General features: G+C 46.1%; 5 protein-coding genes across 5 annotated transcripts; 3 read left to right on the forward strand and 2 right to left on the reverse strand.

The window, feature by feature from the left end:
- Window positions 1-12,348: 12,348 nt before the first annotated feature.
- On the forward strand, window positions 12,349-15,073 carry LOC125512155 (urea-proton symporter DUR3). Its single transcript, XM_048677235.1, has 3 exons — window positions 12,349-12,743; window positions 12,838-13,614; window positions 13,713-15,073. Exons 1-3 carry the CDS (start codon window positions 12,552-12,554, stop codon window positions 14,910-14,912), a joined length of 2,169 nt encoding a protein of 722 aa, XP_048533192.1. The 5' UTR covers window positions 12,349-12,551; the 3' UTR covers window positions 14,913-15,073.
- Window positions 15,074-48,499: 33,426 nt separating this feature from the next.
- LOC125532863 (SKP1-like protein 4) lies at window positions 48,500-49,144 on the reverse strand. Its single transcript, XM_048696747.1, has one exon. The coding sequence runs from the start codon at window positions 49,142-49,144 to the stop codon at window positions 48,650-48,652; it is 495 nt and encodes a 164-aa protein (XP_048552704.1). The 3' UTR covers window positions 48,500-48,649.
- A 2,140-nt stretch (window positions 49,145-51,284) lies between these two features.
- On the forward strand, window positions 51,285-54,405 carry LOC125512180 (serine/threonine-protein phosphatase 6 regulatory ankyrin repeat subunit B). Its single transcript, XM_048677263.1, has 2 exons — window positions 51,285-51,543; window positions 53,623-54,405. The coding sequence occupies exon 2, from the start codon at window positions 53,705-53,707 to the stop codon at window positions 54,212-54,214; it is 510 nt and encodes a 169-aa protein (XP_048533220.1). The 5' UTR covers window positions 51,285-51,543; window positions 53,623-53,704; the 3' UTR covers window positions 54,215-54,405.
- Window positions 54,406-54,604: 199 nt separating this feature from the next.
- LOC125512172 (ATP-dependent Clp protease proteolytic subunit 4, chloroplastic) lies at window positions 54,605-57,571 on the forward strand. The gene is made up of 2 exons (XM_048677253.1): window positions 54,605-55,137; window positions 56,836-57,571. Exons 1-2 carry the CDS (start codon window positions 54,731-54,733, stop codon window positions 57,317-57,319), a joined length of 891 nt encoding a protein of 296 aa, XP_048533210.1. The 5' UTR covers window positions 54,605-54,730; the 3' UTR covers window positions 57,320-57,571.
- A 94-nt stretch (window positions 57,572-57,665) lies between these two features.
- Window positions 57,666-60,238, reverse strand: LOC125512164. The gene is made up of 4 exons (XM_048677247.1): window positions 59,992-60,238; window positions 59,122-59,294; window positions 58,747-59,025; window positions 57,666-58,481 (listed from the first exon to the last, which is right to left on the reverse strand). Exons 2-4 carry the CDS (start codon window positions 59,269-59,271, stop codon window positions 57,837-57,839), a joined length of 1,074 nt encoding a protein of 357 aa, XP_048533204.1. The 5' UTR covers window positions 59,272-59,294; window positions 59,992-60,238; the 3' UTR covers window positions 57,666-57,836.
- Between the last annotated feature and the right edge of the window lie 10,852 nt (window positions 60,239-71,090).

A 71,090-nucleotide genomic window follows, 5' to 3' on the forward strand; every position in this document is an offset into this window, starting at 1 on the left:
GTTGTGGTATTCGAGTTGCTTCGAAGTCAAATGTTGATTCCATACCTTTTCCTAAGCAGTGTTCTCATATTCCTATGTGGATACTAATACTTCATGATAATCGATAGTGTCATGTCAATCCTTTTCAACCGGTGTGTTTCTCTTCAAGTGGTTCCGATCATTTCAACATTCACAAGATCAATTATCAGTTCTTCTCAACGGTGTTTGCTTCATCCGTTCGAAGTTGTCTTTGTTTTCCCACCCTCCCACCCTTGTTTCTTCAAGGACTCATATTTCTTAATCAAGTATCCATTTTATTGATGGGAAGCTTCTCCATTCCTTTTCCGTCAATATTCTTACCCGGTGATTCGCAAGAAGATGCTAACGAAGCTTCAAGTTCGTCTCTCGTCACTCATTTTCTTCTCCGGTGGATTTAATTCAAGCTTTGGTATTGAGCATACTCCTTTTCTTTTTGCCCAATGCCTACTTATGCCGGTGCACCTCTTAATCTTCCCCGCTTGCTATTCTTTTGTTCTGGAGTGCTAAAGATATCTCAGAAGATTCGTGTTTCCACTCTTAATCCGTTCAAGCTATTTTGAGGATGTTATCTCATTCAAGCCTTTTAATTCAACCGGTGCAATCTCTCTTTTCAAGTAATCATTTCAATGGTGTTCCTTTTGAGTGGGCCCTAACCCACAAGTCTTTTTCCAGGATCTTACCTGACTCTTCTCTTTTTCCCGGCGTTATTCTCAAATCTTCTAAAGTTTGACGTAAGAATGAATTATCATCAGTCAAATGTCTTTCTCCAAGATCTTACAAATTCTTTTCATTGTTGGATAAACCTCTCCTCTTTTAATCATTCCGGAGTGTCTAAAAAAATCATGGTGATGTTTCTCGTCATCATTATCAAATTTTGAAGACCGAAGAAGAGTTTTTCCTCCATATCTTATCCGTTCTCTCAAAGATTCGTGATTCTAGCTTGTTGCCATCCTCTCATAATTCTCTTCGGTTGTGAGATTTCTTTTCACCTATCCGGAGCAATTCAGGAGTCTTTTCAGTTTGATCATCCGGAGTCCATCTTCTTAGATTTATTCATTCTCAGCTTTCAGCTCTCTTCCTCTAAATCTTATCGGTGCTTCATTCAAGTGTTCTCTAGTCATCTCGGAATCTCTTCGTTCACTTGTATCTAAATTCTCTCAAGTATCCTCGTTCATTTTCAATTCTACTGGTGGTTCGTTCAAGAGTTCTCTTCCTTGGTTATCATATCAATTTATTCGTTGCTTTAATTCCTACTGGTGGTTTGTTGAAGACCTTCTCAACGTTGTGCTATATCTATCTTAATCCTTTCTACGAGAATAAGTGGTGTGCCAAATCCATTGTTTGTCATCAATTTAATTGGTGAAGGATAAGCATAATGTAATTCTTATTCTTGTTTCATCGAGTGACCTAAATTACCTTTTTCGGAGGCTCATCAAATTCTTGTTTCCATTTGTTCATCTTTCTTTTCCCGGAGTTACAAGTTCTCTCAATTACCTCGTCACAGAGATCCATCTAAATCATTACAAGTTTTCACCTTGCGTTTTCAACTTCTCTTTCCTTCCGTTTGATCATCCTTTTGTTACCGGAGTTCTTCATAAAGGTTCTACATGATGGTTCATCAAGGATTTAATTCCTTCTCGAAGTGTTCATCGAAGATTCTTTTCAGAGGAGCTCAAGTATTCTTCTTTGTGCAATCCGGAGTGCAATTCTTTCTACCTTATCTTTTCAGGTGGTATTATGTCATTCTTGATAATTTGAGTTCATGTTTCATGATTCACATGTTGTTAAGAATGAGATATTTTAAATCCGTCAATCTCGTCATTTGAGTTATCTTGGGTAATATTTCACCTAAAGCTTTCCCTAAGGATTGTTGCTATTATGGTGCTTATAAATGACCCAAGTTCTTCAGCTTTCCTCCCGGTGAAATATTTTCTCGTCTCCTTGTTCATATCAATCCAATTCTTTTTCCCGTGAGTGGCAGAATTTCATCTCATAGTTTTGAGTTCTTCTCCATAAGCCCAATACAAGATTATTCTTTTCATTGTTGGTTTTCCAACAACTCCGCTCTAGCATTTATGGTAAGCCTGATCTTACAAGATCTTGTTTCCTTCCGTTCATACCATCCATTCTTTCTTTTCTTCCGGTGGCATTGTGATGTTTCTCTCTTCAGTCATCATCTCAAATGGTGAGGATCGTGTTCTTTTCATGCTTATCCATTTAACCAGAGTGTTGTGTCCTCTGCTCAAGTTCTTTTCATCTTGTCAAGCTTCATATCACTTTTCAACTGGAGTTCTGCCCGAGATTATTCTTCTTTGATCTTTGTTTATCTCAACCAGAGTGGTTTCAATTCCTTCTTGTCCTTTGCGCTCGTCATTCTTACCTTTGCAATCTCAAGGTTCCATATTGTTCCTTGTTCCTCTTTTTCCAACGGAGTGTTTTCAACTTCGTTTATCTCCGTTGTATTTTTTTTCTCGAAATGACTTAACCTCTCAAGGCTCGTGGTTTCACTCGTTTGTCAAAGAAGCAACTTAGCTTTAGCTCTTCTCTTTCTCTTCCGTTTTCCCTCCGGTGCCATTCTAGATCTCGGGACGAGATCCTCTCGTAGTGGTGGAGTGTTGTGACGCCCCAAGACCGGAGATTCAGATGCCATCCATGGATTCCGGGTTTCGTCAGGTGTTTTGTTTGCTTGTTGCTTTCCCCTTTGCATCATGTGCCTTGCATCATGTCATCATGTCAATATGCAACCCGTCTTAAAACCCACTAAATAATTTGTGTGGTTCTTCGATCCATTTAAATCGAGGGAAGAGTGACTTCTCTTTATAACATTATCCTCCTAATATTTATGGAGCTATTATAAATATTTCCATTCTTGTGGAATTACCGTGACACACTTGCAAAATATTTCCCCTTGCCTTCGTCCCATGCTTCATCTCCTTCTCCTTCCCTTCTATTTTCCTGTCTTTTGATAGTCCCATTTTTTTCCCTTCTCTATTAATGTCCACTCTTTTCCTATAAATTCTAGACCGTGCCAGGACCACCTCCTCCAATTTTCAGATCCTTTGGACTTGTTTGGTTGGATTCAAAAATGGCTCAAGTTTGAATCTAATTTAAACTTGAATTATTTTTCTATCTCTAAAATATTGCCAAACCATTTTATTTTATTTGTGCAAAGTTCCGGCACTCTAAGAATATTTTATTTTCTAAAATATTCTTTCCCTAACCATCTCTGTATTTTTTTCTTCTCTCTATTTGTGTTCTTTTCTGTTAAAGCTAATAAGAGAGGAATGAGAGAGAGGAGTTCAGCTTAGGCCTGCCGCAGCCCAGTTGGGCCTCCCCTTCCGCGTCGGCCCACCTAGGCCAACTCCCGTGCCGGCCCAACTTAAACCCCCACTAACCCTAGCCCGCACAACCTCTCGCTCTCTCTCGTCTTCCCCTCGCGCCGCCAGGAGGCAGAGCGCCTGCCTCGCTCGACCCCTCCACTCACCCATACCCCTCGTTCCCCATCTCCATCTCTCCCTCTCGATCTCGCGCGCCTCCCTCTGCAGCGCTAGTCCCCGACCGCGCCTCCTCCAGCCACCTTCCATGGCGCCGTTCCCCGCTTCTACCATCCTCCACGCTCAGCAGGAAGACCGCGCCGCCTGTCCCCTTCGTTCAGGTCAGAGCTCGCCGGGGCCCCCAGCACCGGTCGCCTTGCCGCCTCGAGCACCCGCGCCCGCCGCGTGCAAGGCCACCGGACCAGCTCATCGGAGCTCTCAACGTCGGTGACCTTCAAGACCTCTTCCCTCGCTCCTCTTTTTCCTTCTCTTTCCCTCCTCCACCTCTCATCTCTCTTGTTCTCTGTAACAGGAGACCATCTCATGCCCGCCGAACCCCTGCCTCGACTCGGTTCTCACCGGGGACGCCGTCAAACGACCGAATCAACACCTCCCTCTGTGCCCTGCATCCCGGAGCCAGTCGCCTCAAGCCCTTGTTCGCATCTGCGCCAAGTCCAGTGAGGGATCGTCATACCGTTGACCGCAGTGACCTCCCCTGCTCCTTTTAGTGGACCACGAGGCGTGCCCCTCGCAACGTTCCTCCAGCAGGACCAGCTCCGTTGACCTTTGCACCCACCCCAGCCTCCCCTCCTTGCATGGGTTGCGCCCCTCTCCATGGCCAAGACCGGGACCCCGTAAACGTCAAGTTCCTCCACGACGCCCGAACAACTACATGACGACCCTGGACATGGGACTGCAAAACGCCAAGTACATGGATATGCCAAGTTCCTCTCCGAAACGGGTACGAATACGCCCGGCGATGCGACAAGTACCTCTACCGACGACCCAGAACATCTACGAAAACGTGTACCACTACCGTCGTCGTGTACCACTACTTCCCTCAATGGCTCGTGAACGACTACTCCGGTCCTCTTCGAAACGCACGCTTCGAATGTTGCCGCGGCGTCATTTCCGTTTCGTCGCTATGGTACCCCTTTCTTTCTACCACGGTGACACAAATGCTCTCATCACGCTCATGTCAACTTTTAATAATACTTGCATAAAAACTTGATCATGTCATCCGCATCATGTTAACAACATTAAGATGGTTTAAATTGTTATTTGCATTAATTTACTAATGCATATGGGGATTTACCGGATTTGTTGTTTGCTATATCCGGCCCCATTTAAATTGTTTAGATAGATAATCCCTTTATGTTTCACCTCTTGACATGCTTAACAACATTTAATATTGTTGGGTACATAACCGAGAGAGAACTAAATAAGTCATGTGGTGTTTCGTCAATATGAAACTCGTTGCATATTGATCTCCACTTAATTTGTAGTTTTGTTTGTGCACTTTGCCATGCCATGCATATTTAAACCGCACATGCACCATACTTGGTTGCGCATCATGCCATGTTTATGTGATGGTTGTTTACTATGTTGTGTGCTTCTTTCCGGTGTTGCTTCTTCGAGTTGGTTCCGATTACGTCGCGTTTGTGAGGATCCGTTCGTCTACGTCCGTTTGTCTTCTTCATGGACTCGTTCTTCTTCCTTGCGGGATTTCAGGCAAGATGACCATACCCTCAAAATCACTTCTATCTTTGCTTGCTAGTTGCTCGCTCTTTTGCTATGCCTATGTTGCGATACCTACCACTTGCTTATCATGCCTCCCATATTGTTGAACCAAGCCTCTAACCCACCTTGTCCTAGCAAACCGTTGTTTGGCTATGTTACCGCTTTGCTCAGCCCCTCTTATAGCGTTGTTAGTTGCAGGTGAAGATTGAAGCTTGTTCCATGTTTGGAACATGGATATTTGTTGGGATATCACAATATCTCTTATTTAATTAATGCATCTATATACTTGGTAAAGGGTGGAAGGCTCGACCTTATGCCTGGTGTTTTGTTCCACTCTTGCCGCCCTAGTTTCCGTCACATCGGTGTTATGTTCCCGGATTTTGCGTTCCTTACGCGGTTGGGTTATAATGGGAACCCCTTGAATGTTCGCCTTGAATAAAACTCCTCCAGCAAGGCCCAACATTGGTTTTACCATTTGCCACCTAGCCTTTTCTTTCCCTTAGGTAGGCCTGCCCAAGTGTCATCTTTATTTAAACCCCCGGGCCAGTGCTCCTCTGAGTGTTGGTCCAACCTGTCAGCTGCCGACGGCCACCAGGGGCAATTCTGGGCTGGCCTACCGGAACCTTGGACAATCCGGTGTGCCCTGAGAAAGAGATATGTGCAGCTCCTATCGGGATTTGTCGGCACCTTCGGGTGGCTTTGCTGGTCTTGTTTTACCATTGTCGAAATGTCTTGTAACCGGGATTCCGAGTCTGATCGGGTCTTCCCGCTAGAAGGAATATCCTTCGTTGACCGTGAGAGCTTGTGATGGGCTAAGTTGGGGCACCCCTGCAGGGATTTGAACTTTTGAAAGCCGTGCCCGCGGTTATGAGCAGATTGGAATTTGTTAATGTCCGGTTGTAGAAAACTTAAAGTTTATCTTAGTTAAAACGCATCAACCGCGTGTGTAACCATGATGGTCTCTTTCCGGCGGAGTCCGGGAAGTGAACACGGTGTTGGAGTAATGCTTGACGTAGGTTGTTCTAGGATCAATTCTTGATCATAGTTGTTCGACCGTGCTTTGCCTTCTCTCTCTTTTGCGAATATGTTAGCCACCATATATGCTAGTCGCTTGCTGCAGCTCCACCTCATACCTTTTACCTTACCCATAAGCTTAAATAGTCTTGATCGCGAGGGTGTGAGATTGCTGAGTCCCCGTGACTCACAGATACTTCCAAAACCAGTTTGCAGGTGCCGATGTTACCAAGCAGGTGACACAACTGAGCTCCGGAGGAGCTCGATGAAGACTTTGTTCGTTGTGTTGTTTCGTTCCAGTTGATCAGTAGTGGAGCCCAGTTGGGACGATCGGGGATCTGTGTAGCATTTGGGGTAGTCTTCTTTCATTTTGGTTCCGTAGTCGGACCTTGATTGTATCTGGATGATGTAATGCTTTATTCATGTATTGTGTGAAGTGGCGATTGTAAGCCAACTATGTATCTCTTTCCCTTATGTATTACATGGGTTGTGTGAAGATTACCTCACTTGCGACATTGCTTTCAATGCGGTTATGCCTCTAAGTCGTGCTTCGACATGTGGGAGATATAGCCACATCGAGGGCGTTACATGAGGACTGTGAATCCTCCAGCCGGTTAGGCGTCGCGTTCTGAGCATCCAAGAGTCATTGTGGATCACCGGTGAACGAAGTCTATGAAGGTTTGGAAGTCTACCTTGAAGACTTACCAGAGTAATTGGGCGAGGACTGGGTGTCCTTAGCTCAAGGGGAATAAGGTGAAGACACGGTCTTCTGAGTTGAATCTCAGCCTACCTAACCAGACATACAGTTGTCAAAGCAACTGGAACTGGTCCAACAAATCATTGTCTTCAACGAGCCACTGGTTCTATCCTTCCCATCTCTTTATTTGCAGATTGGTCCTTGTGAAGTCATTGCCTGTTTTCATTATCTATTTGTCTTCACTGTGTGACTGCTTGTTCTGATTGGCTTCATACTATCTTCCATCCTGATCCATACTGCCTAGCTGCTATTAGTCTTTGTGCTTTCACTTCATTGAATACTTGACTATGGCTTGGCTAGTGTAGTCTACCTTTCGCTGCATGTTAATAGGTTCATTTCTATCGTCTATCTTCAAAACTTCCATGTTATGAAGACTTTCATAAAAATCGCCTATTCACCCCCCCTCTAGTCGATCACTAGCACTTTCAGCGACGCAAAGGAGTAAGGCTATGATGGCTATCAATGTAATGGCAAGAGTGATATGTCCAATACCAAGACGAGGTTACCGTTCTTGCTTACGGTATGGTGTCAAAATGGTGGCACGAATACGAAGATATAGTCGAGGTGGTCGTTGTTGATGATGCGTCCGTGGCGAAGATGAGCGGCGGTGATGTTGATGTCGAACCGTACCTAGATAGCCGAAACACAAAAGGACATGGAACCGCAATTCAAATTCTCAAAGCTCAAAGTGGCAACACGCGTCGGAGTACGGAACGGGTAAGCAATGGTGGTGGTATGCGGAAGTGGTGATGGTGTATAGGTGGTAGGAGTGCGTATGCGGAAATGTGGGGCGGTGGTGGTGACTAAACTGAAAAAAATTCAGTTTCGTCAGGGATCGTCGGACGTCCGGGCTGGGCCGGTCGTCCGGTCGTCGGACGTCCGGTGCCTGGGCAATTTTCGGGCACGGGATGAACTTCACGTGGGCGTGGTGGAGAGGTCAAAATTCGTCGAATCCGGGCGATTTCGTGGATGGAAAGGGTGGAGACAAGGGGGAAAAGGTAGATCCACTCAAGGCAAAGTAAATCCACGAATCAAATCCAACAAAATTTCAACACACCAACAAATCACAAAAAAAATTGGGGCTATTTTTGTAGGGAATTTTCAGATTAGGGACAAAAGCAACAAAAAGTAGGCTAGCAACACAACGGGGAGGCTCCGTAATCATGATCAACATGGCTCTAGATACCAAGATGGTGTAGGGTAGAACCCTAATCGGCCAATCTTTCACGAAAGGAGCGGATCCCGCGAAGAACACGAAGAACAAGAGGAAGGAAACGAGGGAAAACATGAGGGAAACACGAGATAAACACTAAACCAACAAGAAATAGTCACACATATGCTAGATCCTCGAGTACAGAAGAGAACACACGATCCACGGACAACTAAGGACGATACAAAGGTAGCCGGTCTTCTCCGTGAGGAGGTCTTGATGTTCTTCTCCGCAAGGAGGTCTTGAATCCAAAGGGATCTTCTCCGAAGAGGGGCCGCGGTCTCTCCCGTGGAGTAGATCCGATGTGGATGAGCAATGCTCTATCTCTAAATATGAGCTAAACCAATGCTAACCCTAGCTAGGAGGAATAGGAGGTCTATTTATAGTCTTAGTGCAAAAGGGGGCGAAGTGGGGGGTCCATGGGCTGCAGCCCAACACATGGCAGCGCACAGGCGTTGGACGTCCGGGAGTCACCGGTCGTCCGGAGGCTCGCGAGGGTCCGGACGTCCGGTGCCTGTTGGACGTCCGTAGATTCGGCTCAGGTGTGCTTCGGTCGGACGTCCGGTCAGGGTCGGTCGTCCGGGCGCCGCTCGTCCGGGTGGCCTCGGAATTCCATCGTTTTGGCTCGGGTGAGGAGGTGTCGGACGTCCGGTCTGGGTCGGACGTCCGTAGCTTGGAGATCGCTGGACGTCTGGTCCTGGTCGGTCGTCCGGAGCCTGTAGCTTCTTCCGCATCTCTTCTTCTTCTCCGTCTTCACGTCCATCTTCCTCTTCTTCTTCTCCTTGCTCCTTAGCTTCTTCATGGCCAACTCCTAGATACCTGAGTATGCACAATGTCTCTGTTTGAGGTAGTAGTCATGTCTCATGTGTATCGAAGTGGAAATGTGAGAGGAGAGATGTCACCTCGTTTTCGAGAGCTCTTGCACATGCTCGTGTCATGGGTCCGCTAGGCACTTGGTGAGACGATGGTAGGTCCATGGGGATGACCTTGGGATGCTCTTGCTAGATGAGTAGATAAAGCGGCTTCATCTTAATTCGGCTTCTCTAACAGCTAGTGGACCGTAAACCGACGGGTTAGCTGGAGTCCGGTTTCTTATTGAATTGAACAATCCTCCGACTGGCAAGAATTCTGATTTCCCTTCTGATGAGGACGATGTCCTGTAAGATTCCCATGTGGCCATGCCGTGAAGCGTTGTGGGTGGCATGACGTCATCCCTCCTAGCTAGGCTTGACCGCTAGGTCAAAAGAGATACGTCGTATCTACCCGGATCAAATGGGTCTGGCCCCACGCGGGGATCAAGGTGTCTTGGGACTTCACGATGGTCATATCCCAACATTGTCGTCTAAGTCGTAAATGCGGAAGAACAACCAAATGCTATCGATTTAGTTCCCTTTTGGCTATGATGGTGCCTTGATCTTTGCGCCTGCAACACGTGTAATGGGCGATTCTGTCGATGCAGTAGGCATGTACCACCACGCCCAGGCCGTTGCTTGGGCATCCTGAGCCGCTATAAAGGGGAGGTCACAACCAACGCAGGCTCATTCCATATTTGGTTGCTCGTCTTCTATCTTCTCCTTCTTCCCCGTGAACCTTCCCACCATTGTTGCTAGCTCTTGAGCTGCTTCATTTCCTCTTATTCCTCTGCAACCAAGACAAATACATTCAATGGTGTGTAGCGAGGGGTCACAGACGCGACAACAAGGGCAGAAGTGGCGCGGGCCGAGGAAGCGATGGCCGGAGCAGCGTTGCTGGTGAGGACAAAAAGGAGGGTCTTGCCAACAGTACGGAAGGGAAGTGGCTCTCCTCCACCACCAAGTGTAAGCACATGAGGGATCTTGTGGCAAAGGGATTCTTGTCGAGGAATGATGTATTTCCTTGGTCACCAGCGAAGAAAGGTCAGGCTGAGGGTCAGTATCGTCTGATTCACACTATGTTCGTGTGCAGAGGGCTCTTCCTTCCATTGCACAACTTTGTGCACGTCCTTCTTCACTTCTATGAGTGCTAGATGCACCACATCTCGCCCAATGTGGTTCTCCACATAGCCAATTTCATCACACTATGTGAATGCTTCCTTGGGATGGAGGCACATTTCAAGTTGTGGCGGTACTCCTTCCATGTTAAATTCAAGAAGAACGACAAAGCCGTGTGTGACTATGGAGGTGCTAACATCCAGCTACGCTTGTAGTATGATTGTTTGGGGCTCAACCTCCTGAAATTAGTATGGAGCTGGCAAACGGCTTGGTTCTACACTCCCGATCTCCCAGGAGAGGGAGGGTTGTCCCCTTATTCCAACACCCCTCCACTTGAAGTTATAGTGGTTGGTTCGCCCATCGTGCATGACGTCACTGTCATAAAGCCAATGGCGTCCCAAGAGTAAACGGTCATGGGCACCACATCTCATTCACGGTAGCCTCATATGCTCTAATTTTGAAAGTAATTTCAATTGTGTGCTCACTTTTGATACCGCCGGAATCACTCAACCATTGGACCTTGTATGGTTTAGGATGGCGCTTCTTTGAAGATGCAACTTGGATCCTAGTTCTTTACTTGCCAAATTCTGGCAGCTTCCTCCATTGATTATGACTTTGATGGATCTTCCATGAATGCTCGCTTTGTGTGGATGATATGGCCATGTTGGTCATCATCATTGTGTTGAAGTGTCAAGATTTTTGAGATAACGATATTAGGGCTCCTGTCAGTGTAATAAAACACTTGATCATGTTTGTCTTGATTGAGATGGCGATGACGAGCAACTTATTGCAAAGCTTCCATTGCTCCACTCAAAGACTCATACCAGGGCACTCTAATGACTTGCGACCAGGGCGTTTGCAACTGAATCATTCAATCTTGATTGTCTTGTCGTTTGAGTCCCTTGGGATATTAGTAATTGGTATAGTTATCGGTGCCTTGAAGCTTGAATGACCACCACTAGAGGGTAGCTTGAGTAGTTGAGTATAAGGCATCACACTTGAGGGAGCTTGAGTGTTGGTGTCTAAGGTTCTTGATGACAAGTAGAGTACTTGAAGCACTCAACATCTTCTTGTACTTGTCTCTCCACTTTTGTGGCTTGATGTACCATCTCAAGAAAATTATTGTATGGTTGAAAATCCTCAATCCGCTTGATTAGATGGTGGAGTCTATTGAGGAAACGAGCCATGGTTTTTCATCCGACTCCTTCACATTGTCTTAGATCATTGCAATTTCCATCTCCTTGTAGTATTCCTCCATGGACTTGGTGCCTTGCTTAAGAACTTGTAGCTTCTTGAAGAGATCTCAAGTATAGTGGGTAGGCACAAATATTGCCCTCATGACTCATTTCATGGCATCCCAAGTGGTGATGGGAGGTTTTTCCTTGCTCTTGTCATTGTTCAAGTGCTTGTTCCCACCATATGAGAGTGTATTCATCAAACTTAAGGAAGCCATCACCATTTTCTTTGCCTCATCAAAGTTATGAACGTGGAAGATTGTATCAACCTTGAGAGACCAAAAGAGATATTATTTGGGGTCGGTGCCGCCGAAGAACTTTAGCATGGTGAACTTGAGCTTGTCGAAACGCTCTTTACCGTCTTGTTTGTTGTGAGGTTGACGTTACACTTGGCGTTGACAACATGGGTTGTCGTCGCGCTCTTCATTATGTGATTGGCATGGAATGCAAGGTGCATTAGCCATGTGCCGCATCTCATGACATTTCTTGATGCAATCTTCTTCGCCTTGGCGCTCTACTCTTACCCTTAGATTTCACTATTGAAGGTTGTAAGTGACGTTTGCTGAAGCGGCTTGATTCAGATTCCGTCGTAAGTGTAGATTCTGGAGTAAAGAAATATCAGTTTACATCATGAATGAGTTAGTAGAAATCAGGACGTCTTTTCAGATTTAGACTCCACTGCACTCCATTTCTTATTACAGTGGATCATGACGCCTATCATGATTATACATGGCTTTGGCTACTTGCTCTTTTTTTTCTATAGCAAGCTGCAAAATGTTACAAGTTTTGCGCGGCAGGACGTATGAGGACGAGGTTGACAAAATAACTGGGAAAACGTAAGTGTATTTTTTAGTTTTTCTGTAAGATGAAAAATTATCTCTCTATATTTATTTGATTCAACTGGCATGAACATATACCAGTGGATTCTTATAAATGTTTTCATATTGGCTCGAAATAGCCCAAGTCAAAGATTCTCCCAACCACACAACAAAACACGGAAGTAATCTGAACCGATTGGTTAATTTTCCAAACAAACAACCAGTTGGTTAATTCTTTCTCCTCAACGACTTGTATATATACGGTGGCGCGCAGTGTGATTGATGCATCCATCCATCCATCCACATCCAACAGCCAGCAGCCAAGTGCCTTCCTATATTGGAGGAGTGTGAATCTCTCCACCCCTTCCCGATTCCCCATCCATCAGCTGGATTGGTAGAGTGAGCCGTTGACCGCAACGCGCGAGTCTTGGATTCCTGATTCGAGTTCGCCGTGGCGGAAGAGAGTTGATCCGATATGTCGGGCGGTGGCGGCGTGGTGTGCCCGCCGCCGGAGCTGGGTTTCGGCGGGCAGTACTACTCGGTGGTGGACGGGGTCTGCAGCCGCGACGAGAGCTTCTTCGGCGGCAAGCCGGTGCTGACGCAGGCCGTCGGGTACGCCGTCGTCCTCGGCTTCGGCGCCTTCTTCGCGCTCTTCACTTCCTTCCTGGTAATACAGTATTTTTTGATCACTTGTCATCATCAGGTAGAGAGATTAATTAGCGGATCGGAATTGACTGACGAAAACGAGAAAATGATGGTAGGTGTGGCTGGAGAAACGCTACGTCGGCGGGTCGCAGCTGCAGACGTCGGAGTGGTTCAACACCGCCGGCCGGAGCGTGAAGACGGGGCTGATCGCCAGCGTGATCGTGTCGCAGTGGACGTGGGCGGCGACCATCCTGCAGAGCTCCAACGTGGCGTGGCAGTACGGCGTGAGCGGGCCCTTCTGGTACGCCAGCGGCGCCACCGTGCAGGTGCTCCTCTTCGGGGTCATGGCCATCGAGATCAAGCGCAAGGCGCCCAACGCGCACACCGTCTGCGAGATCGTCAGGGCCCGGTGGGGCGCCCGCGCGCACCTCGTCTTCCTCGCCTTCTGCCTCGCCACCAACGTCATCGTCACCGCCATGCTGCTGCTCGGCGGCTCCGCCGTCGTGCACGCGCTCACCGGCGTCAACGTCTACGCCGCCAGCTTCCTCATCCCGCTCGGCGTCATCGTGTACACGCTCGCCGGCGGGCTCAAGGCCACTTTCCTCGCCAGCTACATCCACTCCGTCGTCGTGCACGCCGTGCTCCTCGTCTTCGTCTTCCTCGTCTACACCTCCAGCAGCAGCCTCGGCAGCCCCAAGGTGGTGTACGAGCGCCTCCTGGTTGTCGCCAGCGCCGCCAGGGACTGCTCCGGCGACCTCTCGCGCTCTGGTCAGTCTTGCGGCCCCGTCCACGGCAACCTCAAGGGTTCCTACCTCACCATGCTCAGCTCCGGCGGCCTCGTCTTCGGCATCATCAACATCGTCGGCAATTTCGGCACCGTCTTCGTCGACAACGTAAGTGACAGTCTTCCTTAATTGTCCCTCCCGCGCTCCGGTCCGGCAGTGTGCTGGTTTGCTTGATCGATCGCGCATTGGAATTGGATCAATTGCAGGGGTACTGGATGAGCGCGATCGCCGCTCGGCCGTCGTCGACGCACAAGGGGTACCTGCTGGGCGGCCTGGTGTGGTTCGCGGTGCCATTCTCGCTGGCAACATCGCTCGGCCTCGGCGCGCTCGCCCTCGACCTCCCCATCACCGCGGCGGAGGCGGCAAAGGGCCTCGTCCCGCCGGCCACCGCCACCGCGCTCATGGGCAAGCCCGGCTCCGTCCTCCTCCTCACGATGCTCTTCATGGCCGTCACCTCCGCTGGCTCCGCAGAGCTCGTCGCCGTCTCCTCCCTCTTCACCTACGACATCTACCGCACCTACGTCAACCCGGGCGCCTCCGGTAAGCAGATCCTCCTCGTGTCCAGGGCCGTCATCCTCGCCTTCGGATGCTCCATGGGCGTCCTGGCCGTCGTCCTCAACCTCGTGGGCGTGTCCCTCGGGTGGATGTACCTGGCCATGGGCGTCCTCGTGGGCTCCGCCGTCATCCCCATCGCTCTGCTGCTGCTCTGGAGCAAGGCCAACGCCTTCGGCGCCATGCTCGGCACCATCAGCGGCTGCGTCCTCGGCGTGATCGTCTGGCTCACGGTGGCCAAGGTGCAGTACGGCCGCGTCAACCTGGACACCACCGGCCGGAACGCGCCCATGCTGGCGGGCAACCTGGTGTCCATACTGCTGGGCGGGGCCGTGCACGGCGTGTGCAGCCTGGTGTCGCCGCAGAACTACGACTGGGAGAGCAGCAGGCGGATCACGACGGTGGAGAGCGTGGCCGCCGAAGACGACGACGAGCTCCAGGAGGCGAAGCTGGTGCACGCCAAGCGGTGGATCGTCAAGTGGGGCCTGGTGTTCACGGTCGTGATCGTGGTGCTGTGGCCGGCGCTGTCGGTGCCGGCGGGGAGGTTCAGCCTGGGGTACTTCACGCTGTGGGCGGCGATCGCGATCGCGTGGGGCACGGTGGGCTCGGCGGTGATCATCCTGATGCCGCTGGTGGAGAGCTGGGACACCATCAGCATGGTGTGCGCGGGGATGCTGACCAACGACATCGTGTACCAGCGCCTCGACGACGTGAACCTGCGGCTCAGGGCCATCATGGGGGCCATGCCCGAGGCCGAGAAGCGCTACCAGCAGCTGCAGCGGAAGGATGAGGTGGAGATGCACCCCGCCGGCACCCACCCGGCCGACGACAGCGACCACCTTTTGGAGAACTAAAATGTTCGATGTGTGTATCGTGTATGTACATGGACGCGTTCATTTCCACTCACAAAAGGTGTAGCCACTTTCACGGGACAGTGCACATCTTTACACACGCGAAGAAAAATATTATAAACTTCAGTGACCCGACGTGATACGGGTGCGCGTGCTTGGGTATATAAATGTGCGTGTCTCGTGTGTCTATGGCCGTGGAGCTTTGCTACACGCACGGAGAGATTTCACGGATGTTTACTGGGCGTGCTGATGTGGAAAGATGTGATTGGAAAGAAGAGGTGAAGCGGACCCCATTTTCATTAAAATCAGGGGGGAAAGTTAACAATCAGACTAGCCACAATGGATAGTAACATAGAGTAGTAACATGGGTCATTGTGGGTAGTCTAAGATGGAAGGAGTCCGTTGTAGCCCGTAAAGATCCGTGTGTGTAATATTTTCGATGGCCGTGCCCTAAAAAAGCAATTCTTTCATGCATGAAAGGTGCATGCATCAGCCGTCCACTCAGCCAGGAACTTGCAGACCAGCTAACGTATTCATATGTATGTATATTTTTATATGTATATTTTATCTAAAAAGATTTTCGCCCCGCTTTATATATGAAGCAACGATCAACAATAACTTGATAGAAACACACGCCATCATAACACACGCACACACCCAAAGCATGATACATAGGCGCAAGCGCCGATAGCAGCAACACTACCCCTAGCACTACAAGAGTAACCGGGAACACGCCATCGCGAAGAAATGAAGCCGCATACGACGAACCGTGGGCTCCAAGGCGGCACCTTCAGGAAGGATACGACACCGGAGCACCGCCACCGCCCGATCCGAGGATCAGAGTTTCCCCTGGAGCCGCACGACGGGCAGTGAGAGCCACGACGACGCCTTCAAGAAGGGAAGAAGCTTCGTCACCGTTGGTCCGTCTGGAGATAGACATGTTTTCACCCCGGCCAACACTCGACGCCACTGAACGCTACACCCCCGCTACCATGCCGCCCACACGGCCATGGCCACCAGGCTCTGAAGGAAATATGCCGTAGAGGCAATAATAAAGTTGTTATTTATATTTCCTTATATCATGATAAATGTTTATTATTCATGTTAGAATTGTATTAACCGGAAACTTAGTACATGTGTGAATACATAGACAAACAGAGTGTCCCTAGTATGCCTCTACTTGACTAGCTCGTTAATCAAAGATGGTTAAGTTTCCTAGCCATGGACATGTGTTGTCATTTGATAAACGGAATCACATCATTAGAGAATGATGTGATGGACAAGACCCATCCGTTAGCTTAGCATAATGATCGTTGAGTTCTATTGCTACTGCTTTCTTCATGACTTATACATGTTCCTCTGACTATGAGATTATGCAACTCCCGAATACTGGAGGAACACCTTGTGTGCTATCAAATGTCACAACGTAACTGGGTGATTATAAAGATACTCTACAGGTGTCTCCAACGGTGTTTGTTAAGTTGACATAGATCGAGATTAGGATTTGTTACTCTGTCTATCGGAGAGGTATCTCTGGGCCCTCTCGGTAATGCACATCACTATAAGCCTTGCAAGCAAATAATGAGTTAGTTGCAGGATGATGCATTACGGAACGAGTAAAGAGACTTGCCGGTAACGAGATTGAACTAGGTATTGAGATACCGACGATCGAATCTCGGGCAAGTAACATACCGATGACAAAGGGAACAACGTATATCTTTATGCGGTTTGACCGATAAAGATCTTCGTAGAATATGTAGGAACCAATATGAGCATCCAGGTTCCGTTATTGGTTATTGACTGGAGATGAGTCTCGGTCATGTCTACATAGTTCTCGAACCCGTAGGGACCGCAAGCTTAACGTTCTGTGACGATTTGTACTATGAGTTATGTGATTTTATGACCGAAGTTTGTTCGGAGTCCCGGATGAGATCGGGGACATGACGAGGAGTCTCGAAATGGTCGAGACGTAAAGATCGATATATTGGAAGGCTATATTCGGACATCGGAAAGGTTCCGAGTGATTCGGATATTTTTCGAAGTACCGAAGAGTTACGGGAATTCGTATTGGGCCTTAATGGGCCATACGGGAAAGGAGAGAAAGGCCTCAAGGGTGGCCGCGCCCCTTCCCCATGGACTGGTCTGAATTGGATCAGGGAAAGGGGGCGCCCCCTTCCTTCCTTCTCATTCTCCCTTCCCTTTTTCCTATTCCATGTGGGAGGTGGAATCCTAATAGGACTAGGGAGTCCTAGTAGGACTCCACACTTTGGGCGCGCCCTATGAGGGCCGGCCTCCTCCTCCCTCCATCCTTAAAATACGTGGCCAGGGGGCACCCCATAGACACACAAGTTGATCATTGATCTCTTAGCCGTGTGCGGTGCCCCCCTCCACCATAATTCATCCCGGTCATATCGTAGTGGTGCTTAGGCGAAGTCCTGTTCCAGTAGCATCATCATCACCGTCATCACGTCGACGTGCTGACGAAGCCCTCCCTCAACACTCTGCTGGATCGTGAGTTCATGGGACGTCACCGAGCCGAACGTGTGCAGATCGCGGAGGTGCCGTACTTTCGGTACTAGGATCGGTCGATTGTGAAGACGTACGACTACATCAACCGCGTTGTCATAATGCTTCCGCTTACGGTCTACAAGGGTACGTAGACAACACTCTCCCCTCTTGTTGCTATGCATCACCATGATCTTGCGTGTGCGTAGGATTTTTTTGAAATTACTACGTTCCCCAACAACATCACCAAACCACAGGCTCTGCCCATGAGCACTGCGCTACCACCACCAGGGTCGCCGCCCCGGCATCCAAGACCTTGCCACCACATCACCTGAGATCCACCGCTACCCCCAACAAAGAGATGAGCGGAAAGGTCCCGCCTTTCACACCCCTAGGCAGCCCCCCAGCACCAAGACTCAATAGGCCCGCCAAAATTGGCCTCCATTGACCCGTCTAGCAGCACCAGACACGAGACGAACTTGGTCCTATGGCACCTTGTGCTAGATGAGGTCGGTCCTACTGCACCGTGTGCGAGACGAGCTCGGTCCTGCTACACCGTGCGCGAGACGATGTCGGCCCTACCGCACCGGGCGTGAGACAAGCTATGGACCGCAACTAGGAGAAGGACAACCCTTCGACGAAAGTAACGCCCGGATGACAAGGAGAGGAATCGAAGCCCGACACAAGTCTACTACGAACGAGCCAACGCCGGAACATGCCGGTCGCCGCCGTAGTCGACCTGCCAGGCTGCCATGGAGCCACCCACGGCCGGGGGCAGCAGCCACACCGGGCCACTGCCCAACCCATGCCGCCTGGCCAGCTCGAAGTGCTGGAGTCACCGGGCATGCACAACCACCAGCACAGTCGGCCACCACAAACACCAACTGACCCCCATCAGGAAGCCAAGACCATGCCGCCGGTGACCAGCCTCCACCAGGTGCTCAGACGAGCACCCGCCACCACCTCGCGCCGCCAGCCGGCCCCGTGGCACTAGAGCCGGGTGGATCTGGCCGGACGCCCACCCACGCGCCTCCACCTATGTCGAAATCGAGGGCAGCCACTGCACCCCGCACGAGGCCATGACCGCTGATACGTCTCCAACGTATCTATAATTTTTTTTGTTCCATGCTATATTATATTCTGTTTTGGACATTATTGGGCTTTATTATACACTTTTATATTATTTTTGGGACTAACCTATTAACCGGAGGCCCAGCCCAGAATTGCTGTTTTTTTGCCTATTTTAGGGTTTCACAAAAAAAGAATATCAAACGGAGTCCAAACGGAATGAAACCTTCGGGAACGTGATTTTCGGAACGAACATGATCCAGAGGACTTGGACCCTATGTCAAGACATTAACCAGGAGGACAAGAGGTAGGGGGCGTGCCTACCCCCCCTGGGCGCGCCCTCCACCCTCGTGGGCCCCATGTTGCTCCACTGACGTACTCCTTCCTCCTATATATACCTACGTACCCCCAAACTACCAGATACGGAGCCAAAATCCTAATTCCACCGCCGTAACTTTATGTATCCACGAGATCCCATCTTGGGGCCTTTTCCGGAGCTTCGCCGAAGGGGGCATCGATCACGGAGGACTTCTACATCAACACCATAGCCTCTCCGATGAAGTGTGAGTAGTTTACCTTAGACCTTCAGGTCCATAGTTATTAGCTAGATGGCTTCTTCTCTCTTTTTGGATCTCAATACAAAGTTCTCCCCCTCTCTTGTGGAGATCTATTCGATGTAATCTTCTTTTGCGGTGTGTTTGTTGAGACCGATGAATTGTGGGTTTATGATCAAGTTTATCTATGAAAAATATTTGAATCTTCTCTGCACTCTTTTATGTATGATTGGTTATCTTTGCAAGTCTCTTCGAATTATCATTTTGGTTTGGCCTACTAGATTGATCTTTCTTGCAATGGGAGAAGTGCTTATCTTTGGGTTCAATCTTGCGGTGTCCTTTCCCAGTGACAATAGGGGCAGCAAGGCACGTATTGTATTGTTGCCATCGAGGATAACAAGATGGGTTTTATATCATATTGCATGAGTTTATCCCTCTACATCATGTCATCTTGCTTAAAGCGTTACTCTGTTCTTATGAACTTAATACTCTAGATGCATGCTGGATAGCGGTCGATGTGTGGAGTAATAGTAGTAGATGCAGGTAGGAGTCGGTCTACTTGTCTCGGACGTGATGCCTATATACATGATCATACCTAGATATTCTCATAACTATGCTCAATTCTGTCAATTGCTCAACAGTAATTTGTTTACCCACCGTGAATACTTATGCTCTTGAGAGAAGCCACTAGTGAAACCTATGGCCCCCGGGTCTATCTTTCATCATATTAATCTTTCAACACCTAGTTATTTCCTTTGCCATTTATTTTACTTTGCATCTTTTATTTCTCTTTATCATAAAAATACCAAAAATATTATCTTATCATATCTATCAGATCTCACTCTCGTAAGTGACAGTGTAGGGATTGACAACCCCTTATCGCGTTGGTTGTGAGGATTTATTTGTTTGTGTAGGTGCGAGGGACTCGTGCATGGCCTCCTACTGGATTGATACCTTGGTTCTCAAAAACTGAGGGAAATATTTACGCTACTTTGCTGCATCACCCTTTCCTCTTCAAGGGAAAACCAACGCAAGTGCTCAAGAGGTAGCAAGAAGGATTTCTGGCGCCGTTGCCGGGGAGGTTCGTGCAAAAGTCAACATACCAAGTACCCATCACAAACCCTTATCTCCCGAATTACATTATTTTCCATTTGCCTCTCGTTTTCCTCTCCCCCACTTCACCCTTGCCGTTTTATTCGCCCTTCTTCTGTTCGTTTTTTGTTTGCTTTTTCTTACTTGGCTTGTTTGCTCGTTTGGTTGGAATAGTTGTTTATTTATTACTAAACAGAGAACCTAAGATCTATGGATCCTCATCCACTTGCTAATCTTTTTAAGAGATCCAATTATGATGAACCAATTGCTAGTGAGTTTTGTGCACTAGATTATCTTTATGAAGTTTTGCTTGAAATTTGTGAATCTGAAAATTGTGATGAAGTACTTTATGGAGTGATTCATGATGGATCTTTGAATAGAAAGCATGATTGCAATGATGATAGTATAAATTCTATTAATGTCAATTGTGCTTATAATATGCAAAACCCTAAGCTTGGGGATGCTAGTTTTGCTATGTCCTCTTCTTGTTGCAATGATCATGATTGGGGTGATTCTTCTTTTGATCTTGAAAATTTATTTAAGCCCCATGATGAATATGAGATTGATAATAATGTTTGCAATAATATTGAAAGTGAGTTTGGAAGAGTGTCAACTTTAGATCCCACATATTTGGAGAATGTTCAATCTTATGAGGTTTTTGATAAAAGTGGGTTTGGAGAGGTCATGACTTTAGTTAATATTAATCCCACTATTTTGGAAGAGTGTCAACTTTGCATGCATGTGGATCATGTTGAAAATATTTTATGTGATAGCTATTTTGTTGAATTTGATTATGATCCTACATGTAATTATTATGAGAGAGGAAAATATGGTGGTAGAAATTTTCATGTTGCTAAATTACCTCTCGTTATGTTGAGATTGCTATTGTTTCTTTCCGCTTCTTTGCATATGCTAGTTTTTGCTTGCCTTGATAATCTGTTTGCCTATAAGATGCCTATGCATAGGAAGTATGTTAGGCTTAAGCGTGTTTGTCACATGTTTTATGATGCTCTCTTTGTGCTTTATTTTTTGTCTTTTCATGTGAGCATCATTAAAATTGTCAATGCCTAGCTATAAGGCTTTAAAGAAAAGCGCTTGTTGGGAGACAACCCAATATTTATCCTTGCTGTTATTCAATAAATAATTTATCTAGTCTCAGTTTCGGTTGTGTTTTTTGTGTTTAATTAGTGTTTGTGCCAAGTAGAACCGTTGGGAAGACTTGGGGAAAGTCTTTTTAATCTTGCTGTAAAAAAACAGAAACTTTAACACTCACGAGAACTGCTGCCATTTTTATTTGAAAAGTGCTATTTAGTTAATTCTTTTTGCAGATGATTAATAGATAAATTCCTCACGTCCAGAAATTTATTTTAGAATTTTTGGGGTTCCATATCTTGCGTTAGCTACAGATTACTACAGGCTGTTCTGTTTTTGACAGATTTTGTTTTTCGTATGTTGTTTGCTTATTTTAATGAACTTCTCTATGGTTTATAAACTATTTTACTAGCCATAGATTCATTGCCAAGACACACTGCCAGGATGAGTAGATAGATCACCACACTCACTGAAAGTTTCTGGACAGAAACTTGTGGCCAAATTAGTGATCAAACCAGGAAGAGTTAGGAGCCGAGCTTTGGGGTTTAGTATTAAGCCACTAAGGTAATGATGCTCAAGAAAATTCAGCTCCAAAAGATCAAAGAATAATACACTTCCTGTACAAAGAGCATTTGTTGGTCAGAATGCAAATGATTTTCCCTAGCAAAATTGGGTCACATGACCACATGATATTTTTGCATAGGGTGATGATGCACTGTCCAAAGGATGTGTGGGAATTTTCTCAGGTTTTTGGAGACAAGAAACAAAGGGGTTGCTTTGGAAGTAAAGTGAAAATATTCCATTTTCAGGGTGAAAATGAATATTTTCCTTAGAAGAAAAATATTCCAAAGCAATATGATGATGAATGAGAGGTCAAGAGACATTGCAAAAGGTGAGGAGAGTCACTTGGGTGAAAATCAAAAAAATGCCCAAGTGCTAAGTCCAAATGAATCAACTCAAAACTCAGTTTTAAAGCAAATGGCAAATGAAAAGCATGATGGCAAAAACCAGGGTGTCACATAGGGTCCGCACGCTTAACGTTCGATGACGATATAGTATTATATGAGTTATGTGATTTGGTGACCGAATGTTGTTCGGAGTCCCGGATGAGATCACAGACATGACGAGGAGTCTCGAAATGGTCGAAAGGTGAAGATTGATATATAGGACGATGGTATTCGGACACCCGAAGTGTTTCGGAGGTTACCGGGTACTTATCGGGTCACCGGAAGAGGTTCCGGTTACCCCCGACAAAAGATATGGGTCTTATGGGCCAAGAGGGGAGAGACACCAGCCACAAGGGGCTGGTGCGCCCCCCCATATGGGCCAGCCTAGGAGGAGAAGGAAAGGGGGGAAGAGAAAAGAAAGTGTGGATTAGGATTCCCACTTCCTTCCCTCTCCCCCCTCTTTCCTCCCCCTCGGTTATATATGGTAGGGGGGCACCTTGGGAGGGACTCCAAGTAGGATTCCTCCTACTTGGGTGCCTCCTATGGCTGCTCCTCCCTCCCTTCCACCTATATATATGTGGGAGGGGGCGTCTAGCACACACCAGATCAATTGTTAGCCGTGCGCGGTACCCCCCCCCCTCCACCGTTTACACCTCCGGTCATATTTTCATAGTTCTTAGGCGAAGCCCTGCGGGGATCACTTCACGATCAGCGTCATCACGCCGTCGTGCTGACGGAACTCATCTACTACCTCGACGTCTTGCTGGATCAAGAAGGCGAGGGACGTCACTGAGCTGAACGTGTGCAAAATGCGGAGGTGCCGTGCGTTTGGTACTTGATCGGTTGAAGCACGAAGAAGTTCGACTACATCAACCGCGTTGTGAAACGCTTCTGCTTACGGTCTACGAGGGTATCTGGATACACTCTCCCCCTCGTTGCTATGCATCTTCATGGATAGATCATTGCGTGTGCGTATAATTTTTTTTGTTTTCCATGCAACGATTCCCATCAAATCTTGGATTATTTCATGAACCAATTTACGCCCAACCCATCACAAATACCAAACAGTTATGCCGATCATCTCACGAGCATTCTTGATCCGCAAAATAGATAAATCATGGCCAGACAACATGAGTAAGAACTCCAGATCAGCTTAAAATCTCGATCAACCTCACATGCTCTTCTAACAATTTCATCAAAACTCAACCTTCTTCAAACCCTCTTTACTTTATTACAAAGAAACTGAAACAATAAATGCTTTGTACATTCCGCCCCGTAGAAAGAAGAGTGGCATTGAGGCGAAACTTTCAGATGTCTATTAGCGGGCGTTACATGACGCAGAAGAGTACCATGCAGTGTATGCCAAGTAAAAATCTTGACCTTGGCCGGACATGAATGCTTCCAAACCTCACGCCAAATAGGATTAACATTAATTTGTCCCATACCATTAGTATGGCGAATTTTCCTCCCATGTTGATGATCCCACTAGAGGGTGACACACACTTTGCCGTGCTGTCCTTCAAAGTTAAGACATTTTTTATTAAGCCTTCACCTTTTTAATGTGTTTTTACACTGGTGGTTGCGGTTGGTTGCTTTGTAGCATGATTCGGCTAAATTGGGCATTCGGTATTAGCTGAAACAGATTTTTAAATTTTGGTGAATAGAACTGTTAAAAAAAAATAACATTCAAATATTGAAACCAAATGTTCGGTTAACCGGCTAAATCGGTTCAGTATTTATTTGTTACCAAAAAGGATCACTCAGACTCAGATGAATACGTGCAACCCACCCTCTTATGTAGCTCAGCTCTCCTTTCCTTCTCCGTAACAAGAAGAGGTGGGACTAACAATGTGCACGCATATGGTACAGTCAAGGCTCCTACTCCTGTCCTCACCATCGAGTAAAGAAATTTAGGCTTTGCGTGGGCTCATGTCCTAAGGCTACATGTCTAGCACATCTGACCACCTACGAAAAAAACCATGTAAAAACAAGACGCACAGCCCGCAGTAACCTCTCGATTCATCGGATCGCTCCAATTCCTGGTAGCTTAGTATCTCTAGTATTCAACAAGATAAGCAGAATGAACCGAAAACAGATTATTTTTTGTGAAATTCCAAGCGACAAAGTCAATCATAACATGCTGGGGAAGAGGAATTGCAAGAATTCGGTGAGCATCAATTAGCCAAAATGTCTGCATGATTAGAATCCCCGAAACTCACCTTTTGATGTATAGTAAACTTGTTTCTTAGTGTCATATTTTAAGGTAGTGCTGGAGTGCTATTAGGCGTTCTTTTTTTTTAACGGAAAAGGCGTCCAAGGCGCCAAATTGTATTCATCTTCAAGAGTAATACAAAGAGACACACTTGGCCGTGATAAAAGAAGAAAGAGCTGGGAACATAGTGTGAACCTAAACATGTGGAGATGAACAAAGTTGGAAGAAACAGGAACCTAAAAAAAATAAGTTCTTGAAGAATAACAGAGCAACAAGAGGCTGCTGGAGAGAGAACTAGCGAAATCTTTAGCTAGAGAGGATAGAAACCAGCAAGTCTTAGAATGATCCTTGAATGAAGAATATGTATTTGGTCGCCTGCAATGTCCTGAATAGGCAACACTTTGAGCTCCATGGAGAAAGCCTTCGTGAATATCCTAAAAAAATCAAAACTAGGGAAGGCTTGGATCTTGAATGTGATGTTTGTGTTCCTGTGTAATGTCTCTTCTGAAGCACCTTAAACCCTAGGTACAAAGTGATCCGTGTGCACTCTAAGTGTTAAACTAACAAAAACCATCTTTTTTTAGAACAGTAACGAAAACCATCTAGGAGTCTGGACGTGAAAGTTTTAGAAAGCGAGACCTACAACTGACATATTTTTTTAGGAGTAATGACAACGAACGAACGGCCAGTGAGAGTTCATGGCCCAAATAAGGTGCTTTACGGCCCAACATCAAAGAGCACAAGTAGGCCTCTTCTCTTTCTCTCTGCGGGCCCATTTCTCATTTTCTTTCTCACAACCATTTTTCCACCGAGCGATCGATCGAGCTATCAGGGGCGTATAGGTTCTACGTATACTTTTTTGGCAGGAAATCAAGGTAGATGTTCTGAAATGAAATGTAAATTGTGGAATCACACACCATGCTCTTTCAACACAATTTCAATTGCTTATTGGATTCTGCAGTTCTTATAGTTGTTGTCTTGTACTCCCTCCGTCACATAATACAACAGGTGGCTGGATTCGGCGTGGACCTTCATGCATCTTCACACGGCCTCTTCGGTGTGGGTTGGGTCGATGATCACATAAGGCGAAGTCGGAGTCGTTTTCTCAACGTTTAAGGATGGCGATGACACTTTTAGGGGAGGAGTGATAGCGATGACGCATGCATGTTGTCTCGACGATACCCTCTTTGAAGTTGTGTGTGGGGATCTTATGTGTGCCGCTCAGCGGTTGTGATAGTTTTTGCTTGGTTCTCCATAATTAACTGAGTAATAACTAGGTAATCTGGTTTTCGGTCAGTTTTCCCAATTAACTGAGCAACTCTTTTAGCTAACACCAATCTTACATCTTACATTCTTAAGAAGTTGATCCCCACTACTAGCAATTCTCTCAACATGCAACCTATCCAACTCAGCATCCTGCCACATCATCAATTATTTTTCCATTTAACTAATTTCGTCGCTATATTTTCAGACTTAAGTTGCCACCGAAGCCTAATGGTCTTGACTCGCAACAGGAAAAAAGCCCAAACGTCATGCTTAGAAGAAGAACAGCCGTCCTGCCCCCACAGGTTCGGCTCGGGTGCAGGGGTCACCGCACCTTTTATTGTGCAGGCCCAATCAGTGGCTGCCAGGTATGCTTGTAGGCCTAATAATTAATTAATCAATTAATGATTTCATCCTTCAACTATTGATGCTCCGTACAGTTTCACGCTCCGTGCAATCTCATGCTCTTTAACGCTCGACGAAACAATTGGTAGCGCACGGTGACGTACTCCGATCAAGACGAACTCCGCCGGCCTTGCACATAGTCACCCCAACCATTCATGGCTACAATGTTGTATTTCTTCGATGGTCATGTGCTCAGGGGCATGCAGCCCATGCAGGCACTCGTGCAGGCTGTTAACCTGGCACACACTCTTTGACGTTATCAATCAAATGGATCATCACTTCATCAGGTTGTTTTCTCGTTGCACCCGACTACAGTCAACCATGGGCAACTTCTGATCATCCGTCGGCAGGATCGTCTTGCAGAGGACAGCGAGCGGGTTAGCAAGGACATCCTCGCCGTGATCCTCACACGGTCCTTGATAATGCATTCGCCGTAGTCGATGGGCAATGGAGATTTAGTTGCAACGGAGTTGTACTTAGATGTCCAGCAGAGTAGGGAAGAGAAACAATAAATATCGAATTTATTTTTGTAGAACAGCAAACGTCGAACTAGTTGAAGAAAAGCATTAATTAAATTCGGCCTACAAGAACACATGGCATGCAGCGATTGGGCCTGCACAATAATCGGTGCGGTGATCCCTACACCTGAGCCGAACCCTGCCCCCACCCCCTCCATGCGTTCCGTTCGTCCTCCTCCTCTCTCTCTCTCTCTCTCTCTCTCCTTAAATAAAGGATCAGTCTTTTCCGTCCCCCCTGCAATAGTGCGCCGCCTAAGAAGAGATCTCCCGTCTTCCTGTGCGTCCTCTGTCATGGTCGCCAGTCCGTGCCGCATCCGGTGGCTCTCGCGGCTCTCTCAGACTGTAGTTTCATTGATGGTGAGAATCGATCTGGTGCTTTGTAACGTCGTTGAATCGTCCGCGGTGTTGCTTCTTTACATTTGTTCCTCCTATCTCTTGTGCCTTGATTGAAATCTGAGCACATCGGCGATCCATCCCTTTTGGTTTTCTACATTTACTGGTATTTCTCTCCAACATGAGCTGAATTTTTGATTCGTAAGTTGCAGTCGACATGCTGGTAGGTTGCCTACTGGTAGCTAGCGCAATGAAGATGGATAAGACGAATCTGGAGCCCTTGATGTCCGCCCGTGCCTCTTCCTCTTTACTCATGAGGTTAGTCCAGATTCCCCCTAATTCCAATCCTCCCCTATTGCCTTGCTGCTTTACTGCCACAATAACCTGCAAATGAGTTGTTAATATTTATGTGATGTCTCATGAGTTAGTTCACAAAATGACTGAATACATCCACTTTTATGGAACAACCATGCAGAAAAAATTGTTGCATTCCCTTCGCATCTTACCCTGAATTTCTGTTGGCTCAAGTGAATGCGCATCCAAATCAAAACATTATTTGGACTAAGCTAAAACATGCACCTGAATCTGAATCCTATCTAGTTTGAGTCAAAACATGCCCTTTATAAGATTCTTGCAGAACTAATTTAGACTTGAGGTGACTATTTTTATTCCTACAGATCTATTAGACTTGAGGTGGGCTTTTTTATTCTTGCACATGGTTGTTTGTTAATGGTAAATTCTGCAACATTTCAACAAACTGTATAGAGGGAAGTCACCTGATTGCTTGATATATCTTCACATGGAATTATGTGTTCACCAACTTATATATTATCATGAATTTAGCTTATTTGTTATGCAGATAGTCATCTCAAGGCGTTCCACATGTAGTATTACATATTAATCTTATTTTTTTCTTCAACTCTATTGTTTCAGTCTATTGTTTGTTGTTATGCATTAATTAACAGGTTCATTGGTGAGTAGTGGCCTCTCCCTCTCTCCCTCCCTCCCTCTCGTGCTCATCTTTGCTGGAAAGTAAACATATTTTCTCTACGCCTGAGTAAGGTCCAATTATACAATCGATACCTCTCTTGCTTGCTTATTATTTGCATCCATGTTTTCTTAGTAAGTGTGATTCATCGTGAACCTGGATACAACTGCATGTATATTTTCTCTTAGATAATAGGCTATTTTATACATACACTTACTTTATGGGAGGTCTAAGATATTTGATTATGAAGATGCAGGTGAAAGATGCTACATGTTCTTGGTATCCATGGAGTCAGACAGTACTGCTGGATCAACTTACATTCACGTGGTGTGGTCATCAGATATAGCAAGCAAGCAAGTTAGCAAGTTGGTACGTACATTTAACTAAAAGTAGGCATTCTGACCCAATTTCGGTGTTTTCTATTGCTTTCTTTGTTTCCGAACCATATTCTTATATGGTTTAGTTTGGTAGAAATGTGAGTTTTTAACTGTTTCTTTTGCTGTTCCCAGTGACCGACCGTTGTGCTATACATAGATGTCATGATAGACAATCATTTATTCGTCTTCTATTTCAGATTCATGTTGCTTGGCTAAGATATAACGTGTTTTCTGGTTAAGCTACTAAACCAAAACCAGATTGAAAGGCTTTGTCTCCATTACTCTTTAACTTGTGGTAATGACTGGATTTTCTCAACAAATTGGTTTATCTATTATTCAGTGGATCAGCATAAGTAGATGCATATGAAATATATGCATGTATTTATAACACAAGTAAGACTTTAATGCCTCATTTTCTTTTTTCAAAATAAGAACATTTCTGCATGTATACCTTTTTCCTCTAATTGTAAGTCATTTTAAGGTTATGCACAATTAGACCTTATATGGTATGCTAATGTATATCTACATGTACTTCTATTATTGATATTATGTTTGAATTATATTTATTAATATTCAGTCCAAATTGTTTGCACTATGAATGCCGCAGCAACGCGCGGGTTATCATCTAGTATAAATAAAGAATGAGTTCATTACATGTAACACCCCGAATGTGTATTTCAACTCTTGCCATTTTCGGCTCTAAGTTATGATATTCCCTCGTGGTTGGGTTTTGTCTTCGTTTTGCATTTTGTCCATGTCATCATGTCATATCATGTCATCATGTGCATCGCATTTGCATACGTGTTCGTCTCATGCATCAGAGCATTTTCCCCGTTGTCCGTTTTGCATTCCGGCACTCCTACGTCCTCTGGCGCCCCCTTTTGCCTCTTTTCGTGTGCGGGTGTTAAACTTTCTCGGAATGGACCGATATTTGCCAAGCGGCCTTGGTACACCACCGGTAGACCGCCTGTCAAGTTTCGTGCCATTTGGAGTTCGTTTGATACTCCAACGATTAACTAGGGAACCGTAAAGGCTTCGTGTGTGTGACAGCCCAACACCCCTTCAAAGTGGCCCAAAAACCCATCCAAACCCCCTCCATACTCTCGGCCATTCGATCGTATGGCCGAAAACCGCACTCCATTTGGACTCTCCTAGCTCCCTCTACCTATAAATATGTGCCCCTCCCGGATTTTCACGCAGTCTAACCCTAGCACCACTCTCTCTCCGCGTCGGACACGTCCGGACGGCGCCGGATGCGTCCGCCGCCGCACCCTGACCACTCGCGCAGCGCCACCGCCCCCGCGCCACCGGCCCCCGGAGCCCGCGCGCCCCGCTGCCCTTCCTCCGCCCGGCTCGCGCCTGCCCGCGTTGTCGCCGGCCTCCACCACCGCCCCTGCCTCACCGGACCACCACGGCGCTCGCCGGCGCGCCGTCCCCACCGCCAACGCCGCCGACTCCACCGCGGCCCCGCTGCCCAGCTCCTCCTCACCGCGCCGCTCGAGGACGAGGTCCCCATCTCCGGCGAGCCGCCCCCGGCCCTCTCCTTCCCGAACTCCGGCGAGATCCAGGCAACTCCGACGAACATCGATCCACGCGCCCGAAACCCTAGATCTGGGATTTCAGAGGTGATTTTTTTCCCAAGTCCCTAACATTCTGAAGCTATGTTCACCATGCCATAAATCTGTCATCGTAGCTCCGTTTCTTACACGTGATATATAAAAATGTTCATCTGGATGTCCTCTTCATTTTGTTACATTACACCATGCTTGTTTGAGTCCATCTTGATGCCCAAATTGTTGATGCAAGAGTGCTATAAAATGTTAGTTCCTGATTCTTAGCAGATCTTGAGCATTTGCCATTTTTGCCATGATTATTGTGTGCTGCATATGGTCATGAATTCCACATGTGTTTTGGGCTATGCCATGCCATCTTTACAGGGGTGTATGCCATGTATTTTTGTGATCAATGTGATGACTAGCACAAGCATGCAAAGTAGCTCTCGTGATGTTGCTGATTTCAGAGACTTAGAATTTCACTAAGTCATTTCCCTGCTGTTATTTTATTGCCATGTGTTCATGTTGCTACAGTGAGATCCAGACCTATTTTGAGTATGTTCAGTAAGGATGATTTTGACATATGGTTATGCTCTATCCATCCATGTTCCTGTTTGAATTTATGGAGTATCCTATAATGACTCAATCTTGCTCTACTTTTGCTATACAATGTTTCTGGCAGATTGTTTACATGTTAATCAATTTTTGCCAAGGTTGTTGTAGTTGATCCATGCATGTTGTGAGATTGTTCTTGCCATGCTTAGCTTCTTGATCATGTATTCTTGCTGGTAGTATGCTTATTTTGTCATGAAATGCCTTGTGTTGAGTGCATCGAGCTCGCAAACATGCCTTCATAACTCTGTTTTGCCATGTCCAGTTTTTTGCTAAGTCTGAATCTGTTAACGAAACTTGCTATGTTTACATGGGTGCCATCATATCTTCTGATCCCTTTTGGCTTATGGTCAGTAAGGGACTTTTGTTATATGCTTTGAGTAGATTCATGCCGTGCCTTGTATTGCTATGTTCTGATCCTGTAGCATGTCGTTATCTTGCTCTAAACATTGCTTCCTGATATTAATTCCTGACATGTTAGTATTTCACTAAGTCTGTGAAGCTGATATCTTTTGCACTTTTGCCATGCTTGTTTGAACCTGCTATTATGTGATTTAGCCGTACCTCAGTGTTCATCTTTTGTCAAGCATATTGAGTAAATCACTGCCATGTTCTTTGTTGCTATGTTGGAGTGCAGTAGCTTAGTTTCTTGTTGCATTCTCGATGGCATCGTGCTGTTAATCGCAGAATTGTGCCATTATTGTTTTGCTTGCCATTTGCAAACCGTGCATCCGAATCCGGTGATCTTTATATCGATTTCGACCGAAATCAACTCATCTTTCTAGCGGCACACTTGTTTTGCCAAGTTGATGCCTTGATCAATCTTTTCCTTCTGGAGCTCGCATATGCATTGCATATCACATCCTGCATATCATGCCATGTTTTGCATCATGTTGCTTGCGCATTGCACCGTGGTTGATTGTTGTTTCCTTTGCTTGTGTTCTTGCTTTGGGTAGAGCCGGGAGACGAGTACGTGATCGAGGAACCCGTTGAGTTCGCTTACGAGGATCAAGCTTACGTCAACTCGGAGAACTTTGTAGGCAAGATGACCATACCCTCGAAATCACTTCTATCTTTGCTTGCTAGTTGCTTGCTCTATTGCTATGCCGCGATACCTACCACATGCTTTATCATGCCTCCACAATTTCCATGTCAAGACTCTAACCCACCTTGTCCTAGCAAACCGTTGTTTGGCTATGTTACCGCTTTGCTCAGCCCCTCTTATAGTGTTGCTAGTTGCAGGCGAAGATGGAGTTTGTTCCTTGATTGGAACATGATTATTGTTGGGATATCATTATTATATATTGTTTGCTTTAATACACCTATATACTTGGTAAAGGGTGGAAGGCTCGGCCTTATGCCTGGTGTTCTGTTCCACTCTTGTTGCCCTAGTTTCCGTCATACCAGTGTTATGTTCCTTGATTTTGCGTTCCCTACGCGGTTGGGTTATAATGGGAACCCCTTGACAGTTCGCCTTGAATAAAACTCCTCCAGCAAGGCCCAACCTTGGTTTTACCATTTGCCACCTAAGCCTTTTTCCCTTGGGTTCCGTGGACTCAAGGGTCATCTTTATTTTAAACCCCCGGGCCAGTGCTCCTCTGAGTGTTAGTCCAACCTGTCAGCCGCCGGTGGCCACCAGGGGCAACTCTGGGTTGGCCTACCGGAAGTTTGGACAATCCGGTGTGCCCTGAGAACGAGATATGTGCAGCTCCTATCGGGATTTGTTGGCACATCCGGGTGGCTTTGCTGGTCTTGCTTTACCATTGTCGAAATGTCTTGTAACCGAGATTCTGAGTTTGATCGGGTCGTCCTGGGAGAAGGAATATCCTTCGTTGACCATGAGAGCTTGTGATGGGCTATGTTGGGACACCCCTGCAGGGATTTGAACTTTCGAAAGCCGTGCCCGCGGTTATGGGCAGATGGGAATTTGTTAATATCCGGTTGTAGAAAACTTGACACTTAACTTAATTAAAATGAATCAACAGCGTGTGTAGCCGTGATGGTCTCTTTTCAGCGGAGTCCGGGAAGAGAACACGGTCTCGTGTTATGTTTGAACGTAAGTAGTTTCAGGATCACTTCTTGATCATTATAGTTTCACGACCGTGCCTTGCTTCTCTTCTCGCTCTCATATGCATAAGTTAGCCACATATATGCTAGTGCTTGCTGCAGCTCCACCTCACTACTTTTCCTACCCATAAGCTTAAATAGTCTTGATCGCGAGGGTGTGAGATTGCTGAGTCCCTGTGACTCAGAGATTACTTCCAAAACCAGATGCAGGTGCCGACGATGCCAGTGCAGGGGACGCGACCGAACTCAAGTGGGAGTTCGACGAGGATTCAGGACGTTACTACGTTTCCTTTCCAGACGATCAGTAGTGGAGCCCAGTTGGGGCGATCGGGGACCTATGCATTTGGGGTTGTCTTTATTTTGGTTCCATAGTCGGACCTTGATTGTATTCTGGATGATGTAATGTTATATTTATGTTTTGTGTGAAGTGGCGATTGTAAGCCAACTCTTTATCTCTTGCTTATTCAGTACATGGGATGTGTAAAGGTTACCCCTCTTGCGACATGCCTACAATGCGGTTATGCCTCTAAGTCGTGCTTCGACACATGGGAGATATAGCCGCATCGTGGGTGTTACATTACAGTACCTTGAAGTGGTGTTTTGTTTTCTTTCGCTAACGGAGCTCACGAGATTTTCTACTTTAAGTTTTGTGTTGTGATGTTTTCAAGTTTTTGGTGAAAGATTTGATGGATTATGGAACAAGGAGTGGAAAGAGCCTAAGCTTGGGGATGCCAATGGCACCCCAAGATAATCTAAGGACACCTAAAAGCCAAAGCTTGGGGATGCCCCGGAAGGCATCCCCTCTTTCGTCTACTTCCATCGGTAACTTTACATGGAGCTATATTTTTATTCACCACATGATATGTGTTTTGCCTGGAGCGTCTTGTATGATTTGAGTCTTTGCTTTTTAGTTTTCCACAATCACCCTTGCTGTACACACCTTTTAAGAGAGACACACATGATTCGGAAATTGTTAGAATACTCTATGTGCTTCACTTATATCTTTTGAGTTATATAGTTTTTGCTCTAGTACTTCACTTATATATTTTAGAGCACGTCAGTGGATTTGTTTTATAGAAACTATTGTTCTCTCATGCTTCACTTAGATTATTTTGAGTCCTACAAAACAGCATGGTAATTGGTTTTAATTATGTTAGGCATTCAAGATTAATAAAAAATTTCTTATGAGTGTGTTAAATACTATGAGAAGTTTGATACTTGATAATTGTTTTGAGATATGGAGATGGTAATATTAGAGTCATGCTAGTCAAGTAGTTGTGAAGTTAAGAAATACTTGTGTTAAAGTTTGTGATTCCTGTAGCATGCACGTATGGTGAACCGTTATGTGATGAAGTCGGAGCATGATTTATTTATTGATTGTCTTCCTTACGAGTGGCGGTCGGGGACGAGCGATGGTCTTTTCCTACCAATCTATCCCCCTAGGAGCATGCGCGTAATACTTTGCTTTGATAACTTGTAGATTTTTGCAATAAGTATATGAGTTCTTTATGACTAAGGTTGAGTCCATGGATCATATGCACTTTTCTTCCTTCCACCATTGCTAGCCTCTCTAATACCGCGCACATTTCACCGGTATCATACACCCACCATATACCTTCCGCAAAACAGCCAACATACCTGTTGGAAATATGCCCTAGAGGCAATAATAAATTGGTTATTATTATATTTCCTTGTCCATGATAATCGTTTATTATCCATGCTATAATTGTATTGATAGGAAACTCAGATACATGTGTGGATACATAGACAACACCATGTCCCTAGTAAGCCTCTAGTTGACTAGCTCGTTGATCAATAGATGGTTACGGTTTCCTGACCATGGACATTGGATGTCGTTGATAACGGGATCACATCATTAGGAGAATGATGTGATGGACAAGACCCAATCCTAAGCATAGCACTAGATCGTGTAGTTCGTATGCTAAAGCTTTTCTAATGTCAAGTATCATTTCCTTAGACCATGAGATTGTGCAACTCCCGGATACCGTAGGAGTGCTTTGGGTGTGCCAAATGTCACAACGTAATTGGGTGGCTATAAAGGTACACTACAACAGGTATCTCCGAAAGTGTCTGTTGGGTTGGCACGAATCGAGACTGGGATTTGTCACTCCGTGTAAACGGAGAGGTATCTCTGGGCCCACTCGGTAGGACATCATCATAATGTGCACAATGTGATCAAGGAGTTGATCACGGGATGATGTGTTACGGAACGAGTAAAGAGACTTGCCGGTAACGAGATTGAACAAGGTATCGGGATACCGACGATCGAATCTCGGGCAAGTATCGTACCGCTAGACAAAGGGAATTGTATACGGGATTGATTAAGTCCTTGACATCGTGGTTCATCCGATGAGATCATCGTGGAACATGTGGGAGCCAACATGGGTATCCAGATCCCGCTGTTGGTTATTGACCGGAGAGTCATCGGTCATGTCTGCATGTCTCCCGAACCCGTAGGGTCTACACACTTAAGGTTTGGTGACGCTAGGGTTATAGAGATATTAGTATGCGGTAACCCGAAAATTGTTCGGAGTCCCGGATGATATCCCGGACGTCACGAGGAGTTCCGGAATGGTCCGGAGGTAAAGAATTATATATAGGAAGTGCTATTTCGGCCATCGGGACAAGTTTCGGGGTCACCGGTATTGTACCGGGACCACCGGAAGGGTCCAGGGGTCCACCGGGTGGGGCCACCTGCCCCGGAGGGCCACATGGGCTGTAGGGGGTGCGCCTTGGCCTATATGGGCCAAGGGCACCAGCCCCAAGAGGCCCTGCGCACAAGAGAAGAGGGAAAGGAAGAGTCCTAAAGGGGGAAGGCACCTCCGAGGTGCCTTGGGGAGGAGGGACTCCTCCCTTGGCCGCACCCTTCCTTGGAGGAAGGGCCAAGGCTGCGCCCCCCCTCTCCCTTGGCCCTATATATAGTGGGGGGAAGGGAGGGCAGCAAACCTAAGCCCTGGCGCCTCCCTCTCCCTCCCATGCATGACACATCTCCCTTCTCCCGCAGCGCTTGGCAAAGCCCTGTTGGAATCCCGCTACTTCCACCACCACGCCGTCGTGCTGCTGGATCTCCATCAACCTCTCCTCCCCCCTTGCTGGATCAAGAAGGAGGAGACGTCGCTGCTCCGTACGTGTGTTGAACGTGGAGGTGCCGTCCGTTCGGCGCTAGGATCATCGGTGATTTGGATCACGACGAGTACGACTCCATCAACCCCGTTCTCTTGAACGCTTCCGCGTGCGATCTACAAGGGTATGTAGATCCACTCCTCCCTCGTTGCTAGATGACTCCATAGATAGATCTTGGTGACACGTAGGAAAATTTTGAATTTATGCTACGTTCCCCAACAGTGGCATCATGAGCTAGGTCTATGCGTAGTTTCTATGCACGAGTAGAACACAAAGTAGTTGTGGGCGTTGATTTTGTTCAATATGCTTACCGTTACTAGTCCAATCTTGATTCGGTGGCATTGTGGGATGAAGCGGCCCGGACCGACCTTACACGTACTCTTACGTGAGACTGGTTCCACCGACTGACATGCACTAGTTGCATAAGGTGGCTAGCGGGTGTCTGTCTCTCCCACTTTAGTCGGATCGGATTCGATGAAAAGGGTCCTTATGAAGGGTAAATAGCAATTGGCATATCACGTTGTGGTCTTTGCGTAGGTAAGAAACGTTCTTGCTAGAAACCCATAGCAGCCACGTAAAACATGCAAACAACAATTAGAGGACGTCTAACTTGTTTTTGCAGGGTATGCTATGTGATGTGATATGGCCAAAGGATGTGATGAATGATATATGTGATGTATGAGATGATCATGTTCTTGTAATAGGAATCACGACTTGCATGTCGATGAGTATGACAACCGGCAGGAGCCATAGGAGTTGTCTTAATTTATTTATGACCTGCGTGTCAACATAAACGTCATGTAATTACTTTACTTTATTGCTAACCGTTAGCTGTAGTAGTAGAAGCAATAGTTGACGAGACAACTTCATGAAGACACGATGATAAAGATCATGATGATGGAGATCATGGTGTCATGCGGTGACGATGATGATCATGGAGCCCCGAAGATGGAGATCAAGAGGAGCAAAGTGATGATGGCCATATCATGTCACTATTTGATTGCATGTGATGTTTATCATGTTTTTGCATCTTGTTTACTTAGAACGACGGTAGTAAATAAGATGATCCCTCATAATAATTTCAAGAAGGTGTTCCCCCTAACTGTGCACCGTTGCGAAAGTTCGTCGTTTCGAAGCACCACGTGATGATCGGGTGTGATAGATTCTTACGTTCACATACAATGGGTGTAAGACAGATTTACACACGCGAAACACTTAGGTTGACTTGACGAGCCTAGCATGTGTACAGACATGGCCTCGGAATACAAGAGACCGAAAGGTCGAGCATGAGTCGTATGGTAGATACGATCAACATGAAGATGTTCACCGATGATGACTAGTCCGTCTCACGCGATGATCGGACACGGCCTAGTTGACTCGGATCATGTAATCACTTAGATGACTAGAGGGATGTCTATCTGAGTGGGAGTTCATAAGATGAACTTAATTATCCTGAACATAGTCAAAAGGTCTTCGCAAATTATGTCGAAGCTCGCACTTTAGTTCTACTGTTTAGATATGTTCCTAGAGAAAATTTAGTTGAAAGTTGATAGTAGCAATTATGCGGACTAGGTCCGTAAACTGAGGATTGTCCTCATTGCTTCATAGAAGGCTTATGTCCTTAATGCACTGCTCAGTGTGCTGAACCTCGAACGTCGTCTGTGGATGTTGCGAACATCTGACATACACATTTTGATAACTACGTGATAGTTCAGTTAAACGGTTTAGAGTTGAGGCACCGAAGACGTTTTGAAACGTCGCGAAACATATGAGATGTTTCGAGGGCTGAAATTGGGATTTCAGGCTCGTGCCCACGTCAAGAGGTATAAGACCTCCGATGATTTTCTTAGCCTACAAACTAAGGAGAAAAGCTCAATTGTTGTGCTTGTGCTCAGATTGTCTGAGTACAACAATCGCTTGAATCGAGTGGGAGTTGATCTTCCAGATGAAATAGTGATGGTTCTCCGAAGTCATTACCACCAAGCTGCTAGAGCTTCGTGATGAACTATGATATATCAGGGACATATATGATGATCCTTGAGATATTCGCGATGTTTGACACCGCGAAAGTAGAAATCAAGAAGGAGCATCAATTGTTGATGGTTGGTGAAACCACTAGTTTCAAGAAGGGCAAGGGAACAAAGGGATACTTCATGAAACGGCAATTCAGCTGCTGCTCTAGTGAAGAAACCCAAGGTTGAACCCAAACCTGAGACTGAGTGCTTCTGTAATAAGGGGAACAACCACTGGAGCAGAATTACCCTAGATACTTGGTAGATGAGAAGGCTGGCAAGGTCGATAGAAGTATATTGGATATACATTGTGTTGATGTGTACTTTACTAGTACTCCTAGTAGCACCAGGGTATTAGATACCGGTTCGGTTGCTAAGTGTTAGTAACTCGAAACAAAAGGCTACGAAATAAACGGAGACTAGCTAAAGGTGAGGTGACGATATGTGTTGGAAGTGTTTCCAATGTTGATATGATCAAGCATCGCACGCTCCCTCTACCATCGAGATTGGTGTTTGCGTTGAGCATAGACATGATTGGATTATGTCTATCGCAATGCAGTTATTCATTTAAGGAGAGAGTAATGGTTACTCTGTTTATTTGAACAATACCTTCAATGGTCTTACACCTAAAATGAATGGTTTATTGAATCTCGATCGTAGTGATACACATGTTCATGCCAAAAGATAGTAATGATAGTACCACCTACTTGTGGCACTGCCACTTAAGTCATATCAGTATAAAACGCATGAAGAAGCTCCATGTTGATGGATCTTTGGACTCACTCATTTTTGAAAGGATTGAGACATGCGAACCATGTTTGTTGGTAGATATGCATGAAGAAACTCTATACAAATGGATCGTTTGGACTCACTTGATTTTGAATCACTTGAGACATGCAAATCATACCACATGGGCAAGATGACTGAAAGCCTCGTTTTTAGTAAAATGGAACTAGAAAGCAACTTGTTGGAAGTAATACATTTTGATGTGTGCAATCCAATGAGTGCTGAGGCATGTAGTGGATATCGTTATGTTCTTACTTCACAGATGATTTGAGTAGATGTTGAGTATATTTACTTGATGAATCACGAGTCTGAATTATTGAAAGGTTCAAGTAATTTCAGGGTGAAGTTGAAAGATCGTCGTGACAAGAGGATAAAATATCTATGATATGATCATAGAGATGAATATCTGAATTACGAATTTGGCACAGAATTAAGACATTGTGGAAATTGTTTCACAACTAATACAGCCTGGAACACCATAGTGTGATGGTGTGTCCGAACATCATAACTGCACCCTATTGGATATGATGCATACCATGATGTCTCTTATCGAATTACCACGATAGTTTATGGGTTAGGCATTAAAGACAACCACATTCACTTTAAATAGGGCACCACGTAATTCTGATGAGATGACACCATATGAACTATGGTTTAGAGAAACCTAAGCTGTCATTTCTTAGAAGTTTGGGGCTGTGACGCTTATGTGAAAAAGTTTCAGGCTGATAAGCTTGAACCCAAAGCGGATAAATGCATCTTCATAGGACACCCAAAACAGTTGGGTATACCTCCTGTCTCAGATCCGAAAGCAATAAGGGATTGTTTCTAGAATCGGGTCCTTTCTCGAGGAAAAGTTTCTCTCGAAAGAATTGAGTGGGAGGATGGTGGAGACTTGATGAGGTTATTGAACCGTCTCTTCAACTAGTGTGTGGCAGGGCACAGGGAGTTGTTCCCGTGGCACCTACACCAATTGAAGTGGAAGCTTATGATAGTGATCATGAAACTTCAGATCAAGTCACTACCAAACCTCGTGGGATGACAAGGATGCGTACTACTTCAGAGTGGTACGTAATCCTGTCTTGGAAGTCATGTTGCTAGACAACAATGAACCTACGAGCTATGGAGAAGCGATGGTGGGCTTGGATTCCAAAATGGCTCGAGGCCATATAATCCGAGAGAGGATCCATATATGAAAACAAAGTGTAGACTTTGGGAGAACTACTTGATGGTCGTAAGGCTGTTAGGTACATATGGATTTTAAAAGGAAGACGGACAATGATGGTAGGTATCACCATTAAGAAAGCTCGACTTGTCGTTAAGATGTTTTCCGACAAGTTCAAGGAGTTGACTACGATGAGACTTTCTCACTCGTAGCGATGCTAAGAGTCTATTGGAATTATATTAGCGACTACTGCATTATTTATGAAATCTTGCAGATAGGATGTCAAAACATTGTTTCCTCGACGATTTACTTGAGGAAAGGTTGTATGTGATACCACCGGAAGGTTTTGTCAATCCTGAAAGATGCTAATAAGTATGCAAAGCTCCAGCAATCCTTCCGAGGACTGGAGTAAGCATCTCGGAGTTGGAATGTATGCTTTGATGAGATGATCAAAGATTTTGGGTGTATACAAAGTTTATGAGAAACTTGTATTTCCAAAGAAGTGAGTGGGAGTACTATAGAATTTCTGATGAATATATGTTGTTGACATATTGTTGATCAGAAATGACATAGAATTTCTGGAAAGCATATAGGGTTATTTGGAAAGTGTTTTTCAATGGAAAGCCTGGATTAAGCTACTTGAACATTGAGCATCAATATCTATAAGGATAGATCAAAACGCTTAATGGTACTTTCAAATGAGCACATACCTTGACATGATCTTGAAGGTGTTCAAGATGGATCAGTCAAAGAAGGAGTTCTTGCCTGAGTTGTAAGGTATGAAGTTAAGACTTAAAGCTCGACGACGGCAGAATAGAGAGAAAGGACGAAGGTCGTCCCCTATGCTTAAGACATAGGCTCTACAGTATGCTATGCTGTGTACCGCACCTGAAATGTGCCTTGCCATGAGTCAGTCAAGGGGTCCAAGAGTGATCTAAGAATGGATCACAGGACAGCGGTCAAAGTTATCCTTAGTAACTAGTGGACTAAGGAATTTTCTCGATTATGGAGGTGGTAAAAGAGTTCGTCGTAAAGGGTTACGCCGATGCAAACTTTGACACTAAACCAGATTATTCTGAGTAGTAAACTGGATTCGTATAGTAGAACAGTTATTTGGAATAGCTCCAAATGTAGCGTAGTAGTTGCATCTACAAGATGACATAAGAAATTTGCGAAGTACATACGGATCTGAAAGATTCAGACCCGTTGACTATAACATCTCTCACAAGCATAACATGATCAAACCCAGAACTCATCGAGTGTTAATCATATGATAATGTGAACTAGATTATTGACTCTAGTAAACTCTTTGGGTGTTAGTCACATGGGGATGTGACCTTGAGTGTTAGTCACATAGCGATGTGAACTGGATTATTGACTCTAGTGCAAGTGGGAGACTGTTGGAAATATGCCCTAGAGGAAATAATAAATTGGTCATTATTATATTTCCTTGTTCATGATAATCGTTTATTATCCATGCTATAATTGTATTGATAGGAAACTCAGATACATGTGTGGATACATAGACAACACCATGTCCCTAGTAAGCCTCTAGTTGACTAGCTCGTTGATCAATAGATGGTTACGGTTTCCTGACCATGGACATTGGATGTCGTTGATAACGGGATCACATCATTAGGAGAATGATGTGATGGACAAGACCCAATCCTAAGCATAGCACTAGATCGTGTAGTTCGTATGCTAAAGCTTTTCTAATGTCAAGTATCATTTCCTTAGACCATGAGATTGTGCAACTCCCGGATACCGTAGGAGTGCTTTGGGTGTGCCAAACGTCACAACGTAACTAGGTGGCTATAAAGGTACACTACAGGTATCTCCGAAAGTGTCTGTTGGGTTGGCACGAATCGAGACTGGGATTTGTCACTCCGTGTAAACGGAGAGGTATCTTTGGGCCCACTCGGTAGGACATCATCATAATGTGCACAATGTGATCAAGGAGTTGATCACGGGATGATGTGTTACGAAACGAGTAAATAGACTTGCCGGTAACGAGATTGAACAAGGTATCGGGATACCGACGATCGAATCTCGGGCAAGTATCGTACCGCTAGACAAAGGGAATTGTATACGGGATTGATTAAGTCCTTGACATCGTGGTTCATCCGATGAGATCATCGTGGAACATGTGGGAGCCAACATGGGTATCCAGATCCCGCTGTTGGTTATTTACCGGAGAGTCATCTCGGTCATGTCTGCATGTCTCCCGAACCCGTAGGGTCTACACACTTAAGGTTCGGTGACGCTAGGGTTATAGAGATATTAGTATGCGGTAACCCGAAAGTTGTTCGGAGTCCCGGATGAGATCCCGAATGTCATGAGGAGTTCTGGAATGGTCCGGAGGTAAATAATTATATATAGGAAGTGCTATTTCGGCCATCGGGACAAGTTTCGGGGTCACCGGTATTGTACCGGGACCACCGGAAGGGTCCCGGGGGTCCACCGGGTGGGGCCACCTGCCCCGGGGGGGCACATGGGCTGTAGGGGGTGCGCCTTGGCCTATATGGGCCAAGGGCACCAGCCCCAAGAGGCCCATGCGCCAAGAGAAGAGGGAAAGGAAGATTCCTAAAGGGGGAAGGCACCTCCGAGGTGCCTTGGGGAGGAGGGACTCCTCCCTTGGCCGCACCCTTCCTTGGAGGAAGGGCCAAGGCTGCGCCCCCCCCCTCTCCCTTGGCCCTATATATAGTGGGGGAAAGGGAGGGCAGCATAACCTGAGCCCTGGCGCCTCCCTCTCCCTCCCATGACACATCTCCCTCCTCCCGCAGCGCTTGGCGAAGCCTTGTTGGAATCCCGCTACTTCCACCACCACGCCGTCGTGCTGCTGGATCTCCATCAACCTCTCCTCCCCCCTTGCTGGATCAAGAAGGAGGAGACGTCGCTGCTCCGTACGTGTGTTGAACGCGGAGGTGCCGTCCGTTCGGCGCTAGGATCATCGATGATTTGGATCACGACGAGTATGACTCCATCAACCCCGTTCTCTTGAACGCTTCCGCGCGCGATCTACAAGGGTATGTAGATCCACTCCTCCCTCGTTGCTAGATGACTCCATAGATAGATCTTGGTGACACGTAGGAAAATTTTGAATTTATGCTACGTTCCCCAACAATACCTACCTATCATGGCATTTCCATAGCCATTCCGAGATATATTGCCATGCAACTTTCCACCGTTCCATTTACTATGACACGCTCCATCATTGTCATATTGCTTTGCATGATCATGTAGTTGACATTGTATTTGTGGCAAAGCCACCGTTCATAATTTTTTCATACATGTCACTCTTGATTTATTGCATATCCTGGTACACCGCCGGAGGCATTCACATAGAGTCATATTTTGTTCTAAGTATCGAGTTGTAATTGTTGAGTTGTAAGTAAATAAAAGTGTGATGATCATCATTTTTAGAGCATTGTCCCAAGTGAGGAAAGGATGATGGAGACTATGATTTCCCCACAAGTCGGGATGAGACTTCGGACAAAAAATAAAATAAAATAAAGGCCATAAAAAAGAGAAAAGGCCCAAATAAAAAAAATATGAGAGAAAAAGAGAGAAGGGACAATGCTACTATCTTTTTACCACACTTGTGCTTCAAAGTAGCACCATGATCTTCATAATAGAGAGTCTCTTATCTTATCACTTTCATATAATAGTAGGAAATTTTCATTATAGAACTTGGCTTGTATATTCCAATGATGGGCTTCCTCAAAATGCCCCAGGTCTTCGTGAGCAAGCGAGTTGGATGCACACCCACTTTGTTACTTTTGTTGAGCTTTTCATATACTTATAGCTCTAGTGCATCCGTTGCATGGCAATCCCTACTCACCCACATTGATATCTATTGATGGGCATCTCCATAGCCCTTTGATATGCCTAGTTGATGTGAGACTATCTTCCTTTTTTTTGTCTCCTCCACAACCACCATTCTATTCCACCTAAAGTGCTATGTCCATGGCTCACGCTCATGTATTGCGTGAAGATTGAAAAAGTTTGAGAACACCAAAAGTATGAAACAATTGCTTGGCTTGTCATCGGGGTTGTGCATGATTTAAATACTTTGTGTGGTGAAGATAGAGCATAGCCAGACTATATGATTTTGCAGGGATAACTTTCTTTGGCCATGTTATTTTGAAGAGACATAATTGCTTAGTTAGTATGCTTGAAGTATTATTATTTCTATGTCAATATTGAACTTTTGTCTTGAATCTTTCGGATCTGAATATTCATACCACAATTAAGAAGAATTACATTGAAATTATGCCAAGTAGCATTCCACATCAAAAATTCTGTTTTTATCATTTACCTACTCGAGGACGAGCAGGAATTAAGCTTGGGGATGCTTGATACGTCTTCAACGTATCTATAATTTTTTATTGTTCCATGCTATATTATATTCTGTTTTGGACATTACTGGCTTTATTATACACTTTTATATTATTTTTGGGACTAACCTGTTAACCGGAGGCCCATCCCAGAATTGCTATTTTTTGCCTATTTTAGGGTTTCACAGAAAAAGAATATCAAACGGAGTCCAAACGGAATGAAACCTTCGGGAACGTGATTTTCGGAACGAACATGATCCAGAGGACTTGGACCCTACGTCAAGACATCAACTAGGAGGCCGCGAGGTAGGGGGCGCGCCTACCCCCTTGGGCGCGCCCTCCACCCTCGTGGGCCCCCTGTTGCTCCACTGACGTACTCCTTCCTCCTATATATACCTACGTACCCCCAAACTACCAGATACAGAGCCAAAACCCTAATTCCACCGCCGTAACTTTCTGTATCCACGAGATCCCATCTTGGGGCCTTTTCCGGAGCTCCGTCGGAGGAGGCATCGATCATGGAGGGCTTCTACATCAACACCATAGCCTCTCCGATGAAGTGTGAGTAGTTTACCTCAGACCTTCGGGTCCATAATTATTAGCTAGATGGATTCTTCTCTCTTTTTGGATCTCAATACAATGTTCTCCCCCTCTCTTGTGGAGATCTATTCGATGTAATCTTCTTTTGTGGTGTGTTTGTTGAGATCGGTGAATTGTGGGTTTATGATCAAGTTTAGCTATGAACAATATTTGAATCTTCTCTGAATTCTTTTATGTATGGTTGGTTATCTTTGCAAGTCTCTTCGAATTATCAGTTTGGTTTGGCCTACTAGATTGATCTTTCTTGCAATGGGAGAAGTGCTTAGCTTTGGGTTCAATCTTGCGGTGTCCTTTCCCAGTGACAGTAGGGGCAGCAAGGCACGTATTGTATTGTTGCCATCGAGGATAACAAGATGGGGTTTATATCATATTGCATGAGTTTATCCCTCTACATCATGTCATCTTGCTTAAAGCGTTACTCTGTTCTTATGAACTTAATACTCTAGATGCATGATGGATAGCGGTCGATGTGTGGAGTAATAGTAGTAGATGCAGGCAGGAGTCGGTCTACTTGTCTCGGACGTGATGCCTATATACATGATCATACCTAGATATTCTCATAACTATGCTCAATTCTGTCAATTGCTCAACAGTAATTTGTTTACCCACCGTGAATACATATGCTCTTGAGAGAAGCCACTAGTGAAACCTATGGCCCCCAGGTCTATCTTCCATCATATTAACCTTCCAACACTTAGTTATTTCTTTTTCCGTTTATTTTACTTTGCATCTTTTATTTCTCTTTATCATAAAAATACCAAAAATATTATCTTATCATATCTATCAGATCTCACTCTCGTAAGTGACCGTGTAGGGATAGACAACCCCTTATCGCGTTGGTTTCGAGGATTTATTTGTTTGTGTAGGTGCGAGGGACTCGTGCGTGGCCTCCTACTGGATTGATACCTTGGTTCTCAAAAACTGAGGAAAATACTTACGCTACTTTGCTGCATCACCCTGTCGCAGCCCAGCGCCGCAACCCGAGTGCGTCCCCAGCGCCGCCACCCGAGTGCGTCATCCCGCGCTGGAGCCCCACGAGCAGAGGAGATGAAGACGCCCCGCCTCGGCCACGCTGACTGGGCTTTTCCCATCAGCACCTGCCGGCGGCGGCAGGGGAGGGAGTTGGGGTCGCGAGGTGGGGCGGCTAGGGCTCCCTCCCATCGCTCGCGGGAGTGAGCCGCGGGCCGGGGGGGGGGGGGGGGGGGGGGGGGGGGGGGGGGGAGGAGGGTCGGGGGAGTTGAGCTGCCGGTGCTACTATCTATGTATATTTTCCTGCTGTTTATTTGCCAAATAGTGTCTCTTTCATCTCACACTATTTCCCATCATGCATGGTAACTTTTCTTAGATTCCTGCTAACTTCGGCGCATAATCTTTGGTATGGTAGTGAGCCATTTGATGATGGTGTGTTTCATGTGTTTGTATCCATTTGATGTTTCATTTTGAGTCAATAAAATTCATCTTTTATCGAAAAGAATCCATGGAATGCCATGCAAATGAGAAAACATCATCAATAGATGGTCAGTCCCAAGTGTTCATGGAGATTGTCTGTTACTTTGTGTTAGTCTCTTCAGAGCTGCTACTCACACAACGGCCGCCATTGTTGCCTCTCTAATCAACCTAGCTATCCACAACTTCCAAGGCATCACCTTCCAGGCGATAGTTCCCACTGTAGTGACCATTCTATCACCACATCTTCATTGCATGGTCGAGGCACACCTCTTGTAATTTGATATTAGGATTAATGATGAATTATAGGCATGAGAAAATATTAAACACATTAGCTACCCTTATTATAATTTTACCCTCAAGATTAGGGTACTCCCTTTGTAATAATGGTACTCTGTGACAGTCTTGTTTGAGTATAAACTGAAACTAGCTGTTATACCCCAAATGTATAGACGGTCCACGTTATTTTAGGATACCATCAACTTAATTCTAAGAGACACATCCCTTATAATCCCCCCACCCATATGGGCATGTACTCCCTCCACTCTCACTAGATAAATCTAGGGAGGAGAACTAGAGCTCCAAAAGTTTATCCTTGAGGTGGTAGGTGGAGGGGTAGTGGATGCAAGCTTTGATCTATGGGTTTAAGGTAAGGCTCGGGCTATGGGCGCGTGGCCCATGCGATGGAACAACCCTAGATGTCCTAGCACTTCATCGCAACCCACTAGCCATAGGCATGTTAGCCGCCCCTGGACCAGAGGCTAGATTGTAGTTGTTAGCACTTCATCGCAGCCCACGGGCCATAGGCATGTTAGACATCCCTAGACCAGAGGTTAGGGTGTAGTTGTTGGGCCTTTGGTACGCGCTACACTTATACATACTTTTTATAATTTTCATACTTTAATATCAATGAATATGCATGTTCTTATGATTTATTTAGACTAATACATTAATAAAGTGTGAAGTGGCATTTCATGTTTTCTAGTGTTTTAGGTTTTAGGGTAAACAGGTGGTTTTTGCTCACGGGAAAAATTCAGAAAAATACAACAGGAGTTTCTATATCATAAAAGAACCAGAGTCAAGAGCCATGGGCCAGGTGGGGCTCACAACCCCAGTGTCCAAGCTCTGTGGGGGCCCTACCAGGCCCCCTTCTTGAATGTACCGCAATTTCTCGTCGCCGCCACTTTGTTTTTTGAGACGATCTCATCTAGTAGCCCCCCCTCGGACTATGGGTCTGTATTTTATTATCAAATTACATGTGATGCCTATGCTCGACATTTTTTTGTCCACTTCCTTTGATTTTTATGTCTCATTTTGCATTCTACACCGGAGCTTCAAATTCCTAGATATGTGGCATGTTCTACGAGCACTTTACAAAATATCACCTAGAGATAAACATCACTTAAAAGTTGCACTACCTTACAATTGGTCAACGGTTCTTGCATAGCGAATTGTGAAATCTTTATGTAAAGAGAGTGTATTAATACGTATATGAGTTTTATGTATTTTCTGCTACAAATGAAATAATGAAATAGAGATGGGGACGTCGTAAGCAGACAGAGGCGAGTAAGAGGGTTATCGGTGAAGATACAAGATGAGAGGGTGTCATTGGCGACAAAGAGATGGAGACTCTTTAGAGAGAGGCCTACCCTCCATAGAAATTGTGTACCTGAGTTTGTGGGAGGAGGTAACTCGGGCAAGGCAAAAAACCGACTTACCAGGAAAAAATCTATGATAGCCAATCTACTAGTAATACCTTCTGGTCATGGCATTGAGTGTTGGCGAAGGCGTGTATCTGGATGAAACTCTTGGCATGACATTTATTGGTCAGGTTTAGTAACGACAGACTTGCTCGCTATCTTGTTGTAATATGTTGTCTACTTGTTGTTATGATGATCCTCATTGGCTAGTCTTGCAACAAGGATGAATATCCTTGTTAAGTATAAGCATAGATCTGAAGATTTCCTATCTAATGAATCCGTGAGGAGGCAAGAGACAACTTGGTGAACGGTTGCACAAGAAATAGACTTGGTCGTAGTTATTTATTTCACTTATTGTAATGTTTCGATCGTGGTTGGCTTTATTATATACTCTACTAAATAATATTATTTATATATATGCCCCCACTAATATTTCTCTTAACATGTAAACATGTCACATCATCGCACAACATGCATGAGAAAAGACTCACCCTCATTGTCATATTTCTCTCAACATGCAAGCATACCACTTCATCATGAAACATGCATGAAAAAAACTCATAGCATCATGCAAACACACATGAGAAGTTTCATTCTATTATGATTTAATAAACATTTTACAACTATATAGTAATCAGACATAATAAATTATATGTATTTTCAATTTTAGCTTTTTATATTATTATTATTATTATTATTTCAAATATTCATATTTCATACCATGAATCACATTAAAATATGTCTCAAACTACTCCCGCAACAACATGCGGAGTATAAAAATGACTGTGCACTATAACGACGCAAATGCCAAGGGTAAAGAAAATAGGTCCTGACATATCCCATTAAATGTGTATAAGAAACTACTATCATGAAGTCGAGCACCGAGGAACGTTGCTAGTCCATGGCAGCAACAAATCGCCAAAAGTAAAAAAAGAAGAACGTGATTGGGTAGTGATTTGTGTGTTTACTACAACGCCCATGAAAGTTCCCTGCGGAGCTCAGCCTCCTCCTCCGGGGTGTAGTCATTGACGATGCCGAAGTGTGCGCGCATGCCCTCGACCGTCTTGCCCCTCATCTGGTCGGCCACCGTCTTGCACGCCAGGTTCAGGAGCCCCTCTACGTCGAGGTCTTTGGCGGCGAGGAGGAGCATGAAGAGCGTGTCCTGGTCGATGCCGCTGACGAAGTCGGTGTCGAAGCGCTCCAGGTCGGGGTCGACCAAGAAGGGACTGGCGTACGCGTACGCGGCCGCGTCGGCGTCGGCGTAATGGCGATTGCAGTAGTCGACGACGCGGGCGAGGATGCGGCCGGTCACCTGGGGTAGCGGGATCACGCTGGCGGCGCAGTCCTTCTCCATCGTTTGCTTGATCAGCGCCGACGCCGCCGCGATCGTGTCCGCTTGGACAACGAACTCCTCGCCGTGGGAGCTGCGGAGGGTGACCGTGTTGCGGCTGCTAATCGCCATCGATCTCCTATGCGTGTGCCGATCGGGATCGAGATCGCTCCTGCTGAACTCGGTGTTTCAGTCCACCGATCGATCGATCATCGATGGGTGGGAGTAAAAAGGGAGACGCGGCGCTCCGAATATATAGATGAGTCGGCGGCGGCTTTTTTTTGGGGGTGGGGGGTTGCGGGGAGAACACAAATTCTTTATCAATCCGAAATTTGTATTGACACATGGCATTTTTTTAACAAGACACATGACATTTTTCTTTTCTGGAACAATCTGCTAGTAGATTTTATTGATCAATCAACATGGGGATACAAATATGATTATGGGTTTGACCCAGTCAGATATGGCGGCCCTGATCCAAACATAAAGCATGCCTAGATAAGTTGTGAACTTCATAGTTTGAGCTTCTAAATTCATAATTTTTCTTACAAAAGGTATAAGATGATCTTTCGAAATTGGTCTCTCTAATAATAGCTTCATTGTCTTCCTCCTCTCCTTGCCTCAACACTCACGCAATCTCTGGATAAGTAAATCGTTAGACAATGAAAGAGCTTCCCGACAAGTTAAAGCCCGACCAGTCGAAGCCCCTACACGTCCGGGCAGGCTAGCCACGCACAAACCGGCACACAGGCGAAACAACGTACGAGGCGATGCACGCGTGCGTTACGTGGTAGCCCCAGCCATTTTGGCTGTAGTTGGTCTTTGCGCAGTTGCAAATGGATGGGGGAAAATCCTTCATGAGTAGGATCTTATGTCATCAAAAACAAATCGACAAAGAAACTATGGGCGATGATTGTTGTCAAGGCAAATAGAAACGCAATATGAACATAATCATTTGCAAACTGCATTTTCTTTGGCAAATTGCAAATCTTACAAAGACAAAGCACCAAAATAAATCTACGGAGTAGACCCACAAGACACCTTGCTTACATTCATCTAGAATGGTGGTTCAATCTAATCATGATTGCAAAGGTCCTTTTTTTACTTTTCTTAACAAGCTACCAACATATTGATTGCAACATTGTATAGATGACCGGACCAATGGACTAGGGACTAATTATTCTATAGACCCCTGTAGATTCGAGAAAGAGAGATGGAAAACCCAAAATTGCAGGACAAACCAAAGAATCATCTTCTAATCCCATGAATGCAGCCTTATTAGTCCGCACAAAGTAAACATGAATGACTTAAATTGAGGAAATAAGAAACAAAGAGACTGGAGAAAAGAGGGGCATGGGAAGAGGATTATCAAATGATGAACTAATCATCGCCTCCTACATACCACAGATGGGTCGATGTCGCCAAAGCGCAAACCCTCAGAAGGGCATCACTGAGCACACGTGCAAGGTTGTCCCAGCTGAGCGGTATTGCCACTAACACGAGCGTCAACACCACCATATAGTAATCCTCGCGCCATAGATCCGAACTGCAAAGGCTAGGATTAATTGCAACTCCGAGAGAGATGGCGAGAAGACAATGCGGTAGCGAAGATCCGTCGTTTGAGGTCGAGAGGAGCACAAAGGTGCGGTCAATGTGCTTCGGTGACTGATGGCAGTGGCAAAGGAGGAGTAGGCAGAGGCAAGGGATGGCAAGAGGCGAGGTGGTGATTGGGAACATCGAGCTGCTCTTGCCGCATCAGTGGAGTGGCGACGGTGATGTCGACGACATGAAATCGCTCGAGAAGAGAAGAGATTTCGATAAGAGAGAAGAGCATTATGTTCCCACCCCATGAAGACCAGGTACGTCTCTGAATCGCGGGCCCTACGCGAAGGAGGGCTATTGTTGGCCAGACGTGTGAAGCATATGAACAAAACTTTCAACTGCTAGTCTAAAACAAACGGTGGATATCGATCCGTGTGACAATCTGACGGCTGAAACCCATTCGTGTGAGGATGTCCTTTTTTTAAGGGGAATTCACACGAGGATGTCCCGTGGAGGGAATATTCTAAAAAAATATGGAGGGAATTTTACTCTAAAATAAAAGCTCCGGCCCGGCCCGGCCCATTACGAAACTTAGCGCAGCAGGAGGGCTGCTTGAGTTCGTCCTCCGCCCGACGATTTCCCCACCTTGGTCCTTCCTTCTCCTCTCTCTCCCCCCCCCCCCCCCCCCCCCCCCCCCCCCCCTCCGCGGGCGCCGCAAACGGCGGCGCGCTCTCTCTCTCTCAACCGCTGCCGCGAGCCCGTGTGAGACCCGTGTGAGAGAGATGGGGAGACGCCGAGCCGGCGGCGGGCGGTGGGGGGCGCGGAGGAGGCAGAGGCCGAGGCCGAGGAGGAGAAGGTCGTGGTGGAGGAGAGGAGGAGGATCTGCAGCTGCACAAGGCCGCGAGGTCGGGTGATGCGGCGGCGGCGGAGTCGCTTTGCGAGTCCAACCCTCTCGCCCTCAACTCCAGAGACCGCCTCTCCCGCACCCCGTAACAATATCCTTTCCCTTCCTCTTCCCCTCTTCTTCCTCCTAGTCCTAGATAGTACTATCCACTATCTGTCTTTATTAGCCCGGGCAGGTTTAACTTTAACCTCGTTTTCGAAAGAAAAATACTGTATTGCATTGCTCCTTTCGCGAGCAGTCCTAGAGTACTATCCACTACCTGTCTTTATTAATGCTGTAATTCTGCTATAGCTCCTTCTCTGATTGATAGCTCCACCATACCGTGTAATTCTGATATAGTGATGTCACATGATTAAGTGCTTACTTATTTACTTCATTATATGATTACTTGTGTATGCTGGCTGACTGATTATGTGCTGCAAGTTAATACCAAGTGCCCCTAATTTTTTTAGCTATTGGCCCATGCACTGATGCAGTGTTTATTGTGATGTTATATCCCTAAGTGACGCATTATAGTGCCTTTGCCATAGCTGCTGCCTTTTCAAATTAGTCTGCAACACGGTGGCACTTCTCTCCATCCTCTGTTCCTCTAGTTAGGTATATGTTTCAAGCTTGTTTTAATTTTCAGATGTGCTGCTACCTCTGGGCCTTTTTCATTTGATAGGATAGCAGCTTTGAACTGCTAGCTGTGGTCTCACTTACCCTGCTAATTTTGTATCTTTGGGACAAACCATTATGTTCCATCTATTGTCCTTGTTGGTAATTTTGAAGACAACTGTTTGAATACTACTACCTCCATGCCAAAATATATGACGTTTTGGCACGGCGGTAATATCACACAAGCGGACAAGCCCCAAGAGTTATCTATTCCTCGTATATGGATGCTTCCAGCCAGGGGCGGAGCCGGCGTTTTGACATAGGGGGGTGGGAGGGGGGGGGGGGGGGGGGGGGGGGCAAGCCAAGTTGGTAAAAAAATATCAAGTGCGAAAAAAAATAACCATCTAGTATTATAAAGGTTTTGCTTTGGTCTATAAAAGCATCAGCACATTTGAATTTGTTTAAATTTGTCTCTATAGTTGCCAGTAAAATCATTAATTGGTACCTTAGCTTATAATTATCTGTGAATGTAGCTTATTATGCAAAGATGAAGCAAGCTGTCTTGACGATTTTAATAGTCGAATAAATTCGCTTTACGTAGGCCATTGAGACCGAGAGAATTATAACTAGTCGCATCGACATGCTTTAAAAATGAATAAATTTGAATGGTGTGTGGCGGCACATTTCTCTTCATTAGTCAGAACTGAATTCTCCAAATTAGATACGTTGTATAAATTCGTAATATGAATCTTTGTACATAGATATGAACTAGTAGATGATAACTTGTAGCACGGCGAAAATTTACAGCACGACGTGCAAGATAACAAAAATCTTCACAGCATCATAGATCACAAAACCAAAGTATTAAGTAATTAAACCTGACGTATAAGTCTGACACGAACAGAAAGAGAACTGAGAAAGATTAATAGACAGGGTAGTGTGTTTACCATGGTCCATGGCTAGTTCAGTAGATCGTTAGCTGAAGCTTGAAGAATCGAGGAGTGAAGCACCTGCGTCGCTGTTGATCATACTGTAGCACCGAGCAGGGAGGGCGACGGCGGCGGCGCAAGGGCTAATCCCACGCACATGCTAATCACAGAAGAGCGCTAGGGCCGGCCTACAACCTAGCAAACTACGAACGGAGAGGACGCCATCCGGCCATTAGTGGGCTTTCTCATGGGCCCTTTTCCTTTTCTTCAGAGTTTACCTGAGTCAGGGGGGGCCAAGTCAGCCTTGTTATCGCTAATTTCCTGGTAGGTCGTGAATGCTAGTCGATCGTTAGGGGGTGGGGGGGGGGGGGGCTCCTGCTCCCCCCCCCCCCTGTCTCCGCCACTGCTTCCAGCTTCTCAAACTGAGTGTTTCATTTTTTTTATCTGAGCTGTGTATAGTGTTTCATTTGTGTTGATATTGATAGATTTGTTTCCCTCTATCAAACATTGCTACACAATATGGTTTCTGCATCAGTAGTCGTAGTACCAGATTATGTGATGTGATAAACTTGTTTTATGTCCTATCATTTTTCTCTGTTCATTTTATCTCCTTGACATAGTTTGTTTTGTTCATGTAGACTCCATCTGGCGGCATGGGCTGGGCATGTTGATGTTGTGAAATGCCTTTGCAAGCACAAAGCGGATGTCGGGGCTGCAGCAATGGATGACACCGCCGCGATCCATTTTGCTTCCCAGAAAGGTCATTTGGAAGTGGTGCGTGAGCTGCTGGCGTCGGGGGCCTCTGTGAAAGCAAAGAACAGGAAAGGCTTCACGGCGTTGCACTTTGCTGCTCAGAACTCCCACCTGGATCTTGTGAAGTATTTAGTGAGGAGGGGCGTGGACATCACAACAAAGACAAATGCAGGGCAAACGGCTCTACATGTTGCAGAGAATGATGACGTTCGTGCTTTCCTGAAAGAGTGTGAGCAGTCACTGAAGAAGGGAGTGGAGCTACCATCTGAGAAGAAGGATGATTCTGTAGCTGAGAAGGCTGATGATGGCAAGGTCTCAGGTGAAGCTAGAAAAGATGGTGTTGATGCCGAGCAGGGCGAGAAGAGGAAGAGTGAGGAGATTGGTGCTGGGACGAGGCCGCCGGAGGTGAAGAAGGCCAAAGTTTCACTTTCGCATCTTGAAAACGACATGGAAGAAGAGGATGAAGCAGACGACTAGAATCGAATAGCCTCGATAATGTCATTTGATGGTGTCAACTTGTATGCTGTGTTATCCATTGTTCTTTTGGCAATTTTGGAATGCTGGCAAACAAGTGTAAGAGTTTTAGCTGTCCATGGGCATGTTATACGTATCATAGTTGTTGACCAGCAGTACTATGTTTTGATCAAGTAGCTTATGATGATGATTTACTACTGATTCCCTTAAACCAAGATGATTTTACTACTGTGAGTACGCTTAAGTGCTGTGTTTCTTAATTTTCATGGAATATTATCTGCTGTCTGTGTTGCAATCTCAATTCCTCTTTTGAGCTTGTTGTAATTTCAAACAAGAGGGAAGAAAAGAAAGACAACGGCCCAACACATTGACGAAGGAATAGGCCCAAACGGGAAGAAGGCAGTAGTCCTGGTGAGTTATCCACTCCTTCCATCTACTCTCTCACACTCAGAGGGAGGAGACAAGGAGCACTCCGCCGCCGCCGGCTGCTCCGTAACCCACGAAGCTAGATAGATAAGCATGGCGGCCACCAGCGCGAGTGCCGGTGCCTCCCTCTCCGTCACGGCTGCCGCTCACCGCCTCAGGCACCGGCAGCTATGCGCTTGCGCACGTGGGCCCGCGACGCGACCGCATCCCCTCCTCAAGCTGAACCGCCGCAGCTACGCGGTCGCGGCGTCGTCGGCGGCGGCCATGTCTCCTCTGTCCCTGTGGGAAGGCCAAGGCATCCGGGCGGAGTTGGATGCGCCGGGAGGAGTTGCCAGCGGTGACGTCATGGGCCTTCTTCTCCGGGAGCGCATCATCTTCCTCGGCAACGAGATCGAGGACTTCCTCGCCGACGCCGTCGTCAGCCAGCTCCTCCTCCTCGACGCCATGGACTCCGAGTCTGACATCCGGCTCTTCGTCAACTCCCCCGGTGGATCACTCAGGTCGCCTCCCAATGCATCACTCCCTTCCCTCGGTTTGTGTAGGGTTGAATTTACTTACCATCTCAACAAGGGATGCCTTTTGTGGTCTTACATTATTCCACGTGGTCATCTTGTGGGCAAATTATTTTGTCCAGATATACTAATTCGATTCGTGATAGTATTCACTCCCGGCTGTTTGATTTGATATAGGCTGCACTAATCAAAATCATGACCTGCATTCTAGTAGACTCATCAAGTCGATTCACAGTAGTAGACCATCTTTTTATCAGACAATATCTTGCTGGATAAGAGTTTGCTGGCCATGATCAATGTGACACTGACACACCTTCAGACTGTAATACCACCTATAAACCTATTTGCTAAAATCTGCACTAATCTCCGAATGATACTTTACTGACTATCCTCGAGTCACCCTCTTGCTAGACCTTTTATGTATTTTAATAATTTGCCATCCCCGCAGAAGGTTATTATTCATTCAATTTTGTTTTACAATCTTCTGGTCCGAGCAGGGGCGGAAATCTTATTCTTCACCGCGTCAACAATTCTAGATTGCAAATATTATCTTCGTTGTTACTTCATTAAACTAGGCTTTTGTTATCCCTAAAATAATTCCAGTTTGATTGTATTATTGTCTAATCCAGTGGGTCGTTTCTATACTCGTAATTGCTGAAACGGAAAAAAGGTTGACAAAAAAATCCTAGTGTAACCTACCTATGGTAACACCTAAGTTAACCACTGAAATCTAGGCCATAACTAAAATCTAGAATTGAATGGAGTGACTAACTCAAATCCGCATCGGGCAACTTGTTCTCTATGATGATCAAACAGTATGTAAGTTTGTGTCAGTAGGTCGCTGCTTATTGGCTTGCTATATCAGCCGAATTAAACTCTTAGCAATATCAACATCGAGCACCTTGTTGTCTGTGATGATCAAACAATATTTAAGCTTGTATCATTAGCTTGCTACTTATTGGCTTGTTATGAGATCAGCTGAATGTAACTTTTTGGTAATACCTGCATTGAACACCTTGTTCTCTGTGATGATCAAACAGTATGTAAACTTCTATCACTAGCTCGTTTCTTTTGGCTTGTTATAAGATTAGCTAGATGAAACTCTTTAGTACTACGCCAATATGGGCATATGATTACAGTTCTTCTATATATTTGCATTTTGTACAGACCCCTCGTTTCTGTGAAAATAAAATATTCTGCTTGATGCCTGGAGTTTGTAATGATATATGTTGCACCTTATGAATGATGTTTTTCTTGTTTATATGTGCGTAACATTCATCTCTCTTTCAAGGTATCACATTTGACTAGTTGACTATTAATTGGCTTTGAATGCCCTGTTATTGACTTGGAAGACCCTATTGTTAGTTGACTTGGAGTGCCCTCTTCTAGTTTGGTATGAGTGGTGGGAAAAGAATAGTCCTGTCCAAAGGACTAGTTCATGGAACCAGAACAAGTTTTGGACATAAGCAAAGTCAAACTTTGACTACTAGTAGAATGGGCATTTGAAATATTATGTGTAGATTTATTTGGAATATTTGAGGTCTAAAACAACACTATTGGAGAACGAGAGGAGTTTTAGGCTAGCCTTTCCATTACGGTGAAGTGCGTGCAATAGTGGCCTTTGCATATCTGTTGATACAGACTAGTTGCATTTTGTGACTTGACTTTTTTTGTTTTACATTTCAGTGCGACAATGGCTATCTTTGATGTAATGCAGCTGGTGAGGGCAGATGTATCCACTATTGGAATGGGCATAGCTGGATCCACAGCTTCTATAATCCTTGGTGGTGGCGCAAAGGGCAAACGATTCGCCATGCCCAACACCAGGATTATGATGCATCAGCCCGTGGGAGGCGCGAGTGGCCAGGCCTTGGATGTAGAGGTCCAAGCCAAGGAAATTCTGGCTAGCAAGAGGAATGTCATCCGGCTGATTTCAGGCTTCACGGGGCGCACACTGGAGCAGGTAGAGAAAGACATCGATAGGGACCGATACATGGGTCCTCTTGAGGCTGTCGATTATGGGATCATCGATGGCGTGATCGACGAAGACAGCATCATGCCACTTGAGCCGGTTCCGGAGAGGGTGAAGCCTAAGTACAACTACGAGGAAATGTACAAGGACCCTCAGAAGTTCCTTACGCCGCATGTCCCAGACGATGAGATATACTAAAGCTAGCTTGAGCTTTCGTCAAACAAAGATGATGTAATCCTTAGCAGTAGACTTTATCTGCCGTTGCATTAGGTGTGATGGTGTAGCTGTTGTGTTTTGGCATTTGACCAAGCAAATGAAAGCACATGGAACTTAAAACTGGTCTAACCAGCTAGCCTCGTCGAATGTATTCTGCACAGCAAGCAACTGCTGGAGCTTTTGTCAGAAGTTTGTAACACTTGTTTTACTACTAATTGGCTGTTGCATTTGGTATGTTGGGAGCTGTTGTGTTCTGGCTTTTGACCAAGCAAATGAAAGCATATGGAACATAGAAATAGTCTAATCAGCCAACCTTGCTGCAAAGAAGAAACCAAAGGACACGGTGAAATTTATTGATTGCACCCAAACTCATGTGGGGAGAAGAATCCAATGTAGCCAGTAATCCTTTACAAGACACAATAACAATGAATACAAGAAACAATTTCTGAAACTCTTGATACAATTATCACAGCCGCCGCAACGAAGCATGATCATCTCATCAATACATGGCACCAACAGTCGGAACCAGGGCTGGAGACACGCCGCCTTTGACCCTAAGGCCGAGCGGGTCCCAGAGCTGGACAGCACCTGAGCTCCCAGTTTTCAGGCTCACCGGAGCTTCAATCCGGGTAGCATGTTCATGGCCATGGCCCTCTGCTGCTAATTTTGCCCTCTTCAATCTGATACGTTCAGCTCTTGAACCAATTGTCTGACCCAATATTGAGGCAGCTATGGTAAGGGCCATGGCGCTCTTCGGCATCAGGATGGACTTCCTCAGCATCCCTATGAAAGGCACTGCAGCATGGACCGCCGCAAACCATTGCACTGAAAACTTCGTGGTGTGCTCCCTCCAGATGCCAAGAGGAACATTGGCTGCCATACCGAGCAGTGCGATCACCACTACTTTTGTCGGTAGGGGCTGAGGGCGAAGCCCCTTTGCAAACGCCGTGCGGGATATTGCTGCACGGGCAGCAACAATTGCAGGAGGGCACGTCAGTTTCATACCAGCTGGGGGCGCCAGCAGCTTTGCGACAAGAGGCACGACTCCACCAATTGCTCTATATGACTTTGCAAGAGGGCATTGACCATTTTCCAGCCAGTCATTGCTCATCGCTTCATGATTGTTATTAGACTGGCCTTTATTCTGAAATGACAAGGAAAGCAAAATCAGGTAAATGAATGGCATGCTCCAATTCTAAGGAATAACCTTATATTCGTTGCTCGTTTTAATAAGCTCCATGTCTGGTAGTTCAAAAATATCATGTGAAGCTTGCATCAAAGATAGATTTGCTTTCTTTTGGTACTAAAAAACTGGTCTTGTCTAAAGGCTGGTAATGAAACTTTCTAACACAAGGATGATAATTTGAAGGATAGAACAAATGCACGAGGAAAAGAGGAACCATAATTACCTGGGGGAGGTTGTTGGGATTCTTCTTGTTGGAGTTCTGCTTATTGCGCTTGTTTGAGAAATCACCGAAGCTGAAAAAGCCTCCGAATCCTGAGAGACTGATGGTAGCTGCTTTGGCTGCCAAGGGGTTAAATTCTGGAGCGGGCTTTGGCAGAGGCTTCTCAATATGTGCAAACGCTCCTTCTGAAAGTGGAACAACCCCGTCTCTGCCGTGGAAAACTCGAAATGCCGTGTCAAAGTTGGGCCCGTCTTCAAAAATTGGACCCTTTGCTCCGGTTGCCTTCACGAGCAGAAAATGATAAAGTTTAGCAAGCAAATAAATAACATACATACACTTATATATTCAGATAAAGAGGGGTGGATGGTAAGGACATACCGGAGTGGGGAAATTAATGGATGTCAAGGAAAAACTTGTAGGCTCGTTGATGTTCCTCAGGAATGGGCATTTATCAATTCCTTGTTGGACAACATTACTGTCTTCCGAGCACATTGGGTCGCCGAAAGCTCTTTGGAAAAAGGAATCCATGTGAACAACAGCAGCAACCTAGCCTGTGAGGTGAGAGTAATATGAGTCAAGAGATGGTATATGCCAGAACTGCAAGAGATGCAGCTGCCAGTCACCCTATGGTGGGAGCGCCATGATCAGAACTTATGAAATCAATAAAAGTATCTTCTTTAGCACCGACAGAATTGATAGGCTGTGGATAGACAGATTAACTCAATACAGTCTGATTAAATTTCATCCCTGGGTGCATATGGTCGGATTGGTTGACAGTAGTCATAAACAATTTGTTAATCCATGGTGATTGAGTCATCGAACTAATCACCTAATAAAACAAGCACTACACAGAGACCCGCCAACCAACCCGCAACCACCCCTGTTACTAATCAGTATCGGCTCTTTCATCTTCTTGGTTGGAATGAAAAAAAAACGAAATGATGCAAAATTAATTTCATTCCATGATTGCCGGCTGGAAGCCGGGCACCGAATCAGGGGAAATGATAGGGGCAAGGATCACGGTAGATTTGCTCGGAATCGCAATTCGATCCCACTCGCTGTGAGATGTTTAATCTCGCAGGGCGATCAACGAATCGACCGGCCCGGCCACCCATCCTCCCAAATCGAATTCGACGAGGGGGGTGCTAATCATGCAGAGCAACCAATCAACCAACCCATACGCCCGTCCTAAAATCGAATTCGACGCAGCTAGTGGTAGAGGAGGCGGGAGAGAGGAGAGAGAGTAACCTGGAAACTGAAGCGCAGGAGAGGAGGAGGCAGACGAGGAGGCAGACGAGGAGGCGAGGCGGGCGGGCGGCTCTCGATTTTTGGTGTGGTCGTGTGGAGAGCACAGGCGAGATGAGGAGAGACGAGGAGGGGGAGGGGGTGGGAGGCGACTCCGAGAGGGAGGGATTGGTTGGGTAGTTGTTGGGTGCGGTGGTTGGCACGCACACCCATCAGCACATGCGTAGACAGGGAAACGGGGGTGGGTTCGGAAGGTTTGACCCTGTGTTGTGACTCGGCCAAGCGACAGCGAATTGCAATTCACGCACGCGGCGCTCGCACTGACTGCGTCTGCGCTGCAGCCGCCCCACTGCTTCTTCTTCCTTGCGTCGTGTTCCACCCCCTCTCGCCGTCCGTGTTGACCCTGCCAAGCGGTGGTGGTACCAGCAGCCTTCCCGCGTTCCCTCTTCTTCGAGTGAGAATCTAGCTTGCGTTCCCACGTCAAAATCAAAAGTAAAAATAAAAAATGGCGCACCCAACAATTTGTAAGATGATACGAATGTAACACATATACTCCCTCTGTTTCATAATATAAAATCTTATTAGTTGAATTTACAACGGAGGGAGTATAAGAGAAAACGGTACTCACAAGGTTAGTATTTATCTCAAAAATAACAACTTTGTGCCACATAATACGGTTTCTGACGGTAAGTCTTGATTTTTTTTCTAGGGGTACATCAACGACATTTCATAATTTTATAAAAGATAGAAAGATAATTCTAAAAATCCTATCCCGGATGCGAACATTTGGAAGCGGGGTACAAACTCCTTGCACCAACACCTAACAGGTAATATAGACTAATCTCTCACAAAATATTGTAATCCACCAACACCGACTCCTGCAAGCTGCCACACGACAATCTCGTCCAACACCATAGTGGAGATAGTATGTGACGATTTCTGCTGGTCAACTCTGTTGAACACCCTCGCATTCCTTTGCTTCCAAATAGCCCAGGCCACCGGAGTGACTAAAGTGTCGAACCCCGTTCTGTCAGCGCCCTTGAAGCTCCTTCTCTCCCTCAGCCACCAGTCGGAGAACGTGTTTGTAATATTTGACTCGTTTACGTTGAGTCTAAGTGGATCGAACACCCTACGCCACACCTCCTGGACGTAGGTGCGCCTGAAAAGAATATACTCATTGCTCAACATTGTCTTCCGCTTGCAAACACGGGAAAGCAAGCCGATGGCTGATCCTGCAGTCCATGCCTTGCTCGTGATCCGAGGTCCATAGCCTAACTTGCATTTTAGCGGTGCCCAGCTTCTCCAAGTGCAGGCCACCATGGGTGATCTCTGAAGGTTCGAACACAGGCTATTGTAGGCCTACTTGGCCGTGTACATGCTGATCACCGAGGCCAGCCATGCAAACCTACCCGGCTGTGCCGAATCTCTCTCCACTGTGGCGATCGCCTGGCATAAGTGTATGCATTGAATTTGAACAGTGAAGGAGTAGTTGGCCTCAAAGTCCTCCATCCACCTGCCATCCTCAAGCGCATGTCGTCCCGTGCGGCTGTTAATGGTTCTAGTTTGCACCGTTGCAATCAGCAAAGGGGCAATGCCTGTCGCCCAGAATCCATGGATCCACTTATCTCTCTAGAACAAAACCCTCTGACCCTTCCCCACCTTGATGTTTACCAGTGTGTCAAAAACTTCCCATGCATATGTATCCTCCATCATAGGTAATCCTTGCCAAGGTCGCTCCTTTTCAGCCACTCCCATCTGACTCAGAGTGCGAGCGCTTGCACTTTCAGATTCTTAACACCAATCTGCCAAAATGCTTGGGCCTGCATATAGTATCCCACGCCACTAGGCATTGCCCGTCGTTGATCTTGTCTTTCCCTGCCCAAAAGAACGGCCTCATCCACTTGTTGATATCCTCGAAAACCCACTCTGTCATGTCTGAGATCATGAGGTGGTGAACCGGTCTTGCCACAACGACAGATTGCACCAAAACAAAGCATCTCACCCTTTGAATAAGACCCATTGCCATGCCGGAACAAATCATTGTACCTGTTCAAGCATGGGCTGCCACTCGGCCCTTGTCAAGCTCCTGACCACAATCCACAAGCTGCAGGCTGAGGTATCTGCAAGGAAATTTAGGCATGTCATACTACATAACAACCGCTATCCAAGCTCTACGTGTGCCTCTGTGAGCAAGGCGCCAGGCGCGAGGCGCCAGGCGCGGGGCGCCAGGCGCGCGAGAATTCATCACCAAGGCGATCGAAGAGTTTCAGGAGGCGTGAGCCATGCGTGGAGAGCGTCGCCCCGCCCCCACGTGGGTGGCGAGCTGCGCGTCTGCCTCAACATCCCGGGCCTCAACGGGGCCGCGTCGCAGGACCTCTTCGGGCCGTCCTGTGTAGGCCGAAGTGGGGGCTACCCCTGCAACTATGTCTGCATGCCTTTCGGCCTGCTGAACATGGGCGCCGCGTACCAGCGCCTCGCGCAGCGTGCCATGGTGCATCGCGAGGCTAGGCGAATGTCGGTCATGTCTTAGGATGCCTTGGATCCTCGTGAGCTCCCTGGGCCTCGCGAGCTTCCCAGGCCTCCGGAGCCGTCAAGCTCATGAGGAGCGATCTCTGCGGCACGCATCTTCAGCTACCTCGACGCTTCTTCAACACCGGTGCCAGGTGACCTTTTGGTTTGTTCAGTTCAGGGCGCCCCTCGGGCTGGGTTATCCTCAAGCTGTCAGGGACCGCTTCCCCCAGTTATGTTACTTCAGTTCATGTACCCTGGATTGGTTATGTTTCACGAGCTATTCTGGCTTTTGACCTTGTGACTGGTCGTACATTACCTCTGGAGTCGCCCCTATGGGCCTCCCGCATTGGCAGCTCTCCTCTCAAACGTCCCATGCAGGGGGGAGGGCTACCGACACGGCGCCTGTGCTCGGGTCTGTCCCTGCAGGACTGATAAATCTAAGAGATTGAGCTCTGGCTCATGGGCCGGCCCCGTGCACGTCACGTCACCAGGTCCTTGGTGCCTACGTCTTCCAACGGAACGACCTTGAGCGGATCAGCAAGTGCGCGTCGCCCCTTATGTTTAATGACTAGCTAACCCGCAGGGGCTTCAGGAGACAAGGCCTCACGATCACGACACGTAAGCTCCAACGTTCTACAAAGGCTAAGTGAAAGTTGCCCTAAATCCCATGTGGCAACGAGTATGGTTACCGAGCACCGCCGGGAGGCGAGCTGTTCCTCTTTTGTGCAAATCACTTGCACGTTAAAAGGGGGCCCTGAGCATCGCGACTCAGGAGCTCCTACTAGCTCTCGAGCTCTCACCCCTGGCCTTGACCATGGCATCGCGACCTGGCATACCAGCGGCGGCTGAACTCCGCTCCAGGGCTGGGCCTGAGGACGTAGAGCATTATGATGAGCAAAGGGAGAGGAATGGCCAGGCTCGCAGGGGAACACAGGGAAAAGTGTTGGGGAACGTAGTAATTTCAAAAAAATTCCTACGCACACGCAAGATCATGGTGATGCATAGCAATGAGAGGGGAGAGTGTGATCTACGTACCCTTGTAGATCGACAACGGAAGCGTTAACTTGGTTGAAGTAGTCGTACGTCTTCACGGCCCGACCGATCAAGCACCGAAACTACGGCACCTCCGAGTTCTAGCACACGTTCAGCTCGATGACGATCCCCGGACTCCGATCCAGCAAAGTGTCGGGGAAGAGTTCCGTCAGCACGACGGCGTGGTGACGATCTTGATGTACTACTGTTGCAGGGCTTCGCCTAAGCACCGCTACAATATTATCGAGGACTATGGTGGAAGGGGGCACCGCACACGGCCAAGAATATGATCACGTGGATCAACTTGTGTCTCTAGGGGGTGCCCCTTCCTCCGTATATAAAGGTTCAAAGGGGGGGCTGGCCGGCCAAGAGGAGGCGCGCCAGGGACTCCCCCCCTTTCCTAGTTGGAATAGGATTCGCGGAGGGGGGGAAAGAGGAGAGAGAGGAGGAAAGGGGGGCGGCCCCCTCTCCTTGTCCTATTCGGACCAAGGGGGGGGAGGGGCGCGTGGCCCATCTCTGGCCACCTCTCCTCTCTTCCACTAAGGCCCACTAAGGCCCATATACCTCCCGGGGGGGTTCCGGTAACCTCCCGGTACTCCGGTAAAATCCCGATTTCACCCAGAACACTTCCGATATCCAAACATAGGCTTCCAATATATCAATCTTTATGTCTCGACCATTTCGAGACTCCTTGTCATGTCCGTGATCACATCCGGGCCTCCGAACAACCTTCGGTACATCAAAATGCATAAACTCATAATATAACTGTCATCGTAACCTTAAGCGTGCGGACCCTACGGGTTCGAGAACAATGTAGACATGACCGAGACACGTCTTCGGTCAATAACCAATAGCGGAACCTGGATGCTCATATTGGCTCCTACATATTCTACGAAGATCTTTTATCGGTCAGACCGCATAACAACATACGTTGTTCCCTTTGTCATCGGTATGTTACTTGCCCGAGATTCGATCGTCGGTATCCCATACCTAGTTCAATCTCGTTACCGGCAAGTCTCTTTACTCGTTCCGTAATACATCATCCCGCAACTAACTCATTAGTTGCAATGCTTGCAAGGCTTCAGTGATGTGCATTACCGAGAGGGCCCAGAGATACCTCTCCGACAATCGGAGTGACAAATCCTAATCTCGAAATACGCCAACCCAACATGTACCTTTGGAGACACCTGTAGAGCTCCTTTATAATCACCCAGTTACGTTGTGACATTTGGTAGCACACAAAGTGTTCCTCTGGCAAACGGGAGTTGCATAATCTCATAGTCATAGGAACATGTATAAGTCATGAAGAAAGCAATAGCAACATACTAAACGATCGGGTGCTAAGCTAATGGAATGGGTCATGTCAATCAGATCATTCAACTAATGATGTGATCCCGTTAATCAAATAACAACTCTTTGTCCATGGTTAGGAAACATAACCATCTTTGATTAACGAGCTAGTCAAGTAGAGGCATACTAGTGACACTCTGTTTGTCTATGTATTCGCACATGTATTATGTTTCTAGTTAATACAATTCTAGCATGAATAATAAACTTTTATCATGATATAAGGAAATAAATAATAACTTTATTATTGCCTCTAGGGCATATTTCCTTCAGTCTCCCACTTGCACTAGAGTCAATAATCTAGATTACACAGTAATGATTCTAACACCCATGGAGCCTTGGTGCTGATCATGTTTTGCTCGTGGAAGAGGCTTAGTCAACGGGTCTGCAACATTCAGATCCGTATGTATCTTGCAAACCTCTATGTCTCCCACCTGGACTAGATCCCGGATGGAATTGAAGCGTCTCTTGATGTGCTTGGTTCTCTTGTGAAATCTGGATTCCTTCGCCAAGGCAATTGCACCAGTATTGTCACAAAAGATTTTCATTGGACCCGATGCATTAGGTATGACACCTAGATCGGATATGAACTCCTTCATCCAGACTCCTTCATTCGCTGCTTCCGAGGCAGCTATGTATTCCGCTTCACACGTAGATCCCGCCACGACGCTCTATTTAGAACTGCACCAACTGACAGCTCCACCGTTTAATGTAAACACGTATCCGGTTTGCGATTTAGAATCATCCGGATCAGTGTCAAAGCTTGCATCAACGTAACCGTTTACGATGAGCTCTTTGTCACCTCCATATACGAGAAACATATCCTTAGTCCTTTTCAGGTACTTCAGGATGTTCTTGACCGCTGTCCAGTGATCCACTCCTGGATTACTTTGGTACCTCCCTGCTAGACTTATAGCAAGGCACACATCAGGTCTGGTACACAGTGTAGGATCGAAAGTATGTCTAGAGGGGGGGGGGTGATTAGACTACTTGACCAAATAAAAACTTAACCTTTTCCCAATTTTAGTTCTTGGCAGATTTTAGCTATTGTAGGACAAGTCAAGCAATCATCACACAATTCAAGCAAGCATGCAAAGAGTATATTGGCAGCGGAAAGTAAAGCATGCAACTTGCAAGAATGTAAAGGGAAGGGTTTGGAGAATTCAAACGCAATTGGAGACACGGATGTTTTTCTCGTGGTTCGGATAGGTGGTGCTATCCTACATCCACGTTGATGGAGACTTCAACCCACGAAGGGTAATGGTTGCGCGAGTCCACGGAGGGCTCCACCCACGAAGGGTAACGGTTGCGTGAGTCCATCGAGGGCTCCACCCACGAAGGGTCCACGAAGAAGCAACCACCCACGAAGGGTCCACGAAGAAGCAACATTGTCTATCCCACGATGGCCATCGCCCACGAAGGACTTGCCTCACTAGTGGTAGATCTTCACGAAGTAGGCGATCTCCTTGCCCTTACAAACTCCTTGGTTCAACTCCACAATCTTGTCGGAGGCTCCCAAGTAACACCTAGCCAATATAGGAGACACCACTCTCCAAGAAGTAACAAATGGTGTGTAGGTAATGAACTCCTTGCTCTTGTGCTTCAAGTGATAGTCTCCCCAACACTCAACTCTCTCTCATAGGATTCGGATCTGGTGGAAAGAAGGTTTGAGTGGAAAGCAACTTGGGGAAGGCTAGAGATCAAGATTCATATGGTAGGAATGGAATATCTTGGCCTCAACACATGAGTAGGTAGTTCTCTCTCAGAAATAGGATGCTGGAAGTGTAGGCTTAGTCTAATGGCTCTCTCCACGAATGAAGAGGAGGTGGAGGGGTATATATAGCCTCCACACAAAATCCAACCGTTACACACAGTTTTCCAATCTCGGTGGGACCGAATCAACAAACTCGGTCGGACCGAAAAGGTAAACCTAGTGACCGTTAGAGATTTTCGGTGGGACTGACATGCAACTCGGTAGGACCGATATGGTTAGGGTTTTGGCATAACGTAATCTCGGTGAGATCGATTACACAAACTCGGTGAGACCGAGTTTTGTAATAAGCTAACCAGAGAGTTGGTCAGGTAAACTCGGTGGGACCGATTTGCTCTTTCGGTGAGACCGAAAAATTACAAAAAGGAAACATAGAGTTTACACTGCAATCTCGGTGGGACCGATTCGCTCTTTCGGTGAGACCGAAAAGTTACGAAAGGGAAACAGAGAGTTTGCAATCCCATCTCGGTGAGACCGAGATCCCTATCGGTAGAACCGAATTGTTAGGGTTTGGCAGTGGCTTATGACAAGTGAAACTCGGTGGCGCCGAATAGAAAGAATCGGTAGGACCGAGTTTGGCTTAGGGTTTAGGTCATATGTGGATATGGGAAAGTAGTTGAGGGTTTTGGAGCATATCACTAAGCACATGAAGCAAGAGGCTCATTAAGCAACACCTCATCCCTCCTTGATAGTATTGGCTTTTCCTAAAGACTCAATGTGATCTTGGATCACTAAAATATAAAATGAAGAGTCTTAAGCTTTTGAGCTTGAGCCAATCCTTTGTCCTTAGCATTTTGAGGGTTCCACTTTCACATCCATGCCATGCCAATCATTGAGCTTTCCTGAAATAGTCATCTTGGAATAGCATTAGCTCAATGAGCTATATGTTGTTATGAATTACCAAAACCACCTAGGGATAGTTGCACTTTCAATCTCCCCCTTTTTGGTAATTGATGACAACATATAGATCAAAGCTTCGACAAATGATAATAAGCATGAAATATATCGTCGCTTTGAGAAGTATGTGACAAGTAAGAGCTCCCCCTAAATTTGTGCATATTTAAATTTTGCTTTGGACTGCAAATGCACAAAGAGTTAGAGTCATGGGTTACTCTTCCATGTTACATACATCTTGGTGGAGCGCTTAAAATGATAAGAATGAAATACATGCACTCATCACCAAGAATAGTGAATGATCACATAAGATAGATAAGATGATAATATTAAGCAAACATTAAGTTTAGCTTATGATCAAACACATGATGATCAATGTCTCACGAGCAATGACATAGTATCTCACACAAAAGCAAACAAAGTTCGAAAAACCACCAAATAAAGCAAGAGAGAAAAAAAGCAACACTCTCTCTCGAAGCCTATGATCTATACATTTTCTCCCCCTTTGGCAACAAGTTACCAAAAAGTTCCTAGAAAATGCATAGTGCTAAGTCGACACTCAGGCTTGATCTTCAGGTGATGGTGGAGTCTGGAGCACTCCAAGGACGAAGCCTTCTATAGACGTGGTCGGAGTCGAGGCTGAAGTGGACGCTGGAGCTGGTGCAGAAGTGGTGGATCTGGTGTCAGCAACTGGCACTGCATGTGATCTCTGAGCTCTTAGCACTCTGGCAAATGCATCAGTTGTAGTCTTGCCTCTCCTCTCCTGCATGTCATCCTGAAGTTGTTCCACTGCAGACTGAATCTCTGTTACTTTGACATCCAAGTCATAGAACTTTTGTTCCATGATCCTCTCTAAGCTCTGCTGATTCTGAGTGAGGGTGGCCAGTCCTTACTCAATCCTCAGTGTGGATGCAATCAAGTAACCAAGCTGCTCTTGTTTGGTTTTCAAGAAATACTCAGATGCCTCCTCTTGAGTTGGCATCTTGGCAGCTTTCTCCTTCCTTGCCTTCTCCTTCTTTGCTTGTGCTTGTGCAGATGATGGTTTATTCTCATTCATGACAACTTGATTATCTTCAAAATCTGGACGGATGGGCAGGTGTTCCTTGTCCAATAAGTATATGCCTGTGCCCATCTTGGAGTTGATTAACTCCTGAATTTGTGGGGCATATCCACAGCTCCTCTTCTGATCAGCTGCTGTCCTCTTAGTGGTCTCTACCATGAGGCTCATCACTTTGAACTTCTGTGGCACATCAAATATATGAAGCAAATTGATCGCATGGCCCCTGATCATCTTGTGATCTCCTGACTTGGGCAAGAGTGTGTGCCTAAGGATCCAGTTGATCGTAGGCAGTCCTGACAACAATTGTTTTACGGACCCAAGCTGGTGAGTGTCAAGATCATCTACTGGAATCTCCTTGTACATATTTGCCATTGAGTTATGATCCATCTTTTTCTTGGCATAGACATCCAAGTCATCTTCATTTTCCTCTGGGGCATTGATCAACTTTGCCCATTCCTCAACAGTTGATTGGTACCTTGTACCTTCAGACATCCATGTTATCCTTCCATCTGGGTAGAAGTGTGCTGTGGAGTAGAATTGCATAATGAGCTCCTCGTTCCACTTTGTGAGCTTCTGCCCAACAAAGTCTGCAACTCCACAAGCACTAAAGCTGTCAATCACACCAGGATAGTGTTCCTCATTTTCCTTCATGTAGGTCCAGTCGACCCATCTCATGTCACAAACAATGGGCTTCTTGTCCAACAAAAATGTCTCATAGAAGTCCTGATGTTCCTTAGTGTGAAACCTGTAATCAACATCAGTTCTTCTCCTTGAAGCATACGGATCTGCTTCTCTCCATTTTCTCAACCCTGAGTCTCTTCTGAGCTTCATGTTCTCAGCCACAGGATGAGCATCATTGTGGTCTAGAATCTTGGGCTTGAGCTTTCTCAGAACATGCTCTTCATCATCTTCTTCAGCAGCTTCAGCCACTGGGGCCTTGTTCTTTTCAGTTGCAGGTATGCTCCTCGTATTTCTCTTTGGAGCTGTCTTGACCTTTGATGCAACCTTGGGTGCTTCCTTGGGCTTAGATGCAGTAGCCCCTGATTTGATAGCATCACCCATTAGCTTGGGTGCCTTAGGTGCTGGTGCAGCAACCTATACTTCTTCCTCTTCTTCCATGATGGAAGCCTTTCCAAGCACTCTGGCTACGGTCTTCTTGACCCTTTCCTTCCTTTTCTTTCCTTCAGCAGCAACTGGCTCTATGGTTGCAGGCTTTTCAGGAATCTGAGTTGAGGCTCTGGCCTTTGGCATAGGCTGCCTACCTGCTGGCCTTTTGATTTTCAATCCTGGCTTTGTGCCTTGAGCTGAGCCATGTTCCTTCTCGAGCACTACTCTCTTTGAAGTTGCTTCCTCTTCTGCCACATAGTCCTCATCCTCTGATTCTGAGGTTCTCTTCTTCCTTTGTCTTGTGGCAGCTTTTGGCAGATTGCTAGGGGTGCTCCTGCTGCCTTCATCTGAAGAACTTGAGGGACTAGTGCCCTCACTCATCTGCACTGGCTGTTCTGACAAGTTCTGGCTATCACTTTGGTCTGACATGATGCAAACTCTGACTGCTGACCCTGTGAATAGGTTATAGATGAGATAGAGTGGATAAGCATCACAAAATGCAAAGATTTTTGCAAAAGAATAATTCAAAAACTTAGTTTTAGTTTCCCACTGAAAGCATCTCGGATCTACCGATTTCTAAACTCGGTGATATCGAAGCAGTTTTGGCACCTAAACTAGTGAACTCGGTCAGACCGAGTCATAGTTCGGTGGCACCGAGACTGCTAGGGTTTCACAGAGTTCCAAAATCGGTCACACCGATAAGTAATTCTCGGTCAGACCGAGTCTCACTTGTGCAATGGCATAAACCAAATCGGTGGGACCGAGTTTTTCAACTTGGTGGGTCCGAGATGGTTTCGGTGGAAACCTAACCCTAAAATTTTCGAATCAAAACTAATCTACGAGTTCATTGACTGGATAGAAGTTCAACAAATGTGGCAAGAATCATGATGATCACAATGTGCTAAGAATCGGATTGGGGAATAGCACAAAGATCGAGTCCATACCCTAGTTCGGCGGAGACTCGCTACGGCGGCAACGGCGGGGTTGAATTTCCGTTGACGGCGACGGAGACCAGTGACTGGAGGCGGCTGGCGGCGAGGAGACGATCCAGAGACCAAGTTGGCAGAGCAGGCTATCGTGCGGGCGAAGGGGTTCGGAGAAATTTCCAAATTTTTGCCCGTGACTATATATAGCCCGACCCTGTCGGTGTGACCGAGTGGAACAACTCGGTGGCACCGAGATGCAAAACTGTATACAGTTGTTGCAACTCGGTGTGACCGAATGGTTCAAATCGGTTGCACCGAGATCGAAAACCTAGATCAACTTAATGATCTCGGTAGGACCGAAAGTAGGGTATCGGTCAGACCGAGAATCATAAAGAGGTTTTGGAAGTTTAAGTCTATGACGAATCGGGGACTCCGAGCGCTCCTCACACAGAGT

Source organism: Triticum urartu, chromosome 1, assembly GCF_003073215.2.
Source record: "Triticum urartu cultivar G1812 chromosome 1, Tu2.1, whole genome shotgun sequence".
Classification (NCBI taxonomy): Eukaryota; Viridiplantae; Streptophyta; class Magnoliopsida; order Poales; family Poaceae; genus Triticum; species Triticum urartu.

What these genes read in the sequence shown, in the direction of transcription:
- LOC125512180 (XM_048677263.1), top strand. Translation starts at nt 53,705, where the DNA reads ATGGATGACACCGCCGCGATCCATTTTGCTTCCCAGAAAGGTCATTTG.
- LOC125512164 (XM_048677247.1), bottom strand. Translation starts at nt 59,271, where the DNA reads ATGGATTCCTTTTTCCAAAGAGCTTTCGGCGACCCAATGTGCTCGGAA. An exon ending in CCATTAATTTCCCCACTCCG is followed by an intron (nt 59,026 to 59,121) that starts GTATGTCCTTAC and finishes CTGCTCGTGAAG; the next exon opens with GCAACCGGAGCAAAGGGTCC. An exon ending in ATCCCAACAACCTCCCCCAG is followed by an intron (nt 58,482 to 58,746) that starts GTAATTATGGTT and finishes TTGTCATTTCAG; the next exon opens with AATAAAGGCCAGTCTAATAA.
- LOC125512172 (XM_048677253.1), top strand. Translation starts at nt 54,731, where the DNA reads ATGGCGGCCACCAGCGCGAGTGCCGGTGCCTCCCTCTCCGTCACGGCT. An exon ending in TCCCCCGGTGGATCACTCAG is followed by an intron (nt 55,138 to 56,835) that starts GTCGCCTCCCAA and finishes TTTACATTTCAG; the next exon opens with TGCGACAATGGCTATCTTTG.
- LOC125532863 (XM_048696747.1), bottom strand. Translation starts at nt 49,144, where the DNA reads ATGGCGATTAGCAGCCGCAACACGGTCACCCTCCGCAGCTCCCACGGC.
- LOC125512155 (XM_048677235.1), top strand. Translation starts at nt 12,552, where the DNA reads ATGTCGGGCGGTGGCGGCGTGGTGTGCCCGCCGCCGGAGCTGGGTTTC. An exon ending in CGCTCTTCACTTCCTTCCTG is followed by an intron (nt 12,744 to 12,837) that starts GTAATACAGTAT and finishes AAATGATGGTAG; the next exon opens with GTGTGGCTGGAGAAACGCTA. An exon ending in GCACCGTCTTCGTCGACAAC is followed by an intron (nt 13,615 to 13,712) that starts GTAAGTGACAGT and finishes GATCAATTGCAG; the next exon opens with GGGTACTGGATGAGCGCGAT.